At 36.3% G+C, this 72,089-nt stretch overlaps 3 protein-coding genes and 1 long non-coding RNA gene across 6 annotated transcripts; 1 reads left to right on the top strand and 3 right to left on the bottom strand.

Moving 5' to 3' along the window:
- Nucleotides 1-15,419: 15,419 nt before the first annotated feature.
- On the bottom strand, nt 15,420-18,307 carry LOC110910372 (putative pentatricopeptide repeat-containing protein At3g25970). Its single transcript, XM_022155042.2, has one exon. It carries the CDS (start codon nt 18,152-18,154, stop codon nt 16,100-16,102), a length of 2,055 nt encoding a protein of 684 aa, XP_022010734.1. The 5' UTR covers nt 18,155-18,307; the 3' UTR covers nt 15,420-16,099.
- Nucleotides 18,308-33,095: 14,788 nt separating this feature from the next.
- Nucleotides 33,096-52,500, top strand: LOC110910374. 2 transcript variants are annotated; one of them, XR_004881505.1, is made up of 5 exons: nt 33,096-33,280; nt 33,978-34,062; nt 42,500-42,572; nt 51,903-52,001; nt 52,297-52,500. It is a non-coding gene; the product is annotated as an uncharacterized LOC110910374 (long non-coding RNA). The 2 variants fall into 2 exon arrangements; XR_002576081.2 differs by lacking the exon at nt 52,297-52,500 and having other exon boundaries at nt 51,903-52,105.
- A 2,735-nt stretch (nt 52,501-55,235) lies between these two features.
- LOC110910375 (casein kinase 1-like protein 10) lies at nt 55,236-63,232 on the bottom strand. 2 transcript variants are annotated; one of them, XM_022155044.2, is made up of 13 exons: nt 62,267-63,232; nt 62,133-62,173; nt 61,350-61,419; nt 59,734-59,882; nt 59,552-59,647; nt 58,778-58,848; nt 58,359-58,420; nt 58,120-58,268; nt 57,332-57,458; nt 57,161-57,234; nt 56,127-56,190; nt 55,912-56,039; nt 55,236-55,817 (listed from the first exon to the last, which is right to left on the bottom strand). In XM_022155044.2, exons 1-13 carry the CDS (start codon nt 62,340-62,342, stop codon nt 55,548-55,550), a joined length of 1,377 nt encoding a protein of 458 aa, XP_022010736.1. In that variant the 5' UTR covers nt 62,343-63,232; the 3' UTR covers nt 55,236-55,547. The 2 variants fall into 2 exon arrangements, with proteins under 2 accessions (XP_022010736.1, XP_022010737.1); XM_022155045.2 differs by having other exon boundaries at nt 62,528-63,230.
- Nucleotides 63,233-66,106: 2,874 nt separating this feature from the next.
- Nucleotides 66,107-66,832, bottom strand: LOC110913210. Its single transcript, XM_022158055.1, has 2 exons — nt 66,818-66,832; nt 66,107-66,751 (listed from the first exon to the last, which is right to left on the bottom strand). The coding sequence occupies exons 1-2, from the start codon at nt 66,830-66,832 to the stop codon at nt 66,107-66,109; spliced, it is 660 nt and encodes a 219-aa protein (XP_022013747.1).
- Nucleotides 66,833-72,089: the final 5,257 nt, after the last annotated feature.

Below are 72,089 nucleotides of genomic sequence, written 5' to 3'. Positions count from 1 at the left end.
TATTTTGAGTTCCTTCTTTACAACGTGCTCGGTTGATGACAAAACTTTGAGCAGGTTGGGTGTGACATAAAGAGGGTATGCTTGATATAATTTTTTTTTTTTTTTGAACAGAAAATTTGGATCACTGACGGACCACTGGAGTATCATCGTGACACAAACAGAACCACCCGATCATATCCATCTCCACTAGGCAATAATGCCTATACACCAATTCAGGAGGAAACCCAATAAATCTGGGAAACCACCTTTGTGGGAATCGAACCCATGACCTAATGGTCATAAGCCTTATCCCACCCCCAAGATACCACTAGGCTATAATGTCATTAAATTAATTAACTCAGAACGTGTCAAACCTAGAACCTGAAATCTGGAAGGAGTTGCTTTATTTTATTATTGTTTCAGCCGTTTAGTTTAGTTTTTCTATAATTATTTAAAACCGTTCAGTTTTTACTTTCAGTTTATTTTAGTTAATCAATAGAAAACTTAACTGACCACATACTCTCCGTGGATACGATACCATGCTTACCCTAGTTATCTAGGTTAAATAGTGTCACGACCCCCGACCCCATCCTAGCCGGAATCGGAAGCCGCGAGCAGTCCAGTGGTACCGGTGATTATTTTGAAAAACATTACAGCGGAAATTTCATCAGGACCGTGAGTTAGGAAAAATATCAGAGTTTAGAAACACCGGATTTTATTTAAAAAGATGGAATAAATTCCATGTTTTACAAAGGTAGCTTTTAATAAAAACAATATTTCTTAATTTGAAAATAAGCCACTTCTTGAAGTCCTTCAATGTCGGATCCAATCCTTACTCCAATTTATTGTAATTACCTGAAACGCGTTTTAAAAAGATGTTGTCAGCGGGAAATACTGAGTGAATCATTCATTTTACAAAAACGACACATTAGTTATAATTCACAGTGTTAAGATCTTTTACAATGTTTCTGATATCAACCAACTACCCACAGTACTTTACCACTCGACCCATTGGCCCACCTGTCCAATGGTGTCTGTGGTTATGGTCATATCACCCAATGGTTGCCCCAATGGTGACGATTATCAAGTAATGTGCACAATACCCCACATACCGGCTGTAACTTGGTGATTACATAAACTTAATCACTGTAAGTTATAATTCTGAAAATAATTTGGAGTATTGTAAACAGTTAACAGCTCACAAACTGTGAGAAAAGAGTTTATAAAAGAAGAATAACTCACTAATCATCATGCAGGATTGAGTTAACAACTTCTTGATTCTACTTTTCCCGATAATTAAGCATGCACTTTATTATTCTGGATCTTCTGATGATTTAATAGTTTGTTTGATTGTAAGGGTGTAGTTGGGAGTATTCTTGGTAGTTAAATACATAGTTTAACAGAATGGAATACGTATTGGTGTAAAACCCAAATCAAACCTTAACGGTCGTCATGAGATTCGAACCTTAACGAATTTCACAAAAACCGGGTTAATGATCAATACAGCTTTTACGATAACTCACGAGATCAAATTCTCACAACGAACGACAAAGTGCGATACTTAAACTCATTCATCGAATTAACGACGAACGACAAAGTATAATACTTAAACTCATCCATCGAATTAACGACGAACGACAAAGTATAACCCTAATGTGGGCGGCACTTAAACATCCATTGGATATATATTGATCACTCGGAAAATGAATCGTAATAGCGATTGAGTGATTATTGGTTAGAACACCAACGTATAGAGAGAAGAAGAAAAGAAATGAGCAAAGAAAAATAAATCCTAAGCTTCTTATTTATAGCAAGCAGGCAAGCACCTCAATTCATAATTCTGGTCGATGTGGGATAAGTTGACATGCCTACCTACCTGCTTGACGTGCTAGCTAGCTTGCTTATATATATTAATTCAGCTGCTTCACTCGTTTTTCTTGCATAACTTTTAAAATATAACGTTTTATAAAACGACGAATATGTCTTTAGAACGAGCATATTTTTATCTACGTTTTAACCTAAGTTTCATTAAAAACGGAGTAAGGAAAAAAATAATATATTTTATTATTAATATTAAATGTTCTTATACGACCCCATATATATCTATTTTTAATAAACCTTACTTAGCTTAATTAATCTTGTTAGCTTAATTAATATTGATTAACTGATTAATTAATCATACTAAGTATTAATTTTAGCGAGAGTTGTTACATTCTCCCCACCTTAATAAAATCTCGTCCTCGAGATTTGGACTATGATATTTTCTTGGGTTATGTTTCTTCTTCTAATTAAGAGAAACAATGTATCGCGGAATGGAATCAAAAGATATTTTGAGGGGTATGAATTTTAAAAATAGAAATGATTTATAGAAACAATTAGATTCAATATTCGAAATGAACTTACTTTGATCAATTAGGGGAGATTCTGAATTGATAAATATCTATTTGTGAATGGAAGTATGGAAAATGATTTGTCAATGATTATCCGAAAGTCAATATCGTTTACTTAAATGGTACTGGACAATAGAATTTAGTGTATCATAATCTGAGTACATAATTGTACCAAGAATATGACAAATCAAACGAATGGCGTATGAATAGGGTTTAGCACAGGCTACAAATCTATTCGGACGCTACAAAGTGTTTGTAAAGAATTTAATGATGACCGAATAAATTTATTGTTTTCGAATTTGAGAGTTTCAAGGAGGCGAATCTGGATATTTCAAAAGATGAAATGTTCAAACGAATAAGATGAAATGGTATATATATATTTTTTTTCAAGGTGATTGGGTTCAAGCCAAAAGATATATGATCTATAGATTCTTAAAATGAATGTGAAGAACTTTTTGGAATTAGTAAAATTCTTTGTCAGAAGAAAACTTACATTGATTGGTACCTAAGGAAGACTTAAGATTGACCGGTTCAAAATGAAATGAAAACATGAAAATGATTCGTCAAATATTGAATTATGATATGAGAAAATCAATGTGCTGCGATGGGTGATTTGTAAGAATACATGAAAAGACAATAAAGTTAGAGTATTTTTGTTTTAATACACAATTGTATTCAGATGATTTTAATCAAAATGTTTGATTAAAGATAGGTGATACTTTGATTTATTAAATTCCTTTTCCTTTTATGTTATCATAAGATAGAATAATAAATAAATATAGATAGGTTTAAATATCAAAACCCGTGGTAACTTTGACAATATAATGATATATGTTTTATAAATTGGTTTACCCAATATTCTATAACTTACGATTATTATTTTTAAAATCAAGTATGTTTACTATAAGATTAGAGTATTTTAAATCATAAAAGTAGAATAATAAATGTTTATTTTAATATCGAGCATACTTAAATATTGGCTTGCGTAAATGACATTTGATACTTTAATATGTACATATTATAAAAGAATATTTCTATAAGTATTTAATAGTTGTGAAATATTAATCAAGATAAAAAAATTTATTTATAACATGTCTTGGTTATGAATATTTAGACGATTATTTAGATAATTTTATTCGTCCCTTTATTTGTTTTATGAAAATATGTTTTCTCTTTTACAGTACGAAGTATATATATATATATATATATATATTTCTATATATAGAAAATATTTTTACATATAATTGAAATTTATTAACTAAGTATGATGACTTAATTTATATATATATACTAAATAGTTATTATCATGGTTGGATATTGGTTAGTGCTGCCTTGTTTAAGCATAGGTGGCCAATCCATGCCTAACTAAGGCTAGGCTATTCAATACATGCCCCTGATAATAACTCTAGTATCTAAAAATAATATTAACACTATTACTATTAATATATTATTACTAATAATAAAACTAATATTAATTACCAATAATAAATGCATAAACTTAAATGAGAATATACTTTAAACAAAAATATAATTTCTTTACCTTAATGGTTTTAACAAAAATTTTAATTACAGAAATACTATATTGTAAGTTTCTATATATAATCAATTAAGTTTGTACAATGTTTTTCGATTAATGATGATAAGGTAAGAAATATCACGAAAGGCTTGATTGGTTGTAAGGACTACGGAATTTAGGACATGAAATGGTGGATCATTATTTTAGCATATAATTGTGTTAAGATTGCTTTTTATAAAACAAATCAATAAAGCGGATTCAATATAAATAAATAAATAAATAATTAAATCTTAGATTAGCGCAATCTTCAATTTTGTGAAAATGTCATTTACAAAGTGATCGTGATTAAAGAAATAATTCAGTGAAGTCGAAGGCCAAGAAAGCATGTTATGGTTCAAGAGAATTGAAGTGCTTGTCGGGACTATTTTGAATATGATGGCTTCAATCCATCATATGGGATTTTGAATTGAATACGTAATACGAGCAAGTTCAAACAATTGAACTTGGTGTAACGAGTTCATGTATTAATAAGAAATTTTGGATATGGTTACAACAAAACCCATGTATGCTAAAGGAAATTGAGTTTTTCAAGAAACTTATTGACTCGATATTAAAGAGTCAACGTTTTGCAATAACCGTGGTTTATAAATGCAAAGATCAAGTATAGTAATACGATATTTGAACTTTTGATAAAAATAATAATTTGGAATGAAGCCCTCCAGTGGTCTTTATAAATCAAACGAACCATATGCGCAACAAATAGTGCATGTGTAAAGTGTGGATTTACCAAGAAATGAAATAGATCAATATTTGCTACTATGAAAGAAATCCTCATGGTATGATGACTATTAGAGGAAGTAGAAACACGAAAGTCAACTCTTTATAGGCAGAAGTCAGAATTGCAACGAAAGAAATATAACAACTTTATCTGAAATCTCGTGTGATAACCGTTGTTACGTAACAGTACCAAGGAATGTCGAATGAAATGAAATGAAATAGGGAATTTGCAAAACTACATGACTTCTTTTGTAGTGCTAATAATTATGACTCAGGTTAGACTATGCACTGATGTTTGTGAAATATTGTACCTCAGCGAGTTTTTGATTGGTTGTAAGATCATGTGGCAAAATACCGCTTTTTGATTAGTAGTACTTTCACCGATGGAATTAATATTGGCGTCGTCGTGCCTAAGTTATATTTTTCAAAGGTCTTGCCTTGGAAGTTGTGTGTGATAAATTTTGACGTCTGTGGACGTATAATTTAAGTTTCATGTGTTTTCTTGTGCATTAGCACAACTTTACATGCTTCTTACTTGCGTTCATAATTTATGGCGTTAATAATTTATGGTAACGCATAGGTAATTCTTATATTTTGATGGTGTCCTAACTTAATGGGTTTCCATTTATTATTATTGCTCGAGTTACGAGGTAGCTGATCAAACAAAATAATGTTTGATATCGATATAGGTAAGAGATTTTTGATAAAGGAATCTAGATTTATTATTGACACATATACCTGTGCTTTATCCTTAATTATCAATTGTTATGGCTTTTGAAATTTCTTATAGATATACATATCTATATAATCATATATTTCACATGCTGTAATATACATACCCTTTATAAGGTTAATGTATTTAACAGATTCTTATTTTCAAAAACAAGTCTGATATCTGGCCATGATACTTATATAGGGAAATCTTGTCACTTGTTTGACATTTTATATACCCCATCTTACCCGGTTCGCGCCAGAGAGGTAACCTCAGTATATCCGGACAAGCTGGAGAGTCTGCTACTCTATACCCAGTTTTGCCGGAGAAAATTTTCTATTTCCCATAAATAGTATCTTTTCAAGATTTTAAAAGTGTCTCTTTTATTAGGACTTTTATCCAGAATCAAGGAAATTTGTATTCCCATAACATATCTTATTCTAGACCAAATAATATCAATAAGCAAGAATAAATAGCAATTAAGTGCTATTGCCTGCTAACCGTCATTCTTATGACATACCAGTATCCATTACATTATACTTATATAAGTAATTTACCTTAAAGTTTATTTTAAGGCAAAATTCTTAAGTTCAGGTCTAAATATCATTCAGAATGTTATCAGATAATATTAAGTTTCTAACTTTCCGTTTAAGCTTAGGTATTATTATTATAACACCTACTTGCTCTAAACAAGTGGCTTAGTTTATACTAAGGCATCTTTTCTTATGTTCAAGTCTAAATTCTATCAGATGTGCTACCAGTTAATAGCAATCTCCTAACTCTTTTATTTAAGTATTGTTATCACAACACTTATAGGCTTAAAGCAGTGGCTTAGCTCTGATACCACCTTCTGTCACGACCCCCGACCCCATCCTAGCCGGAATCGGAAGCCGCGAGCAGTCCAGTGGTACCGGTGATTATTTTGAAAAACATTGCAGCGGAAATTTCATCAGGACCGTGAGTTAGGAAAAATATCAGAGTTTAGAAACACCGGATTTTATTTAAAAAGATGGAATAAATTCCATGTTTTACAAAGGTAGCTTTTAATAAAAACAATATTTCTTAATTTGAAAATAAGCCACTTCTTGAAGTCCTTCAATGTCGGATCCAATCCTTACTCCAATTTATTGTAATTACGCGTTTTAAAAAGATTTTGTCAGCGGGAAATACTGAGTGAATCATTCATTTTACTAAAACGACACATTAGTTATAATTCACAGTGTTAAGATCTTTTACAATGTTTCTGATATCAACCAACTACCCACAGTACTTTACCACTCGACCCATTGGCCCACCTGTCCAATGGTGTCTGTGGTTATGGTCATATCACCCAATGGCTGCCCCAATGGTGACGATTATCAAGTAATGTGCACAATACCCCACATACCGGCTGTAACTTGGTGATTACATAAACTTAATCACTGTAAGTTATAATTCTGAAAATAATTTGGAGTATTGTAAACAGTTAATAGCTCACAAACTGTGAGAAAAGAGTTTATAAAATAAGAATAACTCACTAATCATCATGCAGGATTGAGTTAACAACTTCTTGATTCTACTTTTCCCGATAATTAAGCATGCACTTTATTATTCTGGATCTTCTGATGATTTAATAGTTTGTTTGATTGTAAGGGTGTAGTTGGGAGTATTCTTGGTAGTTAAATACATAGTTTAACAGAATGGAATACGTATTGGTGTAAAACCCAAATCAAACCTTAACGGTAGTCATGAGATTCGAACCTTAACGAATTTCACAAAAACCGGGTTAATGATCAATACAGCTTTTACGATAACTCACGAGATCAAATTCTCACAACGAACGACAAAGTGCGATACTTAAACTCATTCATCGAATTAACGACGAACGACAAAGTATAATACTTAAACTCATCCATCGAATTAACGACGAAAGACAAAGTATAACCCTAATGTGGGCGGCACTTAAACATCCATTGGATATATTGATCACTCGGAAAATGAATCGTAATAGCGATTGAGTGATTATTGGTTAGAACACCAACGTATAGAGAGAAGAAGAAAAGAAATGAGCAAAGAAAAATGAATCCTAAGCTTCTTATTTATAGCAAGCAGGCAAGCACCTCAATTCATAATTCTGGTCGATGTGGGATAAGTTGACGTGCCTACCTACCTGCTTGACGTGCTAGCTAGCTTGCTTATATATATTAATTCAGCTGCTTCACTCGTTTTTCTTGCATAACTTTTAAAATATAACGTTTTATAAAACGACGAATATGTCTTTAGAACGAGCATATTTTTATCTACGTTTTAACCTAAGTTTCATTAAAAACGGAGTAAGGAAAAAAATAATATATTTTATTATTAATATTAAACGTTCTTATACGACCCCATATATATCTATTTTTAATAAACCTTACTTAGCTTAATTAATCTTGTTAGCTTAATTAATATTGATTAACTGATTAATTAATCATACTAAGTATTAATTTTAGCGAGAGTTGTTACAAATAGGTTTTTGATTGACCCTTACAACAGTTATCAATATTTCATGGAATGTTATAGAAATCACCCTTGAAATTTTATAATTTTATGATAGAAGTTTATAGATTAACACTTCTCTAAAACCTTGTAACTAATATAAATAGAGGATGGTAGCCTCATTTGCAAACCACCCTAGCTTTGCAAAACATCAAACACACACTTTAAACTTGAAAGCATTTCCATGTAATACAAACATTTTTTTCTTGTAGGAATACAAACACCATTCTCTTGCAATCTTTGTTCATAATCAAGACTTTGGAAATGGCCATGTTAGTTCGTATTAAGCCCCAAAAAAGTAAAGTCACCTCTATGCACAGACGATGGTGATGTTCACAGTTGATCTATGTTTTTTTGAAGAAAAATGGTAGTTTAATTGCTTAGTGCTTGTGTGATAAGGGAAGAAAGATTGAAAAGTCAAAATCTGTTGATGCAATAAATACGGGCTTTGAGCACCATCAGTCCGACCCTGATACCATCTGTAACAGCCCAGCGTAACCGCGCCATGATATTGTCCGCTTTGACAGCCATTTCAAGTATGATTCATGTTCAATATTGAAAACCTAAATACATTAAAAAAAACTCGTGTTTTAAAAACCCACAAAACTGCATAGAATTAGTAAAACATTTAATAATGAGACTAAAGAAACAAAAACTCCAAGATCTATCAAAAAATTCAAACCAGTGCAAGCCCATTCATGTTTAAGAATCATAAAAATGTTCCAAGCATTTAGTAAAAACAGAAAAAGAAAAGGAAAAAAATCGTTCAAGAACTCTCAAAACCCAATGAAAACCCTCAGAAGTGTAATACCTCCAGATTTGTATTGACACGCCTTTGTTTCCTCCTCAAACGTCTGAGCAGAATGACGATGACCCCTTCCCAAGATAGGAGACGATATGTACATCTAAACTGGTTTTATGTCAATAGTAAATAGATATGTACCATGTAGGAGCCGATCATCAACAACTGGGGGTGGGTACCACATATCCCAGTGTCCCTTGCTGATGTCCACACCCGGGCATTTCTTATGAGGGCCGAATATTTGGGGGCCAAAAGGTAGCTTATAATTTGTTATTAAGTGGGTCAGAACAAAGGTATCTTTTTATAAATCAACTTTCTTGGGGTTTTCCTTGTGGGCGCATTAAAATGTTTACAAAATATGCTCTAGTAAGCTTTGTTTATGCCAAATATTGTTTAGCATTTTAATTTTTACTAGTGACTCCTGCGTTGCGGGTGCGAGGGTCGTAAAACCGTGGTAAGTATTAAGCAAACGACTAAAATCGGAAAAAAAATTGTAAAACAAAAACGCGAATTTATACTACCATGCGACATAGAACATAGATAAACTCGAACTTATACCAAGAAAGCTTTAACTTAAAGACAAAAAAACAAAAAGCAAAACCTGAAAGTCCAAGTGAAACGTAGAAACATAAGTGACCGAAGATGTAAACCACCTTTACTATAAGACGAAAAAGATAAAAGCTTTAAAAACCTCAATATAAGACAAAAGCAAAAAAAAAAAAAACAAAAAAAAAACAAACATTGTTCCTAAGAATGACGCAAATTGTTTATATAAACAAATGATATTAATCTGATTTTTAGGAAGGAAACTCATGCTTTACTAAGATGTAAGAATCCAACGTAGATCTAAGTTTTTAGTTAAAATACTCAAATCAAGGCTTGATTCTCACATGTTTCTTGAATCTTCGAGAAATTGTTATCAACCTTCATTCAAATCATATATTTCTCTAAGCTGATTCTTCAACTTTCTCTCTCTAAAACTCTCTCTTTCTCTTTCTATTTTCTCTCTCTAAATTTGGATGAAATAAGAAGAATATGATAATTTGGGTTTCTAAGCTCTTTATATAATCTTACATCATGGGCTTTTCACCAATAAATCTTATTTGGGCCTTGGCCCAATATAAATAGCCAACATAATTAATTAAATAAAACCTTGTTTAACTCAAATCTTTATTTTTATACTTTCAAATGCTATGATTTCGAGGTGTCACACACATCCTTCTATTTCCATAAAAAAAAATCAAACAAGATAAAAATTTGGTTTTAAATTTTTTTTAAGAAGTTTTTGACACTCCGAGGCAACTAGGCCCTGAAAACTGAGGCGTGAAATGCTAGACGCGAGCTTCACGTTAATAAGAGTATAAAACTCTTATAATCCAACAAAATAATGAGTTTATAAAAAAAACTTAGAGTTAAACGCCATTTTAGTCCCTGTGGTTTGGGCCATTTTACCAGTTTAGTCCAAAGGTTTTATTTTTAACATGTGGGTCCAAAAAGGTTTCACAGTTGCCATTTTAGTCCACTGGGTTAACTTTATCCATTTTTTCTGGTAACGAGAAGGCCAATTCGGTCATTTTATATGGCTGAATTGCCCTTTTAGTTAACAGAATTACATACAAAATGACCAAATTGGCCTTCTCGTTAACAGAAAAAATGAATGAAGTTAACCATGTGGACCAAAATGGCAACTGTGAAACATTTTTGGACCCCCAGGTTAAAAATGAAACCTTTGGACTAAACTGCCAAAATAACCCAAACCACAGGGACTAAAATGGCATTTAACTCAAAAACTTATAAGTAAATAATATTTTGATAAACTATTATACAGGAAACCAAAATTTTAAAACCTTCAATAATGATAATATAAATAAAAATAGTAGAAAACTAATCTTACTAGTATTTTGTCATTTTAAATCTCTATTATTTACAGTAACATTTAATGTTAATGCAGAATAATGAGTTTATAAAAAACTTATAAGTAAAATAATAATTTATAAACTATATGAAACCAAAATTTTAAAACCTTCAATAATTTATTACCTTATATCTTAAAACAAAAGGTCGGTGGCTGTTACATCACAGCCACCGCCTTTACTTTTGTATATATACATTATTAGAGCTAAGGTAAATCAAATTCAAGCTTAGTCTGGTGGTTGCTTTGTCTCAAGTTGAAGGAGTGGTCACGAGTTCGAATCTTCTTTCTCCTCTTCTTAAATGGATTTAACATTTTTTTTTCGAGTTTATTTCCCTTGGATTTTAAATTTTTTAACTGCAGTTTAAATTTCCTTTTTCCCAGTTACAGTTTTTTTCCCTTTTAAAAAGTAGTTTAAATTTCCTTTTCCTTAATTTGACACCTACACCTCCTATTCTTTAAGTAATTTAAACATTTAGTTTTGATTTTGGTAATTGATAACTTTGACCCGTCAATCTTTCTTCTTAATAACTTGACCTCTCATTTTATTTGAATTGTTTTTACGACTTTACATCGTAGCGTGTCACACGTTAATATGTTTTTTTATCTATGCCTAACCATATTAATATCTAAATAACTTTTACAATTTTACATGGTTGTCTAAGTTACCATCATAGCTTTACACTGCAACGATGGAGAAATTCTCTCTTTTTTTTTTATCTATATCAAATGACGTTAATATCACAAACATACCGTGTGTAACAATGTAAAAACGCGTAACTTCACGTGCGGGCATTACACGTTAATGTCATCATCATACATTGTAACCGCAATATTTATATGGGTTACACTGAGGTAGATCAGATACACCGAAACACGTGTTTTTCTATGATTAACACACCACATAACGTACCACCAACTATAAACAACTAAGGTGCCGCAGCCGTAACACGCGACGTATCGCAGTTTTAGCGTACATGTCGGTTTAAATTCGTCTTCCAATGGAAACGACTAACGTTTGACATAAACTTTTTCCTAAAATGAGTATACTCAAATATAATATGTTTTTATCCTTATTTTGTGACCGAAAGTGAGTCGAGTCAAATATAATAGTTTTCCATTCAACGATGACGTAATATTTTTCAAGTTGGATCAAACATACGATATAAATTCGAGTTACTTTAACTTTCGACGCCGCCGTAACGCGCGGCGGGTATCAGTCCTAGTATAACATTAAAGAGAAAGGTCGGTGGCAACATGCCACCTACCCTTCTCTCTTAATCTTAAATACCCTTCCTCTCTTAATGTTACACGTTCTCTTATACGTTTATCATTTTCTCCCAGACCTTTCTTCTTCCTCTGCTCTCACTATCTGGCCTTTCTTCCCAGCGATTCACTGGTCACTCGATCCATCATCTTCACCGTTGCGTCATCTTCTCTTGTAAGTTCATATTCTTAACCTAATTTTTCATTTCCTTCGTATTATGAGCTCTTGAACCCTAATTTTTCTTAACAAATGAGCTCTTGAACCCTAATTTTTCTTAACAAAAATTGTTATTCTTTTGCCAAAAATGCAAAGGCTTAGGCTGTTTGTGTGTTAAAAAAAGAGATATTTGTAAATATTGTTGGAAGATTTGGGAAAACGTTGATTGTTTCTTTGTGGAATCAAAGATTTTAGCGAAAATTGGTAAATGGGGATGTCTTTGGTTATTTGTTTGGGTAAAAAATGGATTTCTAAGGAGGGAGCTTGCTTATAGAAAGAAGATGGGCCATATTGCACTCTAAGTTTGTTGGTGGTGATCGTTGAACTTGAAGGCCAGCAAGAAGAATACGATTTTCAAAGATGAAATAATTCTTATTTTCTTTTACTAACCATGGATATATAAGACTGTATAGTGTATAGTTCAAGAATTAGTATCAAAGGTACAACTTCACATCACAACTATATTAACTTTTATTGTTGCGCGTAATATTTTTCGAATTGGATCTCCATTAGGAGACACTTATATAGATAGTAAGCATATGTCAGAGAATATATATATATATATATATATATATGTGTTACAGCTTCGTAAGGTTGCCCTTTTTATGCCTGTAAGCAAATTGATTCTAAAGTGTTTTGTTGGTTTCTAAGGAAATAACAATGGTATGTCAAGTTTCCAGAGGCAAAATGAAAGGTTTGTATTATTAAAGATATAAGTGAAAAAACAACAACGATGGTCTAATGACGTGACGAGATTTAGGGTATATGGTTAGGTAGATGTTAACTCGCTTCTTGATGTTGAGTTAGTCTGTACGTACGGACATATAAGTTGAAGATTACCTAACTTTTTTGTTTGGATCTATGTACGGACAAGGATAGAAATATGCTAAAGCTTCTTCTTTAGGTCTACCTATGTAGGATCAAATTCTTAAGGCTTATATTAGTCCATTATTTCTTGATGAAAAGTAGGAATATATACTTTATAGTTTAAGCACTATCTATCTCTAATGCCCTTAATGTTTAAGCACTCTTTAAATGTTTTAACGAATATATACTTTACAATTTGACCATCAAATTGCTCACTATTGGTAATTCTCTAATTTGGTTCAGTTTTAATAGTACGCGATAATATGTCTAAGTTGGAGGAAAATCTTCTTTATAGTATATTTGACTAGATGGTTGAACCGATTGGCTCAGGTAACATGTCAAAACTGTTCTAAACGAAAAAACGGCAGCTATCTAATGTGGGTTTTATAAACCAAAAAATTTGTAGCTTATAGTTTTCGAATGTACAAAATGCATTAAGACCGTAAACAACCATAATTCCGCCGACTATAAACAACCTAGAGATTGCCGCCGCAACATGCGGCATATGGCACCATCCTAGTGATATAATATAAATAAAAATAATAGAAAACTAATCTTTACTATTATTTTGTGATTTTAAATCTCTATTATTTAAAGTAACATTTAATGTTTGTAAAGATGTACAATACACATCGTACAATGTAGAAAAGACTGCACAAAAGTGCAATAGTACTTAGGGGCTGTTTGGTACCCTCTGAATGGTCATTAAGAGGCTACCTCTTAATGGAACCATTAAGAATTTTTACCAATGAGAAGGTAGAAGAATGTGACATGTGATGATTTACCATTCAGAGATTATCTCTTAACCATTCAGACTTGAGGTTACCTCTTATTCATTCAGTGGTTTTAAACCATTAAGAGGTAGCATCTGAATGGTCATTAAGAGGCTACCAAACAGCCCCTTACTCTTTTTACTTCCGTATAAGAACTTGAAAAACCCTCAAATCTTTGAGTTAAATGCAATTTGAGTCCCTGATCAATTTGGCCACAGCCAGTTCGAGTCCCCAAAATCCTTTTGTGTCTTCTTGAGTCCTCGTGTGTGTGTGTGCCAGCTGCTCTAGCGTCTTAGTCTAATCATTAAAAAGCAAAGTTCAACTCACGAATGACCAGGGCCGGCCCTGAGAATTCGTGTACCCTGTTCGAGCTCCAAAAAACGTGCCCTTAGACCTTAACGAAATTGAGTATTGAGCTCAATAAAGGTCTAAACCTAATGCCAATGGGCTAATAACATATCTAAAGCATAAGAATAGTTTTGTAAGTGGGCCTATGTTGGTGTTTGTATTGGTATACCCTATTAAAAAAGAAAATTTTTCGTATACATATCGGTTTTTTTTTTCTAAAAATAGCGTGCCCTCCGAAATATTGGGCCCTGGCCGATGGTACTCTCAGCCCACCCCCAGGGCCGGCCTTGCGAATGACCATAAATGAATTTCAACATAACTAGGATGTTGAACCCAAGACCCTTCCTCTCCCAAGGTGTGTAAAGATTTTGTCTTTGCCAATGGACCACCACCCCATTGGTATTTCGTACTACTCAATTTTACATTTATTTATTATATAACAATTACCATTTCGAGTGGACAATGTTTTCACCTAATTGGTCCATGTGTCATTATGTGATTGGTCAATGTATCATTACCTGATTGGTTCATGTTTTCAATTTGGGTGGCTGTTGACCAATGAATGAAGTAGCTGGAGGTGTTACTTGGTCGCCAGAAAGTCGAGACTATATGGCCTGTCGTGTTCCTCATGGTTGATTGAGATGGCATGCCGTGGACTGTGGAGACAGGTGGTCGAGGGCACTTTAAAGTAACTATCAACTCATTTCTTGTCTTCGTCGGGAACTTCATTTATCACCATGTGTTTCATTGTCTTTTGTCTACACACACTCGTGTATATTACTATATTTGATTTATGATTAGCATTTCCTTTTATTGAATTTTTTGTATAGTATTATTAATATTAACTTTTTTGTTTATTCTTTTTTTGTTTACTTGTTTATACTTTTTCACTATATCTACTATATCTGTACCTAATAGATAACTAACCGGTTGCTTTCCATTTCAGTACCATGCCTAGAACAGCTGCAGAATAAATAAGTTCAGTCACTCTTATCAACAAAAAATTAAGGTTTATTTCAGTATGAAATGCAGAAAATGATTTAAAAAGTTCAGAAAAATCAAAAGTTTGTAGGGAATAGGATTAGCACTTCAAAAAGCAAGTGCTCGACATACCTTGACCACGGTTCAATACCAAAGCCATTATGAAGACACTCGGTAAGGCCAAGGCGCTATTAATAAATAAATATAAAATTATGTATATTATAAAAATAATAATACTAATTAATTTCATCATCAGATTCGTCAAAATCAACAAAAAAACACATAAAAAAGACATAATATACTTGAAATTGACACAAAAAGTCATAAACAACTAACAAAATCCCCAGAGGCGCAGCCTTTCTTAGCGCCCCAGCCCCTCTGAGGCGCATATACAATAAAAACCGCATGAGGCGTGCCTCATACTCGTTGTTTGGTCGTTTCACCTCAAGGCACGCCTCAAGCGTTTTTTAAAACCATGGGTGCAGTTTTAGATCACCCGAATAATAAAACTAAGAAAAAAATCCTAATAAGTAAAACTCTTCATGTTTAGAACAAAAAACTAAACGATATGAAAATTACCTAATGCGGATGCTTACCGCCTATTTAGCTTCTGTAGAAGGCTGATAGGTGAATGAGTGAATGACCATGGGTTTCTGATCTGTTTTGGATCCTAAATAAATCCATATTTCCATTCTGATTATCCATGTTTACATTTGAATACACATATTAATGCATAATATTCACATGTGGGTCTGCATGCACGCGAGCATGCTTGTAATGGAAGTCTCGATAAACATTTGGACAATCCTAGTCTTACATGGATGAAACGCCTCAAGATATGCATCGATGCTGCAACTGGATTGAAATGAAAAGGCGTCCAGACACCAATCTATTATGTTATGTAACACCCCGTGTTTCGAAAGTCAAAGTACAAGTCAAAGTCAAAGTTAAAGGAAGAAAAGATTGCTAATTGCGATCAGACTTAAGATCTTGAAAGGTCTTGTAGTGATCAAGATTTGATATTTTTGATCCAATGTTACAGTTATTCATAAATATTATCTAAATACGCAATATCGTTTGTTAGTGTTCTCAGCATTTGACGTATATCCTCGTTTCGAGTATGTGAACGGCTAGCAGCATGAAATGCATGCATCTGGTTCCCAACCTCTATCCAGCTCCAACCGGGCATCTTTTTGACCCCCTTTTCTTTCATCGTTCTCTTTAAAACCGCAATTTCATCCCACCACTTAAGATGACCATATAACTCACACAAAAGAACGTAAGTACAATGGTCGTACGGCTGCGATTCCAATAACAACTTCCCCACGCGTGTAGCTAACACAACGTCACCACATAATCTACACGCCCCTAATAACGTTTTCCAAACCATTGCATCAGGTTGAAACGGCATTTCTTTAACAATGTTTTCTGCCTCTTTGAGACGACCCGCCCGTCCATATAAGTCGATCACACAAGCGTAATGTTCCATTCGCGGTGAAATTCCGTAACCAGATTCCATAGTTTTTAAAAAGGCGTATCCTTTTTCGACTAAACCGTTGTGACTGCATGCTGTTAGAACCGCAACAAAAGTTATATGATCCATTTTCACTTTACTTATTTTCATCTGAGAGAAAAGATCCAACGCAACATGCCCTTGACCGTGTTGAGCGTATGCAAACATCATCGAGTTCCAAGTAACCGCGTTCTGCTTATATGAAGTCTCGAATGATCTTCTAGCATCCTCAATAGTCCCACACTTAGAGTACATAACTATTAAATTACTCGTTACAAATTCATTAGACTCATAACCCGATCTTAGCGCCAAAGCGTGAATCTGTTGACCTAACTGTAAGGCTGCCACATCCGCGCAAGATCTAAGGACCGTAGAAAACGCGTAATAATCCATCCCCACATTCCCAGATTGCATTATTTGAAAAAGCTTCAACGCGTTCTCACTAAACCCATGTTGCGAGAGTCCTGTTAACATTGAGTTCCAAGAAACATGGTCTTTAACCTCCATTTCGTTAAATATTCTTATCGCGTTATCCATATAAACGCCATTTGATCCACTATACATAGCCATCAATGAATTAGAAACCGGTATCAAACGCTCAACGCCTCTTTTGATTACCAATGCGTGTAAAGGTTGTCCTTGGTTTGTAATTTCTTCTTCAAAGCAAGAACTTATCATGCTAGTGTACGTATAAATATCCGGTTCGAATCCCAATATTTGCATCATAGAGAAAAGGTTAAACGCAAGGACCCGTTTATCATGTTCCAGATAAGCCGCCAGCATGGCGTTCCAACTGACAATATCCCGCTCATCACTTGCGCTGTCGAAGACTTTCTTTGCATCTTCGACTGACCCACATCCCGAGTAAGCACTGATTGTGGCGTTAAGTACAGAGCAATCAGATAACATGCCATGTTTTATAATCGCGCAGTGGACTTGCACTGTTTGTTTATATAAATCAGGGCTATCGAATAACGTCAAAAGGGGAGAAAACGTGCCATCGTCAAGCCTCACGCCTTCCCGATGCATAGATTTGAATAACGAAAAACAACTGAAACGGTCACCGGTTTCAACATATCCCGAAATCAAAGCATTCCACGACACAGTATTACGCTCAGGCATGCAATCAAAACACTTGCGTGCATCGTTCACTCTACCACATTTCGCATACATGTCCAAAAGAGCACTCCCCGAGTACACATTCTGTTCATACCCTGTTTTAACGATACACGCGTGCAATTGCTGCCCGGCAAAGAGACACTCATTAGAACCAACACCCTTGAGTATGCTACCAAATGTGTACTCATCAAACCAAAACCCACAATGTTTCATACGCGTTAGAACTGCCCAGGTGCTCTCAAGAACCCCGTGGTTGACGTATCCCGAGATTAACGAGTTCCATGAAACAGCGTCTCTCTGAGGCATTTCATCGAACAACTTGTGGGCAAGTTGTAGTTGTGGGTTTTTGACATAACCTGTTAATAGAATGTTGGCAGTGTAAGTATCCCCGATGGTTCCTGACTTGATTATATTACAGTGGTTTGATTGAAGGGCATACAAAGCAGCCCTGCGTAATTGGATCATTCACTTCGCAAACAGGGTCAACTTCGTTGGTGCCAATTTCATAACTTAAAACAATAACTAAGAGGAGCAGCAGTAAGAAAGGAAGAATTTGTACCGATCAAAGTGATTGAATAGGAAATTGACAGTCGTGATGGTGGCGACAATGGGGGCGGGAACGGGAATGAAAATCGAACCGAACCATAAAAAATGATTTTTATAGTATTAGAAAGAGTTAACTGCCATTTTTGTCCCTGTGGTTTGGTCACTTTGGTCATTTCAGTCCATTTTTTTAAAAATGCGCCATTTTCCTCCCCCACGTTCTGGAAAGGTGCCATTTCAGTCCAAAAATCATAACTCAGTTAAGTCAGTTTGTAAATAAGGACTGATTGTGTAAATTTGTAACATAAAGGACCATTTAAGTAAAACCTTAACCCTTCTTCAACCCTTTAGAAAACACTGCAACAACAAACTAATACCATCTCCTAATAACACACACCAACAGGAAGTTGCAACAAACCTTCTTCTCCACTCTCTCTCTCTTCGATTCAATCAACACAAACTATAATTTGCTTTTAGTTATCTTTCAAGATGCGGATCTTTGTAAAAACTTTAAACCGAAAAGACTATAACTCTCGAGGTTGAGAGTTCTGATACAATGAACGGCCAGAGCCTCGACGGCCGGAGTATCACCGTCAACGAGTCGCAGTAGCGGGGACGGTTGTGGAGGTTGGGTGACGATGGTTGGGGTTGTCGATCGGAGGTGATGTGCTGGATTAACGGCGGAGGTTGATGGTGGAAATGGAAGTGATCGAAGTCGCTGTGTGACGGTGAATGTGGTGTGGAACGGTGAAGTGGTGGTGGATGGTGTTTATGAAGACGGACATTGACGAAGATAGTCGGAGATGATGATGGTGGTTATATCAAGTCCGGTATTCCGATGATGAAGAGAATGGTTTGTTGTGGAGAGTGGTGGTTAGATGAACAATAATGAGTTCAAAACCCAGATTTATGGTGATTTTTTAGGAGTTTTGTGTTTGATGATGTTGACTTTGTATTTCTATATGCAATATGAGGATTCAGTGTATAGTGTATAATGTGGTGGAATCCAACAGTTTTTGTTCAAATAATTGCATAGCAATTTGAAATTATCCAACAAAAAAGTTTTGATCAGTGGGGTTTCTGGTTCAAATAATTGCATAGCAATGTGAAAGAGATGAAGAAAGTTGCAGGTTCCGGAGATCGGAGATCGGAGGCCGTCGACGGAGATGATTGACGAAAACGAGAGAGTGATGGTCGAGAAGAATGGAGGTTGGAGTGAAGATAAACAGTGAAGATGATCGGAAAGGGTTGTAGGTTTTTGGTGTCCGTCGAAGTTGCAGCTAGTTGTTCGGTGTTTGAAGAAGATGATCGGTGTACGCTGGTCGATGGTGACGATGCAGTCGCCGGAGATGGTGACCGGTGAAAGAACGATGAAGTTAAAGATGTATTATGATATGATGATGATGTCTGATGATTGCGGATGCTCTCAAATGATTGAAATGATGATGATGAAGGTGGTGGTTCTGGCGGCGCGGCGGTGACCACCGGAGCTCCGGTTCCGGCGGCGGCGGTGGTGACTACCGGAGCTCCGGTTCCGTTCCTATGTATACATTATATATATATATATATATATATATTATATATTTTATAATTATATTAATATTTATACATTTTACTTAAATGGTCCTTTATGTTACAAATTTACACAATCAGTCCTTATTTACAAACTGACTTAACTGGGTTATGATTTTTGGACTGAAATGGCACCTTTCCAGAACGTGGGGGAGGAAAATGGCGCATTTTTAAAAAATGGACTGAAATGGCCAAAATGACCAAACCACAGGGACGAAAATGGCAGTTAACTCTATTAGAAATGAAAATGTCTTAATAAATAACTTTTGACAAACATAATAATAGATTACAATGTTACCTTTATGTGAACAATTTTAATTAAAATGATTAAATATAATAAGTGAAATGTAAACATTTAAAAAAGATTTTTTAAATGTTATATTATACATTTTATTTTTGTATCTTATGTAATTTTGTTTCAAAAACCGGAAAATCAAACCGTTGCTAAAATCAAAAGAGAACGGTTTTCAAAAACCAAACATTTATGTTATGGTTTTGTTTTTACAATAAAACCAAACCGCACCACATCAAACCAAACCAAACCAAACCGTGCACACCCTATGGTGTATCCGGATAGGCTGGAGCATCCACAACTAGTTAACGTCCAAATCCAAACTAGCTTAGTCAGAATGCCATATCATTTTAAACACCATAATTCCAATTTCCAAACCTTACTTTTTCCCACAACACTAAACAATTCTAAACCTCCACATCACATCCCACGTTTTACACTAAAAAAGGGTTCGTAAGTATATGGTCCCCACCATTCCAAGTCGTACTGGTACAAAACCGGACCAGCCCAGTCAACCAACTATGCTAGTCCCGAAGGTGTGGTTTGAATTTTGGACGGGGATTCCAAACCTTACGTTATGCATGCTCTTATTGAACATTATAAAAATGCTGTTTTTTTTTTAATATTTATTGTTATATTCAATCAAAAAAATTTATTAATAAAGATATTTTGATTTTTAGTCGATTGCAACAAGTTAACATCATATGAGTTTCCCACACATGCTATTTGTTACAACTCTTTCTCTTTATATTGTTAAGGGAAATTTGAAGAAAAAAAACTCTCTGTCACTCCTTATCCATATGAAATGTTTACAAAAGAATTTGAATATTTTAACGGAATTAGAATTAAAGAAATTCATCTATCTACTATAATAGAAGAAACTAACTTTAGGACACGTGTCAATCAATAAGGGCTTCTGAAGAAACACTGAACTAATTATGGGGACTAATCAGTTTGGTTTATGTTTCTACCATAATGGTTAATCTTCTTATAAATACTTGAGCTCCGACTTGAGGTTCAATCCTGCAAAACAAAACACCGTTACTCGTTAAGAGGGGAATGTGGGGGTTCCCCTCTTAACCAGGCTCCGGCGTGAGAATAAGCAACTGCTTTGGGAGGATAATCAAGTGTTAAGAGTGCGAGTCGAGGGAATAGAATGTTTAACCTGTGGAATTAGGTCTCTATTTATAGCCGGAGAGGTGTAAGAGGATATGGGCTGATGGGCCTTGGGCCGGAAATGGACAACACAACGGATGTGCTCTTTGTCTCACTAGTGTCGACCGTTTAGTGGCTTCTAGAAGTTCTTCGGTGCTGGCGCACCCTGATTGGAGCCACGTGTCGTTGTTGTCGGCCCTGCTGCTCTTCTGCCATCAGCAGACAAGTGGAGATCGTGGGACAGATGTCTCCGTCCCCTGATTGGTGCCACATAGGCGTCCTTACGTACTTCTCGTCAGACGATCGTGGCGCACGATTGACCAGAGCCTACTGGACGCTCATTGGCTCTTTTCACTGCCACTTGTACCTTGTGTACCGCTGGAGGTAGCCTTGTGCTGCCTTCCTATGCGGTTCCTGTTGAGCATCTAAGTAACCCCGCGCGGGTTAGTATGCCCATGTTCTCTTTTAGTATGCTAAGTGTTGATATCAGAACTTCTTGTGGGCGGGACCTCGCGCGACGTAGAGCAGAAAGTGGTGTATCTCGCACGAGACTCTTGATAGGAAGTTTATTAAGATAAGGAGTATGGTCCCACGCACAACCTTGATGGAGGTTTGCGTGGCTTTTTGGGACCATACCCCTTCAAGTCCCCCCAGTCCAGTGCTGCACCATGCGCGACGCAAGTGGTTGGAGCTCTGGACTTAGAAAAAATAAAAGTTGAAGGGAATGTGTCTTGCTTTTGGTTGGTGTGGCGCGACGCGAAGTGTTGCTAAGGTGATGTTAACTTACGCGCCCTTGATAGCTTTTGCATGAAGCTAATAGTAATTTTATGGCGGGAGAAACTTCGAAATTTAAACTCTGGCAAGTTGGTGAGATAAGTCGGTGATTGCGACGTCTGAGTTGACCCCTGGCACGGATGTCATCATGCCGCCTGCGACGGTTGCACTTCGTGTCAGGAGAGTGAGGCCCACGCGCGCGTGGTAACCGTCAACCCTGCTTTTCCGTGTGACGTGGCAGCCTCTCGTTGGTTAGCCTAGCGGCGAAAGCGGCACGTTTACCCATCGCATTAAATGCGATGGGTATATATATCCGAAGAGATGTGAGAGGTTCTCACTTCTCTTCTTTGCTTTCCAACTTTCTCTCGTTTCTCCTCTTTGAATCTTCAAATCTTGTAGCAGATCTTCAAGATTTTCTTCACATCTTCAAGTTTTTTCCAGAAACTTGCATCTTTTTTCACGATGACTGAAGAACACCAGGAGGTAGTTTCCACAGAAGAGGGTCCTGTTCCCGTTCTTCGGTGGGATCTTGGACTTTTCGAGCAGATTGTTAGGAGCTTCCGGTTTCCACCGGAGTGGGATGCTCGTTACCCGGCTCAGAACCAGACTGCCGCCGACGCACCGCCGGGTTACATTACATTATTTGAAGACTTTTTTCTTCAAGGTAACTTTAGGTTACCAGCAACGAACTTCATGGGGCATATATTGCACCACTACAACTTCCATCTTTCTCAGATGAGCCCTCCTAGAATGGTTAGGGTTCGTCACTTTGAGTTTCTATGCCGAGCCCATGGCATCGAGCCATCTGTTGAGAAGTTCCGGGCCTTCTACCAACTCCAACGGATGATGGGCTTCTTCTCGTTTACCAGCCGTGGTGCTGCAAAGAAGATCTTGCTAAACCCACCAAAGAGTTTCCACGACTGGAAACCCAAATTTTTCTTCATTCGAGAAGAGGTGCTGCCGATTGCCATGCCCTTCCGAGATTGGAGTGAGCCGGTGCTGAAAGAGGATCTTCCGATCCCGAAACACGAACAATGGTATCAGCAGTTGACCCCTACCCCTAACCGGGTATTTGGAGAAAATGTTCTGGTAGCGGCGCGCATGAGTGACCAGTGGTCACCAGACAGCAAGGAGGTGCCGATTCTGAAGATTAGTGATCAAGGTCAGTGATTTTCCTACTTTCCCTTGTTTCATGTTTTATGCTTTATTGTACTTATGCATTTTGACGTGTAGAGGCGCGATTGTATCAAGCTGCGTTCGCCACTTTCGATGGATCTATGGGCGTGCGCCCACTGCTCGAGGATGAGGAAAGCTGGTACGAGCAGATTAGAGGCAATTTCATGTATCCGGTTGCTGATGCCTTTGCCTCGCCGCCTACCACGACTGAAGGTGTGCAATTCCCTAAACCTCGTCCTTTGCGCTCTGTGACTTCTGCTGGGAAAGAGGTTGTCTATCTTTCCAGCGAGAAGTTTGTAGGGTCTTCAAACGGCGAGCTAAGTCCGTGGTCTAACATCTTTGCAGGTGTGTTGCGCGACCTGGGGGTGGACCTAGAAGAGAAGAAAAATAAACCCTTGAAGAAGAAGAAAAAAGCCAACTTGGATACCGAGGTGACCAGTAAGGGGGCTGGTAGTAGTCGCGCAACCGCTGCTGCTGGTAAAGGTACTCTTCGCCTTCGACAGAGTGACTTAAACGATTATGTGATAATTAGTGATTCACTTAAAGGCTTAACGCGCACAGCGGAGACGAAGGCTGGAGCGGGTGGCTCAAGGAGTTCAGGAAGCGCGGGTTCTCGTAACCCTGATGCTGGCGCGACTCCTTCAACTGCCGCGCATGAAGAAGAGGAAGCTGAAGAAGAAGAGGAGGCTGTTGCCCAGTTGGTCAGCAAAAAAAGAGTTAGGAGTGAGACCACAGCTGGTGTGGCTTCCGCATCGGTGGTTGGTGCGATTCCCTTGGTTGGGAAAACGAGCAACCTGCGCTCTCTCTATAGATTTTCTCCTGGTAAACTCTTGACTTCTCTTCCTTTTGCTATTTCCCATGTTTAATTACTTGGTTTCTGCAGAAATCAAGAAGAAGACCCCGGAGAAGGGGGTTACATTCACTGAGCCAGAGCCGAAGAGGCCGAAGATTACCATTAAATCTTCCCAGACTGCTAAGGATAAAAATGTTAGTGAGGGGGATGCGGCGAAGGCTGCCGAGGCGCAGAGAAAAACTGAGGAGCGTCGGAAGAAAGCTGAGGAAGAGAAGCAGAGGAAGGCTGAAGAAGCGGAGAAGAAGAAGGCTGAGGAGAAGAGAGCTGAGGAGGCGAAGAGGAAGAGAGCCTCTGATTTGGAGAAGGAGAAGGAGCTGAAGAAGGCTATGGAAAGGCCTGTAAACGATCCGGATTTTGAAATCACTAAGGGTCCTGAGAGGAGGACGGATCCTGAGGTTACGAAACTTACCCACCCCACGCATACTGAGGCTCATGATCGCACAAAGATAGTTACTACCAAGGGTCGGGTCGGTATGTTTCCAGCGGCGCGAGCTCTGGTGGGGCTGGGGGCTACAACCCAAATGTCATTGGGGCAAAGGATACCGTCGGTGATATCTACTATAAGAGTTATACCGAGGAAGAACGTGGTAGCGCTCCTCACCAAGCTCCCTGGGGTTTGAAGCAAAGGGACACTTTTCAGGAATTCGGGCCCTACCGCGATTGGTTTTTAAACTCTATTACTCCCGGCGAGGTTAACCGGCAGAGGGCGAAGACCCATGAAATGTTGTACCGAACTTATGTGATCGGGGAGGCCAATGCACGCGCCGCTAATCATCAGATAGTTCGTGAGTGGCGAACGATGGTTAGGGAGCGGGCAGATTGGGAGGGTTATCGCAAGCGGATGCTGAAGCGTATCACCGATTTTGAGAAGTCCAAAGCTGCCTTTGATGAGGAGAAGGCTAAGTTTGATGCGGACAAGAAGGCAGAGGAATGGGGGCGTGAGGGCCTGAAAAATAAACTCCAAGCTGCTGAACAGCAACTGGCCAAGGAGAAGGCCGAGTTTAAGCGCATATGCGAGAAAGATAATGAGCGCGCGTTCGCAGCTCGGAACAAAATTGTTGACCTTGAAGCTAAGATTGTGGAGCTTACTGCGAGGGTTGAGGATGCACAGGCTGAAAAGGCTGCCAAGCAGCAGATTGAGGTTAGCTTACCACTTTCTTTCTTTCTTGCTATGCTGTTTACGAAATAGCCTAAGTGTTTTCTCTTTTCAGGTTGAATTGGCTGTCGTGAAGGCGCAATTGTCTAGCAAAGATAAGGATCTGCATGCCAAGGATGTCGAGATTGCTGAGCTTAAACGTCGCCTGAATGATCAGATTGATAAATGCGAGTCCTTGGAGATCGACCTCGGAGCGGAGAAAGTTAAGGCTGCCACTGCAGAAGAGGCACGCACTGTCAGTGCCGCCGCCCTTAATGTAGCGCAGACTAACTACTCTGAGGCGCAAGGTATCGTTGATACACTTGTCTCTGAGGCCGAGTGGATGCTCAATCGTGGAGTAGTGCTGGTAAGTTTGCACTTATAAGCTTAATTTGCTAAGGGTTGCCTTTAATACGCAGCTTTCGTTATAGGTTGCCAACTCTATCCTCAATGCTGGCGAGCTAAACCGCGCTGTTGCTGCTCTGACCGACGCTGCGCGCGCAGTCGGTCATCGAGGAGGGTATCTGGAATGTGCCCAACACGTTGAGGAGATGTTTGGACAAGAGTTTGATGTGAGTCATTGCTCGGTGACTGACCAAGCTCCTATTGAGTTGACGCGTGCTGAGAGTGCTTATGATAACCTTTCCTTGCCTGTAATAGACTTGGTAGTGGAGGCTTTAAAGAAGGATGACTGGTGCCAGCGCCTCAAGGCCATTCTTGATCCACCGGTGACTGTTGAGTTATCGGATGAAGAGGAACCAGCTGGTGATGATGGTGGAAATGATGACGATGATGATGATGGTGGTGGGAACGATGATGATGGCGATGATGATGGTGATCAACATGCACTCGAATAGGCTTTGACGATTAGGCTTTGTGCCTTGTAATTTTTTGCTTTCTTTGAATGTACAACGTTGCGCTGCTGCGCTTGTTTTATATTGAATGAATTTTGCTTGTTCTTTCCCGTTACAATTATTGCACTGCTGTTAAAAACTTAGGTTAAATTAGCTCGAATAAATGGAAGTCTCTTCGAGTAAGTGGAACTGCCCGGTCTCGCGCTTTGTTCGCGGAGGACCTTGGAGGTGTTCTTGCTTGAGAGCTTGTAAGTTGCTGGAGTGTTTTCGTGCTAATCAGAAGTTTAACATGCATTTGTAACGAAAGAAGTAATAAAACATGTCGTATGCTTTCATTGACTTGGAAACGGGCGCTTAGGCTAACATACATTAATTGTAAAGGGCGTATAGCCAACATAGGAAAGTAAAAAGGCGCGTGGCCGATAGTAGCGGTTAACGGATCAAGGCCGAGGTGAGTTACATATAGAATTTGCGCAGTTGTTGCGCATTCCATGTTCGCGGTAAGATGTGGCCATCTAGGGTGCGTAGCTTGTAAGCCCCTTTGCCTAGCACTTCGTGTACCAAGTATGGGCCTTCCCATTTGGGTGCTAGCTTCCCTGGGCGCTCGGCATTTGACGCTTCATTGTCTCGGAAGACGTATTCTCCTGGAGTGAAGGTACAGATGTGTACTCTTGTGTTGTAGTACCTCTCCAGTTGTGTTTTGTACTTGGCTTCTCTGATTCGCGCGATTTCGTGCCTTTCTTCCAACAAATCCAAGTCAAGACGTCTCTCTGCCTCATTGTCGACTGCGTTGACTGTTGTCAAGCGCGGGGAGGGTAGGCCAACTCCAGCCGGGATAACCGCTTCTGAGCCATAGACTAGGCTAAAAGGGGTCTCGCCGGTACTAGTTTTTGGCATGGTTCGGTGAGCCCACAAGATGCTCGGGAGCTCATCTACCCAGCCTCTTCGCCTTGTGCCCAGTCGGGCCTTTATCCCCTCGACAATACATTTGTTCACGCTTTCTACCTGTCCGTTGCCTTGCGGATGCGCAACGAATGTGAAAGTGTGCTCGATTTTCATCTCTTTCATCCAATTCTGGAGGTCTTCAGACGCAAAGTTGGTACCGTTATCGGTTACAATCTTGAGTGGTAGGCCGAACCTGCAGCTGATGTGTTCCCAAATGAACTTGCGCACCATCATAGCTGTAGTTGAAGCCAGAGCTTTGGCCTCCACCCACTTTGTGAAGTAATCCACGGCTACTATTATAAATTTTACGGTGCCAGGAGCCTCTGGGAAGGGTCCCATCATGTCGATTCCCCACTGCTAGAAAGGCCATGCAGTGGATACAGGGATAAGGTCGTTCTTGGGGCGCAGGGTTTTTGGAGAATGTCGCTGATAGGAGTCGCACTTGCGGATCTCCTTCAGGGCATCGACATGCATCCCTGGCCAGTAATATCCCGCGCTCATGATCTTCGCGACAACCATGCGTGGTCCTGAATGAATGCCGCAGATCCCTTCGTGGATTTCCCTGATCAAGTAGTTCGCATCTTGGGGGTCCACACAGCGCAGTAGTGGCCCCAAGAAGGACTTTCGGTACAGAATACCGCCATTCATTTCGTAGTGCAGGGCCTTGTTTTGAATCTGCCTAGCCTCTGCTTTGTTTTCAGGGAGTATCCCTTCCTGCAAATATTGGATTATAGGGGTCATCCAGGATGGTTGCCCCATCTTGATCGCGTTTACTTGTCGCAGCAATACTGATGGGTTCTTGAGTACTTCTATTCTTACATCCTTGGCAAGGTGTTGAAAAGAAGTCGAAGCAAGTTCGCTCAAGGCATCAGCCGGTTTGTTTTCGGAGCGGTTGATGTGAATTACTTTGTGAGACTTGAATTGTTGAAGCAATTCTTTTGCCTGTTCCAGATACAGGGCCATGACTTCGCCCTTTGCATCGTATATACCATTGACTTGGCTGGCTATCAGGAGTGAGTCAACATGTGCTCGTAAACTTTTGGCTCCCATTTTGATGGCGAGGCGTAAGCCTACCAGAAATGCTTCATACTCCGCCTCGTTGTTGGTGTTCTTAAAGTCCAACTTGATGGCGTAAGTAAATTCATGATTCTCAGGGCTCACTAGGCGCAATCCTGCTCCCGCGCCATCTTCGTTTGAGGCTCCATCAGTATAAAGCATCCAAGTCTCATCTGTCACGTCTTTTTCAGGAGTCTACACTAGCTCACATTCTTTGATTTTATCGGCCGGCACTTCTGTGATGAAGTCGGCTAGGACCTGGCCCTTAATGGTTGGGCGCGACCTGTACAAGATATTATGGCCCCCCAGCTCGATGGCCCATTTTGCTAACCGCCCTGATGTCTCTGGTTTTTGCAATATCGTGCCTATGTGGAAATTGGTAAGCACGGTTATCACATGCCCTGTAAAGTATCTGCGCAGCCTTCGGGAGGCGTGTAGCAGCGCAATAACCAATTTTTCCATCGTGGAATATCTTGTTTCTGGGTCAGTGAGTACCCTGCTGACGTAATAAATTGGAGTTTGAACTCCGTTTCTCTCCACCAATAATACCGACCCTACTGCCTTATCCGAGGAAGACAAGTACAGTATGAGTGGTTCTTTGTCGAACGGCGCAGTCAGGGTAGGGAGTTCAATCAGGCACTCTTTCATTTGCTGAAAAGCTGTCTCTGCCTCGGGGGTCCATTTGAATTCTTGTTTCTTCACGCAGTTGCGCAACGTGCTAATAAAGGGGTACGACTTCGCGGCGTGATTGGAGAGAAAACGATTAAGCGCGGCTAGGCGGCCGGCCAACCGTTGCATCTCTTTGATGGTTCGCGGCGATGGCATTCTCTCTATGGCCTGGACTTTTTCTGGATTCACTTTAAAACCGCCGTTTGTGACAATGAAGCCTAAAAACTTCCCTTCTTCCATGCCAAAAGAGCATTTGGCTGGATTCAGCTTCATATTTACACTGCGCAATGAATTGAACGTTTTTTCGATGTCTTTCAACATTTAGTCCTCTTCGGGACTTTTAACCACAAGATCATCGATGTAAACTTCAATATGCTTTCCGATGTCCCCTGCGAAGGTCTTGTCCATCAAGCGTTGGTATATTGCGCCAGCATTTTTCAGGCCGAAAGGCATCTTTGTGTAGCAAAAGATTCCAAGATCAGTTCTAAAGGCTGTCTTGTCTTCATCTTCGAGTTTCATCTGAACTTGATGATAACCCTTGTAGCAATCCCAAAAGCACTTCTATCTATATGGCGCGAGAGAGTCTATCTTTTTGTCGATCTCAGGCAAGGAATAGCAATCTTTTGGGCATGCCTTGTTGAGATCGGTATAGTCTACGCACATTCGCCATCCGCCGTTTGACTTTTCAACCATCACCAGGTTCGCAACCCAACTTTGATATCGTACCTCTCGCAAGATCACAGCTTTGAGTAGCTCGCATACTTGTTCATTCATTGCTTTCGTTTTGTCTGCTCCTAAGCTGCGCCTTCGTTGGACCTTTGGCTCGATAGAGGGGTAAGTGTTTAAACAATGTTCGGTTATGTTGCGCGGGACACCGGTCATGTCTGCCGGGGTCCAGGCAAATATATCCATATTTCGGAACAACAATTGCTTTAAACGCGTTCGGATGTCTGACGAAATGGCGTGGCCAATTGTCACTGTTTGCTCTGGGTATTTGCGGTTTAAAACCCATTTTTCGGGCTCGGTTGTGGAAACCTTCGCCGCTTTCGTTGGGCGCATTTCTTCGGTTGACATCACTTCCTTCTTGGCATAGATGATTGCTACTCCTGTTTTGGTTGGGAACCCTATCGCAGAGTGGGGAGTTGAAGTTACCATATTTAGCTCGCCCTGGGTCTCCCTCCCAATTAACACATCATGCCTTGATTTAACGGGCATCACCATGAAATTAACGCTTGTTGTTCTTGAATGTTTCCCGTCAGAAAGTGTGACGGGGAAACTGATCTGACCGAGAGGGAAAACCATCTCATTGCAAAATCCAGACAAGGGATAGTCGACTGGCTCGAGTCTCGCCTTGTCTTCTTCATCCAATTGGTTAAAACACTGTTCATAAATGATGTCAGCTGTACTTCCTGGATCAATGAATATGTACTCCGTTTCATAATGGCCGATGATACCGGTAATGACGACAGGACGTGTGGCGCGAGGACCGCCTCGCACTACCGGGAAAATGACATGTTGCTCTTGCCAAGAAGGCTCATAGGGGTGCTTGCCTTTTTCTTTCGCGCTATATCTAGGTCCGTTGACCATGTGGGTCTCTAGGCGTCGGACCTTCTTATGATTCCCTTCATCGTGGCGCTGTAGCTGACGAGTTTCTTTGCGCACGTTCTTCACCAAGTGGCTTAGTTTACCACTTTTAAGCGCTCTCTCGATCTCTTGGCGCAAACTGTAACAGTCATCGGTCAAGTGCCCTGAGTCTTTGTGAAAATCACAGTACAAGTTGGGGTCTTGCCCCTTCTTGTTTGTCATAGGCCTGGGAGCCTTGAAATCGTAATTCTTCGTCATCAATACCTCTTTTGGCGTTTTTGTGAGCGGAGTCCAGTGCTTGTCACGATTATCATCTTTGACTGCTTTCTTGTAGCCGATTCGGTCAATTGTTTCACGCGCGTCCTCCCTATAGCGCGGCCTTTCATCGTGGCCTCTTGATCTCCCAGACTTCCAATCGTTACTCTTGTATTTGTTGCGCTTGTTGTTGTCGCGTGTGTTTCCTCTGGAGAATCGATCTTCAGAGTAATAACTCTTGTTTCCAGCGAGTGATTCTTCAGTTTGCGCGACAATTTTTGCAGCTTCCATGAGCTTATCCCACTCTTTTGGCATTCCATCTTTGCCTGTGATAGTTCTGATGAGACTATCACAGCGAATGACTTTCTTGAAGTGACAACGCATGAGTTGTTCACTGACGCCGCCTATCTCCAAACATTCCTTGTTAAAACGGGTGATGAAGTCCTCCAGACCTTCACCATCTCTTCGCCAGATATCTTCTACTCCAGCTGTGTCACGCTGGTAGCGTCGTTGTTGGCTGAAGTAGCTCAAAAACTACGTCTTGAAATCTACCCAAGATTTAATCTTTCCTGGCGGGAGGCTGTCGAACCAGGCGCGAGCAGCCCCAGTAAGAGTTTGAATAAACAAGTGACACCACATAGGCATGTTCCAACCTCCCATGCAGCCTACACTTGTGAATGTTCTGACGTGATCATCGGGATCAGTTAATCCGTTGAACTTTCCGACAGTCGGAGGTAACTTTTCTCGTGAAAGCGGCGCGAGTGCGATTTTCGGGATGAACTTGGAATGTTCCGCAGCTTCCGCTGGTCTGTATGCCAGGCGGAAATCTCTCTCAGCTTCTTCTGTGTACCCGATGTGCTGTCTCGGCTTGAAGTACTCGTGGTTTTTCGGCAAGCGGTTAAAGACTGACGAACCCTCGTCATCTACCCAAGTTGGATCGTTCGGGTCTGTCTCTTCCCATTCGTTGTTCATGTTGCGCGGCGTGAGCCGGCTGTGAACAGGGCCTCGTTGAAGGGTTGACGGATAGTCGTAATAACTATCCGTTTCCCCTCTTGTGTCGCGCGTGTCGTGTACGCTCAAACGTCTGGTAGGGGGAGGCCTGTTTATTCTGCCTTGGAGATTGGGCGGTGGGGGCATCTGGCGCGCCCCTTGACTTGGGGGAGTCACCAAGGACGGTTCTGCCGTCAAAACTGCTTGCTGCGCAATCAGCGACTGATACGCTGCATTGATAGTGGCGATGTTCTTGGTATACCATGAGGCCGGAGTCTCGCCTTCTGGTAGCCCTAATAATGCCGAAGCATTCTGCGGCGGTGTTGGGTTCGAAGGCCCTTCTCCATTGTTTCCTGGGGTGACCGTCTGGGTGATGCGGGTGATACTCCCGCGCGGGCCCCCAGTATTGGTTACTTCGACTACACCAATTTCTTCGATTTGGGCTTGGAAGTTTTGGATTCCCTCACCCAACGCCGCGTTAGAGTTGGCTCCGAAGCCGAACTCTGGAATGATTCCTTGACCAGCCATGATCGAAGGAAGAAAGAAGTGTCAAAAGGCTCAAATAAAAGAAGATGAAGGTGGTTATAGAAAAAACCGGTGGGCGCCAATGAAGAAACACTGAACTAATTATGGGCACTAATCAGTTTGGTTTATGTTTCTACCATAATGGTTAATCTTCTTATAAATACTTGAGCTCCGACTTGAGGTTCAATCCTACAAAACAAAACACCGTTACTCGTTAAGAGGGGAATGTGGGGGTTTCCCTCTTAACCAGGCTCCGGCGTGAGAATAAGCAACTGCTTTGGGAGGATAATCAAGTGTTAAGAGTGCGAGTCGAGGGAATAGAATGTTTAACCTGTGGAATGAGGTCTCTATTTATAGCCGGAGAGGTGTAAGAGGATATGGGCTGATGGGCCTTGGGCCGGAAATGGACAACACAACGGATGTGCTCTTTGTCTCACTAGTGTCGACCGTTTAGTGGCTTCTAGAAGTTCTTCGGTGCTGGCGCAGCCTGATTGGAGCCACGTGTCGTTGTTGTCGGCCCTGCTGCTCTTCTGCCATCAGCAGACAAGTGGAGATCGTGGGACAGATGTCTCCGTCCCCTGATTGGTGCCACGTAGACGTCCTTACGTACTTCTCGTCAGACGATCGTGGCGCACGATTGACCAGAGCCTGCTAGACGCTCATTGGCTCTTTTCACTGCCACTTGTACCTTGTGTACCGCTGGAGGTAGCCTTGCGCTGCCTTCCTATGCGGTTCCTGTTGAGCATCTAACTAACCCCGCGCGGGTTATTATGCCCATGTTCTCTTTTAGTATGCTAAGTGTTGATATCAGAACTTCTTGTGGGCGGGACCTCGCGCGACGTAGAGCAGAAAGTGGTGTATCTCGCGCGAGACTCTTGATAGGAAGTTTATTAAGATAAGGAGTATGGTCCCACGCGCAACCTTGATGGAGGTTTGCGTGGCTTTTTGGGACCATACCCCTTCAGCTTCTTTGATTAAATGGACACTGAGTTATGAAACCGGATCATACGGTATGGATCCATGACCCATATCTCATTCAAAACAAAACTATTATCCAAAACCCGAATTTCTCCACCTCCTCCACCAATATTCTATACGTCGTATTCATCTTCCCCTTTCCATCTTTCCTTCACAAAACCCTATCGCTATATATCGTTAACCTCTTCCTCTCTACTACTCCTTCATCACCAGCTATTACTCCGGAATTGAACAGGTAACAATCCCCAACTGAAACTCGATCATGTGTGTAACGAGTATGATCGAATCGAATTTGTTTAATCATCACTACATTTAATCAATCAACTCATCTTCAAACGATGGTGAGGCATTTACTGTTGATTTTCGGCACAGAAAATGATCGACTGAATTGTTCCTTCTATTTCAAGATCGGTTCGTGATTTCTATTTTGTCAAATCGTGTTTCTAAAATTTCAAGCTTGTATATTATTGTTTCAAAGCTTCTTTGTTTATGTGAAATCAGAGAATGGAATCATGGATATATAAATGTGTGACTCTTTTGAATCTTTATCTGTTTTCTTTAAATCATGATTAGTGTTTCATTGTGTTTATGTTGTTCAGTTATATTCTTTATTAAATTAAATATAGGATGATTTATTGATTAGGAAACCTAGGGTTTGGTGTTTATGCTCTGTTTATGATACACTTTGGGGTTAAGCTGTAATAAGAAAATATATAACATATATAAGAATCTTAAAGTTGCAGTTAAAAAAAAAAAGCATAATCATGTAGGAAAAATTGCTGGTATGAGAATATGGAGAGTGTATATGATGATTTTGAAGTCGGCACATCAGCACAGGGACCCGATTATGCAGCTTTGATGGATGCTAACTATTTATTTAAGTTAAATAAAATAAAATTTGTTTCATGATAAATTAATAAACAAATTTGCAGTTTCTTCCATGAAGCTTGCTACTTTAAATCCCATCTATATGATTTTGGAGTGGATTTGGATACATTCCTGCTTACACCAGATAAGGTAATTAACTAATAATTATATTAAGGTTTTGTGGGATTATTTAATTTAAAAAATCATTACATTTTTCGTTGGCTTTGAATTAGGGGTGTTCATCGGTTCGGTTTATGGTTTATTCGGTTCGGTTTATTCGGTTTTCAAAATTTTGTACCCCAAACCAAAAACCAAACCAAACCAAATAAGAAATATGCAAACCGATCCAAACCAAACCAAATTCAATTCGGTTTGGTTTCGTTTAGAAACCAAATAAACCAAATCTAACCAAATTGTATCTAAGTACTTTTTTTTTCCTAATTTATATTTAGGGTAAATTACTTTTTGAGTCCCTATGTTTTATGTGTTTTAACCACTTGAATCCAAAAGCAAAAAGTTTAACGACCTGAGTCTCTATAAGCATTTTCTTTAACCATTTGAATCCAAATTTCTAACACTGTTACCCTATAAAATCTCAGAACCCTAAAAACCCATTTCTCCTTTTCCTAAAATTTTGAAAATTAAGGCATTATTTAATGTTTCTGTTATGAATAACAAATCGCTTTTTTCAAGAAAAATGCTTGACTGAACCAAATGAACTACTTTAGCAGAAGTTCATTGTTGTGCACAGGATGCTGGAATTAGGTTTGAAATTATTCGTAGAATTCTGACTCTAGAGGGCGTTAGGTGATGGTGTGGTGGTGGTGCGACGGTGACGGTGGTAGCGATGTGGTTGAGAGAGAGGGATAAGGAAGAGAGAGAGAGATGAGGAAAGAGAGAAAGAAATCAGTGTTTGAGGTTCTCTATATATTAATATTAATAATAATATAATACAGGGGTATTTTAGTCTTTTAATGAAAAACTAACAGAAAATTCTAACAGTGTTAGAAATTTGGACTTAAATGGTTAAAGAAAATGCTTATGGGGACTCAGGTCGTTAAACTTTTTGCTTTTGGACTCAACTGGTTAAACCCCCTAAAACACAGGGACTCAAAAAGTAATTTACCCTTATATTTATGTTTGTGTTCCAACTTCCGAACATCGCAACTAATTTACACCTAACAATATATGAATACAAGAAAGTTTCATTGTTAAATAAAACAAACACAATCATAAAGTAGTCGTAGACACAACTACAAAGTTAAAGTTTCAAAACATAGATCATAGATACTATAAATAGTTAACAAGTCTAATGGCACAAAATATAAATAATCTTCAAACATGAGTCTTTCTCCAACTCGAGTGAGCCTACATACATAACCCTTTCCCCCAATCACACATAACCCTTCATGTCTACAAGAAACAAGAAAACCAATTGAAGTTTGAGTCAGGCTTTTAGATTTATATTTGATATTTTGGGCTAATAAATTGTATATGATTTATAAAATATTATTATTTTTATTTAATAATTAATTAAGTTAAATGGTTTATTCGGTTATCCAAATAAACCGAATAAACCAAATAAAATAAAATGTGGATCCATAAACCGAGCCAAAAACCATATTCACAATTCGTTTCGGTTAGAAACCAAACCAAAAACCGAATTCGTTATTCGGTTCGGTTTATTTGGTTACGGTTACGGTTCAGTTTACGGTTTTTAATTTGTTACGGTTTTTTCTGAACACCCCTACTTTGAATGATTTTCTTTCCAGGACAAAAATATCGAACCATCTATTATAAATAAACAATTAGTTGAGTATGCAAAGCTATGATAATGATTTGCTTCCCCTTGTGTGGTTCATTGAATATTTTGATTTGGGAAAAGGGGTACTTAGTTTGCAATCCCAAAATCAGTTCAATCTCTCATCTCTCGTGCGATCTTTCTAATTTGATTTCTTTTCGTCTTTGCTGGGTCAAAAAATTACTGCCCGGTCTCAAAAAAGTAACGCCCTTCGATTTCTCCTTTCTAATTTGTCATTAAATTTTTTCTAGAGGATTTTATGTGTTGGATTTTGGTTTTGGTGTGTTCATTTGTGATCGTATATACATGTGCTTTGAGGTACATGACTGGACTTTCAGGTAGTGCTATATCTTTTGAGTTCTTTGGAAGTTGCTTCACTTTCAGGGAAGGACAAGAAGCTAAGGCCATAGTGAAGCATTACATCATAAAATCACCATTAAGTTAGCAATTGCAGTCAAAGTTCAAATCTTTTTGAGTATTTTTCAATTCCAATTGTTTAGTCAACAGTTCGATATATTAGGGGGTTTTTGATAATATTAGCTGAGGTTTTAGAAATGGATACCAATAATTTGGAGAAAACATTGCAAGAAGGTAAGCTTTATCGATACGTAAACTGTAGGAAATAGGTTCACCTTTTGTAAAATATAATTACAAAATATATCATAACGAGACTCTCGTTATTCGTAGGAAATATCATTGTACAATACCGGTTGCAATAACTAAATAAATGAATATAAATATAATTATATATACCAATCTTGATTCAAGCCGCATCTCTGGTGGGTCCTTCACGCGCACTTGATAGCATCCTAGACTCGAGTATTTATCATCTTGAGTCTTGAAAAATACTCCTTGACTGCAACAAAGAGCACACTAAAACGTTGACGATTTTGGTTGAGGCACGTGTTCAACACGCTTCCCTTAAAACAGATTTCGCGCCTCTACTAAAGATGACGCGTCTGTCTCCCAGGGTACAACAGCCGAAGTAGTCTGTACTGCCGGAGATGGCTCACCGGCCCAAGGTTACATCCGGTAATTGTAGTGTTTGAACTCATGTGGTGGAAACAATTAGAGAGTACTCATCTCTCTAGTTGGTGTTCAAACGTTCATACTACTTCTAGTATTCTTCATGTTTCAAGCAATATCCTATTCTTGTTGTAACAAAAAGAAAGGCACATAGCCTACTATTTGAACAAGACTAGTGAAAGGATTCACTTAATTATTCACTTAATTAGTCACTTAATTAGAGACTTAAAAACTCTAATAAAACTAATTAAATACTCAAGAGTTACTCTTTTATTTACCACATGAATATTCTAATTAATATTTATAATTTCATTAAATTATAAATATATTTAATATCCATTCACCAAATTTCCAACAATCCCCCACATGAATGGAGATCATTCAAAACACTTAAAATTTCCAATGTAACCTCGACAGTTTAGTTTTGCATACGATAGGTAGGTGTTACCCTTTGAACCTTCGCTCATGAAATGCACTTAGCCCACTAGCTCTGAGTAGATCTCGATGTCTTTGAACTCGTCTGCCGTTTGTGTAGACGACAATACACTTCACACAAGACTCTCCCTAGCCGGGTCATCTCCTCATAGTCGTGTCCAATAATGGTCGTGGAACACTTTCCTGGTTCTGCGAGAGCTCTAGGAATTGTGCCCTCAATTCCATTCGAAGCGACCCCACTTCTCTCTAACATAGGTGATTCTCCTTAGATCATTAAAAGCATTGTGGTTATCATGATCTATCCAAATCATTTACCACATATTATGCTTAGCCTCACACTTGTCACTTTTAGGAATGGACTAGGAAGTTTATTAATCTTTATAATAAACTACCTTATTAAATGCGTAGGGTTATTCCCCCACAGTGACCTCGCATATTCATACAATTAGGTTTTCCTATTGAACTCAATTCTTGGGATCTCCAATCTACTGAGTTAGGTTTCCATCATATGAACTTCATTTTTTCAAGGGCTTCAGTCCCATTCCACAACTTGATCTCTAATAAACCCTCAGGTTGTTGGATCCATAACATTAGCAAATAACTTTGCGTATTTGAGATCAGTTGTCATGATGTGTTCTTAACTCGTAAGTTAATTTTGCCTATTGTCAACTTCTAAGACTATAACCTCAGTGGCCATCTGAATCTGGTTATAACATATGTCTTTGTAAGATACGTGTATCATTTAAGGCAAACACATCTCCATTATACACTACGACCTTTGTGTCCTCCACTTAGTCGTCTATTTGCAATGTTAGATTGGATTACAAAATCCTTATTGCTAAAAACAAATGCAAGACACCCCCCACATTTAAGTGTTATTGGATAACATTTAGATGTGTTAATGAGAACCATTTCTACATACCCTTATAGGGTTGTTTCTTAAATGGTTCCTCCCCCACATTTCTTGCCATTTGATCAACATTTCCGTAACACCACTTATGGCGACATTTATACACATATGATTGAACAAGACCAACCTTATTGTATCAGTGAATTCAACTCATATTGCATTAGCTTACACAAGCTTCCGAGCTGACCAAAGCAACACATGCCATTGTCATAAGTTTGTCACCAACTTAGAATAATTCTAATTTAGCATCTAGAATAAGCTTAGACAATGAGTTCTCCTCATTAGCTTTTCGAATAAACTCTTAAAAGTTACATGTCATTTCCTTATAATGAATGAAAATTCTCTCTCAACTTTTTCCATACACAAATTCTTTTTGTGTTCATACACATTTGAATGTTTAGAGTTAATTAGTCTCCGTCAAGACCCATAATTAACCAAGTACTAGTCTAGCATGCTTTAGACTACAATACTTTAGCATGTGAACAGAAGATGCATCATTCTGATTCTTCACAGCCCTAAGGATATCATAATATCACTTTGCAACATTCATCCCTTGTTAAGACAAAATAATGAGACTTATTCATAATCCTAAAACATCAATATTTAGGAAGGTCTCACAAATTATTATATATAGCACATAGCTAAATTCCATCATTCATTTAAGGAACATAACTTGATTACCTTTGATCTCCAACAATCTACCATTGACTCATAAGTACTTAAACATAAGTCTTAATCCAAGTCACTTGGTGAACACATTCATCACCAACAAGATGAATGTTTCTTGTCTACACTCACTATTATGTGTGAGATAGAATTAACCAGATCGACACTCAACAACATGGTATTCATAATTTTGCCATAAGTGATTTGCACACATCTATTGTTATTCATTAGGAGATACGTATATTTAGGATGCTCTCCCAAATGAAGGTAAAATCTCCATATAGATCTAACAATAATCAAGTGGTAGACGCATCTACTTATAAATCTCGCAAGATTTATTAAAGATATACAATAACATATAGTACTTTTACTTTCATATGTTAGAATTCACACTTGTGAATTTTTCAATAACTTCTAATGAAGTATGCGACATGAATGTCGTTAGTGTATTTCATCTCAATACACTCACTACGTTCTTTCATTACTCATTCATGATGTGGTTATACATTTGATGTTTCGTCTTTGACTTTTAGTCAATGTAACAACTCTCAAGTTGTTTATGTCCAAGTATTTTCATGTGCTATCCGTTTAAAATCATATTCTTTTAAACAATGTATAACCGACGTTATAATTATTTTCCACAAAAATAATTTATACGTCACAACCATTAGTGATTTATTTCTTTGTAAAAAATTGCATGTGTTATCCGAAGATATTGAACATAAAACAATAAAATACATCGGAAACTAAATAATAAGTGGCAATCACTTTTGGAAATTTAAACGGAAGCATAGACAATATGTAGACATCAAATAGCAAAGTGCTTTTATCTTCAACACTTTATAATCTGACCGAAATCTTCTCAACAATATCGTCCCATGGCATGTCTTGAGGTACTCCCTCAATAAGACTCCATGCACTTGTAAGTACAAGTTCCCCATTTCATGTTTAAACTTTAAACTTGGATAATTATGCTCAAAACAACACCAAGTTGTTACAAATACTACATTTAAGTAGTAAACTTGAACAATTAAATTTGTTCACAATAACACCAAGTTGTTTTTCACCAAATAACATTTTCTAACACGCATGTTAGAAAAAAAAAACGTTATAACAAGCACATTATAGAATCGAACGTTTACATAAAACGTTTTCCAAAGATATAGTCTATAAAATAAACCATTTCTCATCATCTTTAATGCTCACATAGGCAATTAAATGTTTACATAAAACATTTCTGTTCATTATGAACAATCTCTAACCTCGTATTCGTGATACACATTTTCTAACACACATGTTAGAAAATTATGACCAAATTAGAGCATTAAATGTCATCAATAAAACTCATCAAATGTCATCATTAAAACTCTACTAAAGAGTTTCACCATATTAAGAGTTAAGAGTCTCAATAATTATAGACTTAAAGTCTAATAAAAGTTATCAAATGTCATCATTAAAACTCTACTCAAGAGTTTCACATATGAAGAGTTAAGAGTCTCAATAATTATATATTTAAACTCTAATAAAACTCATCAAATGTCACCATTAAAACTCTACTCAAGAGTTTCACATATGAAAGGTTAAGAGTCTCCATAATTATATTTAAACTCTAATCAAATGTCACCATTAAAACTCTACTCAAGAGTTTCACATATGAAGAGTTAAGAGTCTCCATAATTATATATTTAAACTTTAATAAAACTCATCAAATGTCACCATTAAAACTCTACTCAAGAGTTTCACATATGAAGAGTTAAGAGTCTCCATAATTATATATTTAAACTCTAATAAAACTCATCAAATGTCACCATTAAAACTCTACTCAAGAGTTTCACTATATGAAGAGTTTAATTAGTAATTAAAATTTCACTCACATTGATTTAGAAATCACAAATTAAAGTTGGTGATGAATCCCACACAACTACACTATCACTTTATAGTGATTTAATTCTTGAAGTCAATCAAACATCAACTTCAATGTATGACCTTTTATTTCTAAATCATACAAAGCATTAAAATCAATGCTACAACAAATTACTTATATAAAATGTTTACATAAAACATTTCAAAACATTTGTATTTTAACCATTTTTTAACAATCATGTTAAAATGACAGAAATTCTAACGCGCACATTAGAAATATTAACATTTCCACAAAATGTTAATTCGACTTGCTAAAAACACATATATGGTTCAAATAAATAAGTCATTTCTAATACACCGTTAGAAACTAAACAATTAAAAAATTGCTTCAAACTGACGCGTTTCATGAACGTTTCTAACACACATGTTAGAAGACAAATGATTACAAAAATCATTATAAGACTTATTTGTTCATATCAATCCATGGGTGAATGAATAGTCTACTTTAAATAGAGACTTAATTAGAGACATAAAACTCTAATCAAGTAACATAAAACTCTTATTTAAAGTAATAAAAAACTCTACTTAGGAGAGTTTAACATTTACAAAAAACATATGGTTCACACCAATAATTCCGGTCTAACACACATGTTAGAGAATTTAACGTTTACAAAAACGTATGGTTGACACCAATAATTCCGGTCTAACACACATGTTAGAGAATTTAACGTTTACAAAAAACGTATGGTTTACACTAATAAACCCGATCTAACACAAAAGTTAGAAAAATTAACGATTCCCAAAATCGTTTCAAACCAAACGTTGGAACCAAAACTATTCGTTTTGTACCACGGTATAGGATTTAAGATTTTATCTCAATCTCAAAAAAAATCCAAATACAACAAGTTGTACTACATACATATTTCCCAAAAAAAAATATTTATAAGATCATAACTTCTAAAAATATTTTTTTTATTCTATTATAAATCCTTTCGTAAACCCAAAATCCTTATATATACGGTTTTTAAGATTGTACCAACAATCTCATGAAATCTGTTTTAAGTTTGTAGGAAATAGGTTCACCTTTTGTAAAATATAATTACAAAATATATCATAACGAGACTCTCGTTATTCGTAGGAAATATCATTGTACAATACCGGTTGCAATAACTAAATAAAAGAATATAAATATAATTATATATACCAATCTTGATTCAAGCCGCATCTCTGGTGGGTCCTTCACGCGCACTTGATAGCATCCTAGACTCAGTATTTATCATCTTGAGTCTTGAAAAATACTCCTTGACTGCAACAAAGAGCACACTAAAACGTTGACGATTTTGGTTGAGGCACGTGTTCAACACGCTTCCCTTAAAACAGATTTCGCGCCTCTACTAAAGATGACGCGTCTGTCTCCCAGGGTACAACAGCCGAAGTAGTCTGTACTGCCGGAGATGGCTCACCGGCCCAAGGTTACATCTGGTAATTGTAGTGTTTGAACTCATGTGGTGGAAACAATTAGAGAGTACTCATCTCTCTAGTTGGTGTTCAAACGTTCATACTACTTCTAGTATTCTTCATGTTTCAAGCAATATCCTATTCTTGTTGTAACAAAAAGAAAGGCACATAGCCTACTATTTGAACAAGACTAGTGAAAGGATTCACTTAATTATTCACTTAATTAGTCACTTAATTAGAGACTTAAAAACTCTAATAAAACTAATTAAATACTCAAGAGTTACTCTTTTATTTACCACATGAATATTCTAATTAATATTTATAATTTCATTAAATTATAAATATATTTAATATCCATTCACCAAATTTCCAACATAAACAATCTAATTGTTGTTCATCTCAGAAACCAAGTGTCTCATTTTTGACAGTGCTGCACATGATACAAAAGGCTCCTCAAAAAGTTTCCCAAAGCATGAAACCAAACATGTTTCAGAACACAAGGTATGCATGCATTTGAACTTTAAAATCTTTGACATTGGCATATGTTTTTCCCGATTGATATTAAGAGCTTTCTTTTATTCTTTTTTTTATTAATTCCAAGCAAAATTAAACTACTCTCATTTGTTCAACTGCGTGTACACGCGGGTTTTAATCTAGTATATTCATATATGATAATAGGCAAACAGAATGAACAGTAATTGTATATATTATTAAGGTGGAGATACAATAGGAAGTTTATTTGGTTAGGAAGGCTAGGAAGTGATCTTGACCATCCATTTAGTTAATCAATGGCTAAGATTAAATGAATGAAATTGAAGCAAAAAAAAAAAGAGGCGCATGGGCTTGTTAGAGGCATTCTAGTCAATCAAGCACAATAGTTTCTCTCTCCTCCAATTCCCCTCATTTTTAAACGTTAATAACTTTTTCATACGACATTATTTTTTTTATAAAAATTGCACAAAAAAACGAGCGTTTTTTTATCTTTAAAACGAGTATACTATTGCTATATTTTCGAAAAAAAATTGAAAACCCAGTTGCGTAAAACGCAATGAAAAAAAAAAACGTAAAAAATGACTTTTTCTAAAACGCAATGGCCAGAAAACACTTAAAAATGTCTTATTTCTAAAACGCAATGGCCAGAAAACACTTAAAAATGTTTTATTTCTAAAACGCAATGGCCAGAAAACACTTAAAAATGTCTTATTTCTAAAACGCAATGCCTAGAAAACACATAAAAATGTCTTATTTCTAAAACGCAATGGCCTAAAAACACAAAAGAAACTGTTCTCTCTAAAACGCAATGAACTGAATACACATAAAAATGTGTTTACCTAAAACGCAATGAGTAAAAACACTTCAAAAATGTTTTATTTCTAAAACGCAATGACCAGAAACTGTTGTTCACAGAACCAGAAACTGTCTAAAACGCAATGACCAGAAACTGTTGTTCACAGAACCAGAAACTGTTGTTCACAGAACCAGAATCTAACTAAAACGCAATGACCAGAACCTGTTATTTACAGAACCAGAAACACTGCCCCTTAGACCCTGCTTGAATGATAGAAACACTTATCAGCGTGTCGAATCGAACGAATCAAGTGATTATCTTCAAAATCATCGGAAAAAACGAGATTTTTTATGAAATGAAACTGGGTTTTCTTCAAAAAAAAAGGTGAAGAACACGTTGATCGGGTGTTTGAATCATTGATTTGTGATGAAAATCGCACTATAATGTAGTGATTATTGAGATAGAAAGTGAAGAAATGGTTGAAGATGCTGGGTTTTGAAAATGGTGGGTTTTGAAGTTACTGGGTTTTGAAAAGGAAGAAGAAAGGGTTTGATTGACTAAAATACCCGTTTTCTTTATTTTAAATGTTGTCACATGTCCTAATCATATTGCTTCCTACACTTCCTAGCCAAAATAAACTTCCTATTTGATCTTTTCCCTATATTATTATACTATTAATAAAAAAACTAAATGAATTATTATACTATTAATAAAGAAACTAAATAAACAGTAATTATTTGTTTTAAAGACTTTTTTTATATGTTTTGTTTAGTGGTTTTTTATATGTATTACTAGATTATTACCCCGTGTATTACACGGGTTGAAAAAAATGTTATTTTACATACTAAATAATAAAACAATATATCTTTAAAAACCTCATTTATTACACGGATTGAATAAATGTAATTTTATATATTAAATAATAAAAAATATTATATTTTTAAGAACCTCGTTTATTGTAATTTATTTATATACCAGATAATAAAAAAGTTAAATCTTTAAAAACTCTATGTATTACATAAGTTGAATAAATGTAATTTTAGATTAATAGTATATTAAATAAATATAATTTTGGAATAATGGTGTATTAAATAAATATAATTTTGGAAAAAGTCTTATATATAAATTTTAAGTAATCAATATATTTGATAAATAATAAAAATACTAATAATCGTAAAAAATCTAATTTATATACTAAATAATAAATACAAAAGAAAGGCGAAATACCACCAAAATAGGTGCCTCCAATGAATGACACGTGTATTGGTTTCTTTAATTATATAGTATAGATATAAATATAGATGTTCACATCATCGGTTGTTTCAATCGATAACATAATTTGTTTTCATATCATAGATACATAACTAACGCTACAAATGTGACAAACAACACTACAAAAAGGGAGGTGGATATGAAATACCGAGTATAAAGTTAACCGAATAGACTATAAAGAAATAGTAGAGTATATGGTCTAAATATGGAGTAAAGTGAAATAACAAAGTAAGTGTGCATGGTCTAAATATGGAAGAGTGAAATAAGTCGTTTTATATTTAAGATTTATGAATATATAAGACGTAGGATAGGGATAGCATGCCTTCAAGAGACTAGGTAGAAGGGGCACAAAGGGGATGTGAGAAATGGGTACAAGTTATTGTACTCAGGGATGGATGGGGCAAAGAATGGGGTAGGTTTTCTAGTGGCTTTGGAACTGTACAAAAATGTGGTTGAGGTGATACGACACAACGATAGGATTATGGTGTTGAGGTTAGTACTAGGAGGAGAGGTAGTGGCAGTGGTTTGTGCTTACGCACCACAAGTTGGACTAGGGGTCCAGGAGAAGATGGACTTTTGGGATTGTTTAGATGCAGTTGTGAGGGCCATACCAAGGGGTGAAAGATTATGTATATGAGGCGATTTTAATGGTCACATTGGTAAAGGTAGTGATGGCTTCCAGTCAGTGCATGGGGGTTTTGGTTTTGGTGATAGGAACGACCCTGGTAGGGATCTTCTAGACTTTGCAGTAGCTCACGACCTAGGTATTATAAACTCTTTTTTTAAGAAGAGAGATTCGCATTTGATTACTTATAGTAGTGGAGGACGAAACACACAGATTGACTATCTTTTAATGAGGCGATGCGATCTACGATGGTGCAGGGATTGCAAGGTTATACCAGGGGAGACAGTGGTGGCTCAACACCGTTTACTTGTCGCTGATATAGTCATGAGAGAAATTTTGACTAAGGGGAAGGGGAATACGCGACCTAGGATACGATGGGGTAATTTGAAAGGCGACAAGATTGCACTGTTTAGAGATAAGGTCATCTCAACAGCATCGGCCTGCCTGGATGGGGACTCAAACCGGGTGTGGGAGGCTATGGCGACCACCATTACTTATGTGGCAAAGGAGACTCTAGGGGTAACAATAGGAAAGACAGATGGGCGTAAGGAGTCTTGGTGGTGGACTGATGAAGTACAAACCAAAATAAAGGATAAGCAAGAGAGCTTTAGGGATCTTTTGAGATGTACGGATGACGTTGAGCGTGTGAGATTGAGGGAGAGATACACAAAGGCTAAAAGGGATGCGAAAAAAGCAGTGACTGAAGCAAAGAACACAGCCTATAAGAAGATGTATGAACGCCTAGAAATAAAGGAGGGGGAAAATGACATGTTCAAGATTGCCAAAGCTAGGGAGCGCAGGAGGCAAGATCTAGGGGTAGTTAAGTTTATAAAGGGAGAGGATGGGCGTGTGTTAATCAAGGAACACGACATAAAGTCGAGATGGAAAACTTACTTCCACAAGCTTTTCAACGGAGATGGGGCTTACCAACAACAAAGCGACAACTCGATTACACAGAGACAACAACGAAATAACTGCTATTGTAGGCGTATCACACAGGGAGAGGTGATGGCAGCACTTAAGAAGATGGGAAGGGCTAAGGCAGTGGGCCCGGACAACATACTAATTGAGGTGTGGAAGTGCTTGGGACATGCTGGAGTTCAATGGCTAACTAATTTGTTCAATCTCATTTTCAGATCTGGAAGAATGCCAGACCAGTGGAGGAGTAGTATTGTAGTGCCTTTATATAAGAATAAAGGAGACGCCCAATGTTGTGGTAGTTATAGAGGGATTAAGTTGTTAAGCCATACTATGAAGTTATGGGAGAGGGTGATTGAGACTAGACTTAGAAGAGAAACCCAGGTTGCGGTAAACCAATTTGGTTTCATGCCAGGGCGGTCAACTACAGAAGCGATACACATTTTAAGGAGATTGATGGAAAAATATAGAGAGAAAAATCGTGATCTACATATGGTGTTCATTGATTTAGAAAAGGCGTATGACAGTGTGCCACGTGGATTGATATGGGACAGTTTAGAGGATAGAGGGGTACCTAGTAAGTATATAGACTTAATTAAGGATATGTATGTTAAGACTAACACTAGTGTTCGTGCACCGGTAGGGGATACTGATTTCTTTCCTGTGGAAGTAGGACTCCACCAAGGGTCAGCGTTGAGTCCTTTTCTATTTGCGATTGTCCTAGATGAGTTGTCAAAGTCGATTCAGGAATCAGTTCCGTGGTGCTTGCTTTTTGCAGACGATATTGTGTTGATTGAAGAAAGTAAACAGAGCTTGAATGTGAGGTTAGAAGATTGGCGGGTAGCCTTATAATGCAAAGGTTTGAGGATAAGTTGCTCTAAGACTGAATACCTTTACTGTGATTTTAGTGGAGCAGGCGATGAGCACGACACCCAGATCACCATTGAGGGCCAGGTGGTTCCACAGGCAACTAAGTTCAAGTATCTAGGATCGTTTGTTCAGAGCAATGGAGAGATAGACAGTGACGTAGCTCACCGTATCCAGGCTGGATGGTGTAGGTGGAGAGCAGCCACAGGGGTGTTGTGCGACAAGAGGTTCCCTGTTAAATTAAAAGGGAAATTTTATAGGGTTGCAATTAGACCTTCTATGTTATACGGAACAGATTGTTGGGCCATCAAGAAAATTCATGCTCGAAAGCTAGAGGTAGCAGAGATGAGGATGCTAAGATGGATGTGTGGGCACACTAGGTTGGACAAGATAAGAAATGAGGTTTTTAGAGAGAGATTAGGAGTTGCTAGTATTTCAGACAAGATAAGGGAGGGGAGACTGAGATGGTTTGGGCATGTCAGGAGGAGGCAGACGACAGACCCGGTTAGAATAGTTGAAACACTCGCGGTAGATGGAAGGAGGAGTAGAGGCAGACCGAAAATGACGTGGGATGAGCGGATTAGACAAGATTTGCTAGATTTGCACCTCTTTGAGGACATGGTCGAGGACAGATCTTCGTGGAGACGTAGGATTAAGGTTAAAGATTTTTAGGAGTTTGGCATGGTTTTTAGCTTAGGCTCCTATCTTATGAGTTTTTTTTCAGTTTCTATGAGGTGTGATATAGTTTTATATATATATATATATATATATATATATGTGTGTGTGTATGTATGTATGTATGTATGTATGTTTTCACCTATTCTCGGTGTCGTAGTTTTACTAACAAGCATTTACTTATTTATCCGTTTATTATTTTTTTTATTTCTATCTTTTGTAGTAGTGGCGTGCTTATATATGTTTTTTTAGAAGCTTATGTCTTGGTTATGGTTTTTTGGAGCCGGGGGTCTCACTGGAAGCAGCCTCTCTATCCCCTGGGATAGAGGTAAGGCGTGCCTACATCCTACCCTCCCCAGACCCTATCAATAGCTTCGCTATATGTGGGATTATACTGGGTATAGTTGTTGTTGTTGTTGTTGAATATATAAAACTCACTGAAATTAAACTAATAACATTTATCCATAAGATATTAAACTAATAATATTTAGTAGGAGGGTTATCTATAATATAATATATTAAACTAAATAATATTTAGTAGGATGATTATCTATAATTAATTAGAAAAGATTAAACTAAAATAATAATTATCTGTAAGAGATGCCCTAATATAATGACAAGTGTCCCTAAAGTGGTTTCTTTTATTATATAGTATAGACTAGGTTATAACCCCGTGTATTACACGGGGTTGAATAAATAAATTATATGTACTAAATAATAAACCAATATATCTTTAAAACCTCATTTATTGTACGTGTTGAATAAATATAATTTTATATATTAAATAATAAAAAATTATATCTATAAGAACCATATTACAGGTTGAATAAATGTAATTTTATATACAAAATAAAAAAGTTATATCTTTAAAACCACGTGTATTACACGGGTTAAATAAATGTAATATTGTTTATCAAATAATAAAATAATACATCTTTAAAAAACCTCATTTATTACACGGGTTGATTAAATGTAATTTTATATACCAAAAAATAAAAAAAATTACATCTTTAAAAATATGCGCATTACACGGTTTGAATAAATGTAATTTTCTATAATAAATAATAAAAAATATTTATCCTTAAAAACCCCTGTGTATTGTACCAATTGAGTAAATCTAATTTTATATATCAAATAATAAAAAAGTTATATCTTAAAAAACCTCATGTGTTACAGGGGTCGAGTAAATGTAATTTTATACAGTGAAAATAAAAATATTTAATATATTAATACAAAGTTTGGTTTTCGTGATAAAAATAGATTATTCTGTTGTTGCAAAATTTGTTAACGAAATCTCAATAAATTTAACCCTTTATTTAAAACTCCGTAAATGTATAAATGATAAATAATATTAGTTAATTTTATTTTAAGTTTCGTAACATTTATTTTATACCAAACTAAACAAAACGTTCAAATATAATTAATTCAAATAAATAATATTATAAATGAGAAGTAGATTAAACTAAATAATAATTATTCATAAGATATTAAACTAATAATATTTAGTAGGAGAGTTATCTATAATATAAGATATTAAATTAAATAATATTTTGTAGGAGGATTATCTATAATTAATTAGAAGAGATTAAATTAAAATAATAATTATCTATAAGAGATGACCTAATATGATGACAAGTGTCCCTAAAGTGGTTTATTTTATTATAGTAGTTGGATTCAAGAGTAAATTACAAAAAATGTCCTTTATGTATGTCACTTATTGCAAACTGTGTCCTTTATCTTCAATAATTACAGAAAACGCACTCGATGTTTGCAAACCCTTGCAAGTTATGTACTTTAGCCCTAACTCAGTTAATTTTTTTTTGGTTAAATCTGACCAAATGGACCCCACATGAGGGTATTTTGGTCATTTTACTCTCATGTGGGGTCCACTTGATCAGATTTAACCACAAAAATACCCTCATGTGGGATCCATTTGGTCAGATTTAACCACAAAAATTAACTGAGTTAGGGCTAAATTACATAACTTGCAAGAGATTGCAAACATCGAGTACGTTTTCTGTAATTATTGAAGATAAAGGACACATTTTGTAATAAGTGACATACATAAAGGATGATTTTGTAATTACTCTTAATGCAAATAAATAATATTATAAATGAGAAAGAGATTAAACTAAATAATAATTATCCATAAGATATTAAACTAATAATATTTAGTAGGAGGGTTATCTATAATATAATATAAGATATTAAATTAAATAATATTTAGTAGTAGGGTTATCCATAATTAATTAGAAGATATTAAATTAAAATAATAATTATCTATAAGAGATGACCTAATATGATAACAAGTGTCGCTAAAGTGGTTTCTTAAATCTGATCAAGTGGACCCCACATGAGAGTAAAATGACCAAAATACCCTCATGTGGAGTCTATTTGGTCAGATTTAACCACAAAAAATTAACGGAGTTAGGGCTAAATTACATAACTTGCAAGGGTTTGCAAACATCGAGTGCGTTTTCTGTAATTATTGAATATAAAGGACACATTTTGTAATAAGTGACAAACATAAAGGACGATTTTGTAATTACTCTGAATGCAAATAAATAATATTATAAACGAGAAAGAGATTAAACTAAATAATAATTATCCATAAGATATTAAACTAATAATATTTAGTAGGAGGGTTATCTATAATATAAGATATTAAATTAAATAATATTTAGTAGTAGGGTTATCCATAATTAATTAGAAGATATTAAATTAAAATAATAATTATCTATAAGAGATGACCTAATATGATAACAAGTGTCGCTAAAGTGGTTTCTTAAATCTGATCAAGTGGACCCCACATGAGAGTAAAATGACCAAAATACCCTCATGTGGAGTCTATTTGGTCAGATTTAACCACAAAAAATTAACGGAGTTAGGGCTAAATTACATAACTTGCAAGGGTTTGCAAACATCGAGTGCGTTTTCTGTAATTATTGAAGATAAAGGACACATTTTGTAATAAGTGACATACATAAAGGACGATTTTGTAATTACTCTTAATGCAAATAAATAATATTATAAATGAGAAAGAGATTAAACTAAATAATAATTATCCATAGGATATTAAACTAATAATATTTAGTAGGAGGGTTATCTATAATATAAGATATTAAATTAAATAATATTTAGTAGTAGGGTTATCTATAATTAATTAAAAGAGATTAAATTAAAATAATAATTATCTATAAGAGATGGTCTAATATGATGACAAGTGTCGCTAAAGTGGTTTCTTTTATTATATAGTATAGATTTGGTTTTTTATATATCTTATATAACTTGCGCTTTTTTTTATCCATGTAAATCACATGTCGGTATTCTTTGGTCATATCAAGATTTTTTCTTTATGGGTTGTTGTAACGAGTGTAGGTAGCGTAAAAAAACAAACCAATAGCGATCAAATTCCTGCTGTGTTGGTATATTTTTGGTCATATCATGATTTTTTTTAGTTTTTTCTCTATTGGTTGCTATAACAAGTGTCAGTACCGAAGTTAAACGAACTAATACCCAACCACGACGCAACGCAAGGATTTCCGGCGCAACGCGCGCATTTAATAGCGCTAGTTGAGAATAATTCAAACAAAACTAATTAACGTGTATGGGTGGAAGATTTGGTATAAAAAAAAACTAAAAGATAAAATTGCAGCGTATGCTCTTTACATTTACATTAAAAGAATAATGAATTTTAACAATCTCAACTATTAGTCGCTGGTCGGCAATAGTTTTAACTTAAAAAATAACCAGTGGTGGTCCCACCTTTTCACATATTGTAAACCAATGGATCTTTACTAACAGAAAAAGAAAAGATGACAAAAAGAAATTTAGATCCTGTTAGTAAAGTTCAGTTGGTTTACAATATGTGAAAAAATGAGACCTCCACCGGTTATTTTTGAAGTTAGGACCGTTGATAGCCAACAACTAATAGTTGGATTATTAAAATCCATTGTTCCTACATTAAATTGCATTGCATGTCCTTTATCTTTAAAAGTTTCAGTGCCCGCCCTTTACGTTTTTTTGTTGCGGTGCACAACCTTTACCACAAACCCAGTTAGTTTTCTTAGTTAACTTAATCATTTGCCTAGCATATGGTGGGCAAAATAGTCATTTTAATCCCCTAACGTGTATAAGTTTTGTATACCGCTTTTTCTCTTCCCTCATGTGATTGTTTTCTGACCAGATTACGTCTCAAGCTCCATAGACCTTCAACCAAATTCAACGATGACAACTAAAAATTAATTTCACGAAGATGATGATTATGATATCGAATTAGTATATGGTACGATTCAAACTCTAGAACTTCTACTCTTATTTTTTAATGTAGCGACGTACCCAAGTTACTTTCAATGATAATGATGATTATGATATCGAATTAGTATCTAGTATGGAATTAGATTTCAAGATGCAAATTTACGTTGATTCTAGTTTTTTAATGCAACGATTTTAAGTATATGGTATTGAATTAGGTATATGGTATTTATTATACAGAAAATGATATCGAATTACGTATATGGTATCGATTATTAGTATATACAACAATTTTTTAATGCAACGATTTTGGTACATGGTATTAGTAAATGCAACATACGGGTTTTGAAAGAGTCATTGAAAGCACTAATACCGGATGAAATGGTGGAGGGACTAAGTCCTCCACTAACCGAAGATGAAGAAGCAAACGACGACACTAATGTTGAAGATGAAGAAGCAAACAACGACGCTAATGTTGACCTATGTTCGGACGAAGAATAAACGCTTAGCAGTTAATAAAATAAAATGCCTTATTAGTCTTAAAATGTGCCATTAATATTATTGTGAAAAAAATATTTTTTTCTGTATTGGTTTTCTCTTTATTTGTTTTGATATATATATATATATATATGATAAGGATCCGTTAAGAACCACCCTTTATTGCGAGAACCAGTGTGAACACATGACATTTTTGTAATTAAAGTGAAATTCCATCTGACAGATATATATCCAACCTGAAATAGATGGCCAAATCGGTTAGGAACCGGAAAAAAGTAGCCATCTCTACCCTTGGAAAAGCTAGAATTTCCTAAGAAATGTCTAGATTTGTTTAGCAAAGAAGGCTGCAAAAAGATGTTTCTAGGTTAACTCTTGAACACCCTTGAAAAGTCTTACAATGTTGGATATTTCATGGAATGTTATAGAAGTTTCTAGATTAACACTTGTCTAAAATCTTGTAACTAATATAAATAGAGGATGGTAGCCTCATTTACAAACCACCCTAGCTTTGCAAAACATCAAACACACACTTTAAACTTGAAAGCATTTCCATGTAATACAAACATTTTTTTTCTTGTAGCGTATAAAATAAATTGTAACAGCCCAGCGTAACCGCATCATGATATTCTCCGCTTTGGCAGCCAGCACTCCCTCAGCGCCCGCCCCTCACTGGTTTTAAAATGTGTCATGATGGTGAAGGTATCCAGCCCCTTATAAGGAAGTATTTGTTCCCCTTCACAACCGATGTGGGATATCACAATCCACCCCCCTTAAAGGGGTCCAGCGTCCTCGAGGGACCTGGCACCATCGGTCCGGCCCTGACTCTGATACCATTTGTAACAGCCCAGCGTAACCGCACTATAATATTGTCCGCTTTAGCAGTCATTTCAAGTATGATTCATGTTCAATATTGAAACCCTGAATACATTAAAAAAAAAACTCGTGTTTAAAAACCCACAAAACTGCATAGAATTAGTAAAACCCATGATAATGAGACTAAAGAAACAAAAACTTCAAGATCTCTTAGAAAATTCAAACCAGTGAAATCCCATTCATGTTTAAGAATCATAAAAATGTTCCAAGTATTTAGTAAAAATAGAAAAAGAAAAGGAAAAAATCGTTCAAGAACTCTCAAAACCCAATGAAAACCCTCGGAAGTGTAATACCTGCAGATTTGTATTGACACGCCTTTGTCTCCTCCTCAAACGTCTGAGTAGAATGAAGATGACCCCTTCTCCTAAGATAGGAGACGATATTTACATCTAAAACTGGTTTTATGTCGATAGTAAATAGATATGTACCATGTAGGAGCCGATCATCAACAACTGGGGTGGGTACCACATATCCAAGTGTCCCTTGCTGATGTCCACACTCGGGCATTTCGCTGGCAGACAGAAGCAAGAAATCTACCGGTAGGGTCCCAAGCAATCGATTTTACGGCGTCAACATGTCCCTATATAAAGAAAATGTTAAAAACATCAAGAAATAAGGAAAGTATGTTATTAACTATATGATGAGGTGCATACCTCTAAAATGCCTTCGCTGTTTACATCATTCTTGTCAGGTTGAACAAACATAACCACAATGTTTTTTCCAAGGGCAACAGCTAACAGATTGCTGTTCGGGTGGAATCTAAGTTGCTTTATTATGCTTTCATGTTTACATTAAATTGTATTGCATATCCTTTATGTTTAAAAGTTTCAGTGCAAGTCCTTTACATTTATTTTTTGTTGCAGTGCACGACCTTTCCCACAAACCCAATTAGTTTTATTAGTCAACTTAATCATTTGCCTAGCACATGGTGGGCAATATAGTCATTTTAATTCCCTAACTTGTATAGGTTTTTTATACCGACTTTTTATCTTCCCTCATGTGATTGTTTCCTAACCAACTTACGTCTTAAGCTCCATAAACCTTCAACCAAAATCAACGATGACAACTGAAAATTGATTTCACATACGAACAAAAGATGATGATTATTATATCGAATTAGTATATGGTATGGTTCAAACTCCAAAATTTCTACTCGTACTTTTAATTCAGCAATGTACCCAGGTTACGTTCAAGACAACGTGCGTGGCAATTTAATAGTTATGTACAAAAAGAGAAGGGTCAATGTGAGCCAAATAGAAAGTTAGTTATGGGAATGTATCACTAAAAACACAAAAGTAAGCATAGAAGGTTAATGACTCCACCATGCTATACTTTCTAATTTATTATTTATTAGTATGGTTGATCAATCTTGATTTAACGATATAAAGATCAAACAGGTTATTGTTATAGATAATTGTTGGTGAATTATTTATTGAGTCAAGTTTTATAGTAAACAGAATGAATCAATATTGATTGATAAGAATCAATATTAGTTGGTTGAGATCAAATTTGGTGTTGGTGTTCAATGTTGGTTGAGATTAAATTCGGTGTTCGTGTTGTTAGGCCTTATTGCCAACATAGGATCTTAGTGGGTCCCATAACATGTTTCACATGTCCCATTTAAGAAAGAAACTCTAAATCTTAGACCGTTCGTATTTCATATTTTCTACTTTTTATAAATAGCAGATGTTTTTAAGATCATGTGTCCATATTTTATTTTCTACTTTTTATCAATGTTGTAGTAATCGCTAGTCGGGCGATGAGATGAGAACCAACGATTAATTGGGGGATTAATCGACACCTAATCGGGATTTTTACAACCATGCTTTTTATAAATAGCAGAATTTTTTGAGATCACGTATGAAAGCCAACTCATGTTTAGAGAAACCATAAATAGATCAAAACCCGACAATATTACAAAAATTTCTTTCATATGATTCTTGTTAATACAAAACACAACATAAAGGACACAAACCATCTTTTCAGATTTGATCTTAAACCTTTTGCTACAAAGCGCAAAACCGGAAATGCAATTTACAATGGGTTTCACAGCTTATTCGTCATGTCCCAACGGGTCATGACTGACGTAACACGAAACTTATAATTCGGGTTCGGGCAGCCAGAAACGACAACCAAATACAATAAGAAAACATGTTTCTCCATTTTAGCAAGAGCTAAAATTACTTGGATAAAATGGTCATTTTTTTCACTTCCTAATCGACAGGAACTCGAAGCTGCGAAGCTGGTCTTCGTGGCCACCTTTCGTAGTACGTGAAAATCCCAACGGTTTGGTGTCGTAGCTCGGTTGTGGTTGGACTCTATGAGTAGTTGATATGCGGGCCCCACTGGACGACACATGACGAGCTAATCGGGCTTCTGTTGGTTCCACTGAGGAGCCGGGTCTGCTGCCAGCGGTGGCACCCCGTTTCGAAGAATCCCCGTCTCGAGAGGACCGGATTCTCTCAGAATTAGGCAGCTGTTGTCGATTTGAGTATTATAAGTCAAAGTCAACTTTTGACTTTTAAGAGTCAAAACTATACTAAAAACAAAAATGGGATATACAAGCTTACCACATCTTTTGATGATGGTACATCATCGGAGATCTTGTTTCGTGAACTTTGTCGGGCGCCACCTGTCAAATTTCTTCTAGAAAACGCTTCTACTGCGCCTGAGATTCTATCGCGGATATCTTGTCCCGCTGCACAAAATAAGCAAACCTTGAAAAATACCGTAATACAATGATGAATCTTATTAGCGCCTGAAAGGCTTGTTTTACAAGTGATACCTGAGGTTCTTGTTGGCTTTTCGGCTGATGTTCCAGCATTTATACCCGTGTTTCCACCTTGAAGCTGCACAAAAAGAATGACCGTTTAACCATGCAATCTTTAAGCCAAAAAAAGGTGATGTATATATAGGAGTGTGTTCAATACGAAACAAGAACCGCATAAGTACTTATAGGCAGAGCATGAAAGATAATCACATGTAGGGGTGCAAACGAGTTGAGCGGCTCGAGAAAAAGCTCGAAACGGGAATTATCGAGCCTGAGCCGAGCTTGAGCCTAAAATAAAGCTTGTGTATTTATCGAGCCCGAGCTCGAGCTCGAGCCTGGCATGTGAAGCTCGTCGAGCCTTAGTGTAATATAAGTTTTGAGTAAATTACTTTTTGAGTCCTTGTGTTTTAGTGATTTTAACAATTTGAACCTAAAATCAACAAGTTTAACGCTTTGACTCCCTAACCGCTCAGTTTATAACGTTTTAAGTCCAATTTTTAACACTTGTACTTTTGATTTTGGACTCAAGTGGTTAAAACCACTAAAACACGGGGCTCAACACGTTATAAAATGAGCGGTTAGGTACTCAGAGCGTTAAAGTTTTTGATTTTGGACTCAAATGGTTAAAACCACTAAAACACAAGGACTTAAAAAGTAATTTACTCACAAGTTTTTTATTAATATTTTATAACATTTACCCCTTATTTAAAGTTGTCTAGTAAATGAGTCGAGCCGAGCTTATCTAAACTTGTTTACGAGCAGAGCCCGAACCTAAAAATAAGCTTGTTTAGTAAACGAGCCGAGCCCGAGCTTGAGAAACTACTAACGAGCCGAGCTTGAGCTCGAGCTCTCATAAGTTAATCGAGCTCGAGCCTGAGCCTGGTCGTTTGCACCCTAAATTCACATGTAGCAAAAGAACGCATGTGGTTCTAGCAGTTCTCAACTTAAAATTTGGTTTCTATTGAACATCCCACTATATGTGTATGCATGTGCGTGTGTATATATGTATATGTATGCTTGTAAAAGATGATCAGCATTTTTGCACTCACTCGTCCTCTAGAGGTGGCGCCAATTTGAGGGTACTTTAACATGGTCCAATCGAATACATAGTCAAATTGATAGCCTGTAATTATAAAATCATGTAATTAGATCGAGAATCAAAACTCAAAAGGTAATCTATACATTTGAGTTTAATTTGGATTATGAGATTTGACTTTGACCTTCACGAATAAATAAGTCTCGGAAAAGCCTCTTTAAATATGAATAGTCGGGTTTATCCTCGAATCTCAGTGATCGACAGTAGTGAAAGTATGATATGAACTCCGATGGGTATGATTTACATAACACCTGTTAAAGAAAATTTCGTTTATTGTAAATTTCAATTCGCTAAATTATCATAAAACTTAGCTTTTCATAGAGCAAACTGCATGAAGAGTAAAAAGCCATTTTCGTCCCTGAGGTTTGGCTACTTTTGCGACTTTCGTTCAAAGGTTTGTTTTTCCGCATCTGGATCCAAAAGGTTTGAAATCTTGCCATTTTCATCCAACTCGTTAACTCCGTCCATCTTTTAACGTTAAGTCAGGGGTATTTTCGTCTTTTTAGACATTTTTTGTGATGATTTAAGGGTTTGGGCGGGGAGAAAGTCCACAGAGATTTGGTTTTTATTTCTTTTAGTGTTTTTTACTTCAATTAAAAATGTCTAAAGAGACAGAAATGCCCCTCTTTTAACGGAGAAAAATGGATGGAGTTAACGAACCGGATGAAAATGGCAAGATTTCAAACCTTTTGGATCCAGATGCGGAAAAACAAACCTTTGGACGAAAGTCGCGAAAGTGGACAAACCTCAGGTACGAAAATGACATTTTACTCCTGCATGAAATAGAAACCGAACTTTACACTTTTTCCCAATCGAGGAAACTGTGAGGTTTGTTCTAGTTCGTGACACACACACACATACGTGCATACATATGTCCGTATGTATGTATATACAACTACTGTTATTAGTTACCTCTATTGGAGTCAGCATCTTTTTTTCGCTTATTTTATCGTACTTTTGTTTCTTGTTTCCCGCTCTTAGTCCCTGCCACGGAAGGCTTCCTCTAAGGAAATACATAAGAACATAACCGAGAGACTCGAGATCATCGCGTCTACTTTGTTCTGCATCGTAACAACTAGACTTTACATCAAAATGTTCAACATTCAACAAATCTTTATAAATCATATTAATAATGTGATGAAACAACTCACCAACACCAAGGTGCGTGTTGACACTCGCGTAACGAGCCGTGCCGGTGAGATTCTTGTTTTCCCTGAGAAAATAGTTGAAACGAGTTCACATATTAATATATACGCGAAAAGGTTCTACAATACTATATTTAAGTATCCAAAAATTACAAAAATAAATAAGGTGATTAATATATGTACAATAAATTAGATAAGATATGTAAGTTACGAGCAGGGGCGGACCTATGTACATACAAGGGGCAACGCCCGCTACCGCTTGGCGCTCCGGCGGTACTGTAAAAATTAGTGTAAATTTTGGAAAAATTTGACGTTTTTTCGATTTCGTTACCACTTGTTTGTAAAACGTTACCGTTACGAACGAATCCTAGATCCGCCACTGGTTACGAGATAAAGATTAAAAATTTCAGAGATTCTTGAGTTACCTGTATGGTATGTGTTTATGAGTTTGAAGATCTCTATATTTTTTCGCGAGACCAAAATCAATGGCGTACACCTGTCATGAATATTGTTGGTCCAAATAAATAATCATTTTAACATATATAGTAAAGTCAATATAATTTTCACACATCAAACCGTTTTAAGTCGATTTAACATCTACTAATTAGTTTAAAATAAATTATTCTGAACCCAAAAAGATTAAGATAAAAGAAGCTGTAAGCTACCAACACAAATATTGGTCAACGGTAACTCAGTTTGTACTAGGGGTGCAAACGAGCCGAGCTACTCGAGCTCGACTCGAAAAAAAGCTCGAACGAGCCGAGCTTAAACAAGCTCGAGCTCGAGCCCGAGCTTAAAAACAAGCTCGTTTAGTAAACGAGCCCGAGCTCGAGCCGGCTCGCGAGCCTAAACGAGCTTTCTGTTTATATATTTGTTATTAATATATTAAACATATATTTATATAATAAAATTACCATTTATATAAATATAAAAAATAAATAAATTATATGTATAATAATAATTATAATTAATGAAAATTAATTAATAAATACTAAACGAGTCGAGCCCGAGCCGAGCTTGAGCTTGAAAATTACATTCGAGCCGAGCTCGAGCTTTAGAAATAAAGCTCGAATCGAGCGGAGCTTGAGCTCGAGCTCAAGTCTGGTCGAGCTCGGGCTCGGCTCCTTTGCACCCCTAGTTTGTACAATAAAGCATGCACCTTAGATGATCCACATAGGCTAAATAAACCAAACGTGTACCTGATTAGCTTTGCGGCCCAGGCCCATTAAAAAATTATCGGGCTTTATGTCACGATGAAGAAACCCCCTGGCATGCATGTATTCGACTCTGTTAATCTGTAAAAATTGGTATGAATGACTGCTGCACTCAAAAAGTTAAAAAAAAAATTAAAGATGTTGAATGCTTATAAATAACCACTTACTAGTTGATCTGCAAGCATTAACACCGTCTTCAAGCTAAACTTTCTATTACAATAATTGAAAAGGTCTTCAAGGCTCGGTCCAAGAAGGTCGATAACCATGATATTATACTCTCCCTCGGCTCCATACCACTTAAGGTTTGGTATTCCGGCTTCATTAAGAAGAAAATTATAAGATCACATGTATATAAAATTTATAAATACGTGTGTGCGCATTTCTGAAGCTGGTATCAACAGCAATCACCATTTACTTATGAACAGGCAGATTCGGGTTATGTTATCTAAACTTGATTAAATGGGTAAAATTAGGGGAATTGGTCTGTAATAATCCCACCTAGACCTTATTGGCCATTAATAATCCCATCTCAGAATATTCCCCCCACCAGTCCCACCTTTTACCTATTTTTCCTACAATGGTCCCCCGTTTAAAAAAAACTTAACGGAGTTAATCTTTTTTCCAAATTACAAACAGATTTTTTAGGGCTTTTGATTAAAACGACGATACGAGTTCATTGATGTAAAACTTGCCTCGAAACGGTGCTCCAAACGATGAAAACGGCGCTTCAATTCGGGTGTTTAAATTTCCAATTAACCAAAATCAAGTCACTTGGAGCACCATTTCTAAGTAAGTTTTACATCAATGGACTTGTATCATCGTTCTGATTAAAAGCCCTAAAAAATATGTTTGTAATTTGGAAAAAAAGCTTAACTCCGTTAAGTTTTTTAATAGGGGACCATTGTAGGAAAAATAGGTGAAAGGTGGGACTGGTGGGGGGAATATTCTGAGGTGGGATTATTAGTGGCCAATAAGGTCTAGGTGGGATTATTACAAGCCAATTTCCCGTAAAATTATAAATAGATTAGGAAAACAAAAAAAGGCAACGGGTCAAATAGGCCCAAAGTGTAGCTTCAAAGCATAACTATTTATCAAAAAAATGTTGGACAGAGTGACAAACAAGTGTTTCATGTAAATCGAATCCGATTTTGACAAACAAAAATATCCCTTTTGATCCACCAGTTTATTGTAATAATTTAAATTGCTGTCTTGCAAGAGGGATGATTTGTTTCAAACAAAAACCCTTAAAAAAGAATTTAAAATCATTATACAAAACACACACGCATATGTAGATGTAGGGGTGTAAACAAGCCCAGAAGCTCGAGAGCTACTCGTTATCGGTTCGGTTAAAAGCTCGAACGGGCCGAGCTTTAACGAGCTCAAGCCCAAGCTCGAGCCTGATATAGAGCTCGTTTAGTTATCGAGCCCAAGCTCGAGCCTGAATTACAAAACTCGTTTAGGCTCGCGAGCCTAAACGAGCCCAAACAAAAATTTATTTATTTTTTATATAATATTATAATAATAATAATAATGATGATAGCATTGGCGAGTCGAACTCGAGCCTAGCTTTGGCTCGTATAAGCGATATTGAAGCGAGCTCGAGCCGAGCTTTTAGCTCGTTTGAGGTTGTTCTCAAAATAGCTCGAGCCGAGCTCGAGCTTTGGTTTACACTCGTGAGCCGAGCCGAGCTCGAGCCCGAGCCCAGTCGAGCTCGGGCTCGGCCCGGCTCGCTTACACCCCTATGTAGATGTATATGTGTGTATAAGTGGAGAGAGCGACTCACTTCCTCCTTGGAGAAGCATATATACTTTTGATTCATAATGAAGTTGCGGATGCTTTGTTTTGATAGATTCCTGGAGAATTTAGCAACCGAAAAATAAGTTATACAAAAATATCAAGAAAGTGCTTCTCATACAACACGTTTGTCACACATATCACTAAAAAGTACTTCTTAGTTCATTTCTATATTTTTGTTGAAAGAATAAAAAAGCTTGGCTTTATCTCTCTTTGAAATATGCTAACAACTTATAATCCGAAATTTCTTCAGACACTCGTACAGTGGCGAAGCTTGAAAATTTTCATTGGGGGGTCGGAAGTCACCGGACCTAAAAGTATATACCTAAAAAAAAATTTTTTTTATAAAACTGGGGGGTCGAAAACGTATATACCTAAAAAAAATCTATATGAAACGTACATACATAACACTACTGAGCGAAAAGTTCGGGGGGTCGGGCGCCCCCTCCGGCCCCTTCATAGCTACGCCACTGCACTCGTACAAAGTTACAAAAAGAACCATAAAACTATGAATACAACAAACTTCACGTCTTCACATACAATTCGATATGAAGAAGTTGCAAGCAAGTTACAATAATCTTCAAAACATAACAGAAAAACAGAGTTGGGTTCTATATTTAGATTTCCACATAAAGTGTCAAGCTTTTTTGGATTTTTCACAATAATAATGGTTTATTTGCAAAAAAAAAAAAAAAAAGTGTGATCAGTCTAACAATAACTAAATTAAACAATCAGAAGCTTCAAAATCATCGAAAAGAAAAGAAGGCCATACCAGCTTAATAGCAACTTCTTCACCACTCTGAATATTAACACCTGCACATCATCAAACAAAATCCAATCAACTAACTATTAAAAAAAATAATAAATAAATAAAAAGATATGACAAAACAGTAATTCAAGAAATACCCAAATAAAGTTCACCAAAAGATCCACTCCCAATCTTCCTTCCAAGTTTAAACTTTCCACCAACAACATGATCCATGATTCTTTCTTAAATTAGCTCTGAACCCCAGTTCAGATTCACATAAACTTGATAACTTAATTTAAACCTCAAATTAAGGTGTGCAAAAAACCTAAACCCTAGTTATTAATAAATTTCAAAAACCAACCTGAAAACTTGCATCAAAATCAGCAACTGAATACACACTTTACAGAATCAAGAAACACCCAAATAAAGATTCTTTTTCTTTTTTTATTTTTATTTTATAAAATACAAAAAACCCAGGTCAGATTCACATACACATTATTTAAACATCAAATTTGATATATTTTAAATCCACCCTAAAACTTGCCTCAAGACCAGCAACTAAATAAACACTAAACAGAATCAAAAAAACATCCTAATCAAGATTCTTTTTTTTTTTTTTTTTTGTATATTTAAAATACAAAAAACCTAATTAATCCTCAAATTAAGGTTTAAAAAAAAAAAAAAAACCTAGATGATGATTTTCAAAACAAACCCAAAACCCTGCATCAAAATCAGCAAGTGAATACACTATACAAAATCAAGAAACACCCAAATTAAGAATCTTTTTTATAAAATACAAAAAACCCAGGTTTTAAATTTGGGTAAAACACTTTTTTGACAACTATTTAGCTACTAAAAATACGAATTTAAGAGCACCCACGAAGCTAATTAAGAAAAAGATAGGATTTTTAATGTGGGTTTGAGTTTGATTGATTGTGGGGGACAAACAAGCGAAGATTGAGGGAGTAGTTGGGGAAAAAGAAAGATAAAGATGAGATTTTTATGTATGAATTTGTGCTTTGGAGAGTGAAACACGATGAGAGTGATAAAAGATGAATAATGATTGAATATTATAGAGAAAATGTAGATCGTGAGGACGAGGATGAAGAAAGTGGAAAGGAGGTGATGAATGATGATATTATTTTGTTGGTGATTAATAAAATAATGAGTAATTAATTAAAAAAATGGTGATTAATGATTAATTTTAATAGTTTAATAATATGATTTGTGGTAAGAAAGACATAGTTTCTTTATCGACCGCCTAACACGTTTGACCCCTATCAAGATTCAACAAGTATCACATTTCTCTTCTACTCCACTAAAAAGGTGGGGAATGCTTAATCTTTGGTTAATTGTTTTGGATGATAAGATTAGGGTGTATATTGTTTTGGATGATAAGATTAGGGTGTATGTTAGGTTTGGTTTTCCCTTTCAGTTTATTCGGTTTGAAGGATCCTTTTGATCGAAAACCGACCAGGACCGACATTGGGTGGTTAAAAACGATCGGAAGACCAAATTGGAATTTGGTTTGGTTTTCGGTTTCAACTGGAAAAAAAAAACAACAAGCATTTTTTGTTATTGCGTTTGATCGAGCTAAATAAGATTTGGGTAAAATTGTAGTAGGACTGTTATAAATGACAACTTAAATAACCATTATTTGATATTTGATTTAAACCGAAAACCCAATTCAGTTTGGATTTAAATCCGAATATGTAATGTTATTTGGTTTGGTTTGCTTTTTAGTTTAATCGGTTTGAAATTGAAGATTGAGCACCTCTATATAAAATTGGATAATCGATTGTTTTGGATTGAAGTCTGAGATAAATATAAGTTTGATTTGTTTAGACCGGTTTTATTTTTTATGTTTGATTCATGATTTAAGATTTTATTGAGAAATGGTTTAAACTAGTGGTATTCCCAGCGCTTCGCTGCGAGCTTTCGGTCGGTATCGGTTTGGTTTAGTTTAGTTCGTCAAAGTATTGGTATGATTCCGGCACTCAATATAGCAAGCAAAGATATATGCACGTCTGGAAAACCAAAAAAATACGATAGCTTATTGGATACGTCAGAAAAACCATATTAACAAATACTCTACCAATAACGATGTTCTTCAGATGGCAGCGGTTTAGTTCGTCATACAGACACGTTCGAATTACACTTTTATCAAATAATAGACAAAATATAAGCATGTCGTAAAGGTATATACGAAATTAAGAAAAAAAAAATGCTTAAAAGCAATATAAATAATAGTAACAATAATAATAAAATAGTTGAATACTAAAAATAAAGAAATAAATGTAACGATCATTGTTCATGTAGTTGAATCTTGTTATAGTATATAAAGTCGAATTTATATCGACAAGTATTAGAAAGTTGAGGGGGTAAAAAAAATCTAAGGAATCAAATGTAACTACCATACACTGTACTAACTGATAAACAAACGCTGGCCAAATAAGGAAAAAAACGTAAAACAAAAACTAATAAAAAAGAATCCAAAAGTTTATTGTAAAAAAAATAAAAATAAAAACACCCACACAAAGAACAATCATTGTTCATGTAGTTGAATCTTGTTATAGTATATAAAGTCGAATTTATATCGACAAGTATTAGAAAGTTGAGGGGGTAAAAAAAATCTAAGGAATCAAATGTAACTACCATACATTGTACTAACTGATAAACAAACGCTGGCCAAATAAGGAAAAAAACATAAAACAAAAACTAATAAAAAAGAATCCAAAAGTTTATTGTAAAAAAAATAAAAATAAAAACACCCACACAAAGAACAAAAGAAAGGTACTATTCATCACCTTGTTATGAATTAATATATATATATATATATAAAGAATATAGTATATAAAGTCGAATTTATATCGACAAGTATTAGAAAGTTGAGGGGGTAAAAAAAATCTAAGGAATCAAATGTAACTATCATACACTGTACTAACTGATAAACAAACGCTGACCAAATAAGGAAAAAAACGTAAAACAAAAACTAATAAAAAAAATCCAAAAGTTTATTGTAAAAAAATAAATTAATAAAAACACCCACAAAAAGGACAAAAGAAAGGTATTATTCTTCACCTTGTTATGAATTAATATATATAAAGAATTTAATAAGATTTCTTTAGATATTCTTTTTATTTATTTGAAACAAATTTATTGTTAGCCACTCAAGATTTCAAATCGAACAAAAATGGTTTGAACACGTTTAGAAACGAGGATTGGATCCTCATTTTACAAAAGACACATTTTCAACTATTATAATCCTTATTAAAATCAAGAGATACAAGTTTTTATTTGCGGGAATTAACAAAAAAAAATTGAAATAACAAACTAAATAAAAGAACACATCCGATTGCTAAGGGGATGAGGGGTGGTTCACTAGTGATAGATTCTATCACTTCCATTGTCCAATAAAATCATGTCATGTCATCAACCAAATTTCTATCACAAGTGATAGAAATGTAGGGGGGTGGTATCACTAGTGATGGGATTCCAATGTACAAGTATTAATGCACAATGTACAAGTCATACCCTATCACTCCTCAATGTTCAACGTGTTATGCCCATAACTCGTTACACTCCATCACTAGTGATGGAATTGGGCGGGGCGGTGTTCCACATGCCATCACTCGTTATGGTGACTCCATAACGGACCACCCCGTGTGGCCTAACTCAAGTAAACTATAGTTATATGTTCTTTCCCATCGTTAGGTTTTTTGTCACACCAAGCTTAACCTACTAAGGTTTTATCAAGATATCATTTTTAGATATTGAATATCTAACGCATAGTGTTGTGGATATTATATAAGGAATGTCCACAACTCAAAAGATATTTAAGTTATATTGAGACAATATAACATTTTGTGGTGTACATAATTGTTTACCATAAAATAACGTATAATCTATTCTATTCATATTTTTTTTTTGAAAGGCGAACTTCATAAAACATCAAAAACGACGGGAAATCTCCAAGACGGAGACACCCAAAACCAAAGTTACATTACATCAAAAGAGAAATTCTTCCAATCCATCCAACCCACCAATCCCTTATTATATCTACTAGAAAACCATAAGAAACCCAAAGCTTTAATGTCCGCCACAATATCAACAACGGTCCGCCTTTCGTTCTTGAATATCCTCTCATTCCTAGCCCTCCATATCCTCCAACAAGAGATCACCAGCACCCCATGAAGCGCCATCTTCTTCTCCTTAGACCAAGAAAAAGTATACTCCATATGGAGGATATCCGCCACCGAAAAGAAGTAGAACTGAGGGAGACCAATCCATCTAGCTATCGCGTTCCATACTCCCGTAGTAACCAAACAGGCCGTAAAAATATGGTCAACGGTCTCCTCAAACTCCTCACAAAAACTGCATAAACCGTCTCCGCAGTTGACATTCCGCCTAGAAAGCGCCTTTTTCGTAGGAATCCTATCCATAAGCATTCTCCACATAAACACGTTGCACTTGATCGGAATCCATTTGCACCACCTATAAATCGCTTGGACTATGTTTGGCCGACCACTATCAATCCATCTCTTGACATCCGAAACCGAGAACCCATCTGTATCAACTGTATCCCAACACCACTTATCGGCCGAATCTAGCACTTGAATCCCATCTATCAAAAGAAGACAATCCTGCAACTGATTTAACTCCACTTATGTCGATGGTTCATGTCTCCAATTCCACTGTAAGCCACCAACCGAAGCAGCCCCCATGATTCTATCCCCCTCCGAACAAGATTTCTCCTGCTCTAACCCAAACAAATCCGGAAAAATGTTTTTTAAAGGATCCCGAGTAACCCAAGGGTCTATCCATAACCTTATTACAGCTACGTTCCCAAGCCTACCCCGGATCATACTCACACTACTAACGTCACCCACTTTTAACCGAACACCGCATTTCACTAGTTTAGTCCACGTCCCAGCAAACCTAGAATTCTATTCATATTTTTGAACGGCAATTGTTACTTTTGTTTTATCTAAAACTACTTTTTTGTTTAGGTTTGAACTTGAAACCTTCCAACAAAGTGGTGTCACGACATTGACATAATATGTTAGTCCAATATGCACCTTGCCTTTTTTAAGGTAGCTTTGTTACCTATTCAGCTAGGCATTTGATTTTTTTTTTTTCATGTAGAAGCAGAATCTTTTGTAAAATGAGATGCTTTTAAAAATTCCAACTGTCAAATATTTAATAGTTAAAAAACTCTCTTAATCTTGATTTCAAACTTATCACCTATACACAAATAATATACGCATGAAAAATGTGACTGAATAATGAATATAAGATACAGTTGGAGTATAGTTGCACTCCAAGTTTATTTGACTTGGTCCATGTTTTGATTTAAGTTTTAACCCAATCAATCAATCAATCTATTAATTTATTTATATTTCAATAATGGTATCCAACGTTTTAGATGACTTTTGAGATACGATCTAGGTTTATTGTATTTAATTATAAATCATATTGGATTTTAATACTGCAGTTTTGCATTTCATACAAAACTAACAAAAAAAAAATGAAAGTTACTAAGTTAGTCTTAGATCACAAGGGAAAAGATCAAATAGGAAGTTAATTTTCGCTAGGAAGGATAGGAAGCCATAGGATTATGACATGTGGCAAATTTTAAAATAAAGAGAAAGAGTATTTTAGTCAATCCAACTCCTTCTTCTTCCTTTTTCAAAACCCAGTAAATTCAAAAACCCACTATTTTCAAAACCCACCATCTTCAACTATTTCTTCACTTTCTATCTCAATAATCACTACATTATAGTGCGATTTTCATCACCAATCAATGATTCAGAACCCGATCAACGTGTTCTTCAGCTTTTTTTTTGAAGAAAACCCAGTTTAATTTCATAAAAAAAATCTCGTTTTTTCCGGTGATTTTGGAGATAATCACTCGATTCGTTCAATTCGAGCGTTGATAAGTGTTTCTATCATTCAATTTTCGTCAATTGATGAAGAAATCGGCTTCGATCCATGTAAGAAATTATTTAATTTCATTTTCACGATCTGGGTTTTTGATTTAGTCATTGCGTTTTACGATCTTTGCGGGGGTCCGGGGGCGGCAGCCCCTGGCGGGGTCCAAGGGGCAGAGCCCCTGGCTGGGGTTGAGCTCCTGTACTAAAAACGCATCAGAAAAATTAATTTTCCAGAAATTGGCTCATTTCGACGACAGTAATTCGTAGACAATTCAGACACTTCACAGTGACAGACAGTTTTATGTGTCCATTGCGTTTTAGAAATAAGAGAGTTTTATGTGGTTTCTGGCTATTGCGTTTTAGAAAAAAAAAAAAACACATTTTTAAGTGTTTTTAGACATTGCGTTTTAGGTAAAACACATTTTTAGGTGTTTTCAGTCCATTGCGTTTTAGAATGAGTCATTTTTAAGTGTTTTCTGGCCATTGCGTTTTACATATAAGACATTTCTTTGTGTTTTTGGTGCATTGCGTTTTAGGTAAAACAGTTTTTTATGTGTTTTCTGGCCATTGCGTTTTACAAATAAGACATTTTTGTGTGTTTTCTGGCCATTGCGTTTTACATATAAGACATTTCTTTGTGTTTTTTGTGCATTGCGTTTTAGGTTAAACACTTTTTTATGTATTTTCTGGCCATTGCGTTTTACAAATAAGACATTTCTGTGTGTTTTCTGGCCATTGCGTTTTACAAATAAGACATTTCTGTGTGTTTTTGGTGCATTGCGTTTTAGAAAAATGTCATTTTTTAGGTTTTTTTTTCATTGCGTTTTGTAAAATCTGGATTATTTATGAGCTAGTGTTTAACCCATTAATTGCAGGCGCGAGGGTCGTAAAACCGTGCTAAGGATTAAGCAAACGTCGACCAAAACCAAAAAGAATTGTAAAACAAAAAACACAAATTTATACCATCACGTGACGTAAAACGTTGACAAACTCAAATCTATACAAAGAAAACTTGAACTTAAAGACACACACACGAAAAAAAAAAAACGAGGCTAAAAGTAAATCGTACAACCCTGATAGACTGAAAATGAGATTTTGTAACAAAAAAGAATTAAAGCAAAATAAAACAAATAGAAATCTAATCCAACAACAATACCCGATAGTTGGTTCAACCGATCCGACTAGTCAAATGAATTGGTTAAAATGGACCCAATCAAACTAGTTATATAGCTTGTTCTTGGTCTGATCTATTGGTCGCAATCCAATTCTAAGAAAGAATAGTATATGAGGAAACATGATCGGTGTCGCAAACAATAAAAGAGAAATATATGCATGTATATATAAAAAACGAAGAAGAATAAAGAATGAGAAAGGACATGTAGTTTTCTTTCTCAGGAAAAAATGGTTTTCAATTTGAGTTTAAAGATAAACATTGAATTTACTATAAAAAAACAAAGAAAACGAAAATTGGCTGAATATGGCTAATTGGCAAAAATATATTTACTATAAAATGAAAATGAAAATGAAATAGAAGGATATTAATGTTTGATTGGAAATTGATATTTTGATCTGTTTACGTGTTCATAAATATAAAATATAAAATTTTAAAATTACAATAACTAAAATAAAATAAAGAAAATAAAATTGATTGAATAAGGCTAGAAGCCTAGAACGCTAGATGTTGAAATAGAAGGATAAAAAGACAAAAACACATTTCATAACATCTACACGTGACAAGAGTTGATATATATTTAGTACATTTTTTAAGCTCAAGAATAAAAAACTCTAGGATATATATTTTTTTTAAGTTTTGAATAATATTTTATTCATCAAAAAAGTTAACAAGTTACATCAAAACAAAATGTAGTTGGGCAACAAGTTACGCCGTCACCCTTTTCTGAATTACAAACTCTAGCCTTTAAAAAACAAACCTCTGCCCCCTGGGGTTGAACAATTGTTGTGAATGACCCGTTGGACACTGGTCAAGAAGTGGATAGCTTCTTGCGCTAGAAAGCCAAACGTATCAAAGGCAAAAGGGACAAAGACATGTTGGTTCTCTTCGCAAGCTTTAGCGTGCTTCTTATTATTATATATATAAAAGATAAACTGGTTAGCGCCAGTCATCTTTGTTGCGTTTTGTTTTGCCATCAAAATTTAAAGATTTATATATTATTATTCAATATAACAATTGGCGTCGATCTTAGCTACAGTGCCAAAGAGCACATTAGGTATTTCACGTCTTCAGCGCGAGATCGCAATCAAAATCCAATACCTATCTTCTTCATCGAAGATGTGTTTGACGAAGAGAGGGAGTGGTGGAGTACACCAGCCTTAAAGCAAGTCTAATTGACGTCTTCTGAAACATTTATTGTGAAAACATAAACATATATCATTTTAATAGCTTAAAAGCTCACATATGGGTGTTTCATGAATATTATTTAAAATGCTAAAACTAATTGTAATATTAGATTACTAAATGATGTATTCATATTTTATTTTTTTTACTACAACACGTTCTAAACATATCATTGTCCTTCCTTATTTCTATATACTTTTTGATTAGTTGTTCATATATACTTTTCGATTCACACTTCTACTTTTGGCTATATGAAACCGTGACATGTTTTTTTTTTAATGTTTTAGGTATATTTCTTTTGTTTTTTTTCTTTCGTTAGTCAACTTAAATAATAATTAAATACATTTAAGGCATACGCCTTTTTTTTTTTTTTTGTGTGTTTTCTCTTTTATTTGCTTAAGGGGTGCAACGAAACAGACCGAGTTCCGTTCGGCGCAAGGCGCGAAAAATTGCTCTAGTTAATATTAATAAGAACTAGTATTAATCCCTCGCGTTGCGGTGGTGGCGTAAAACTGTGACAAATAGCATCAAGGCCACAACACCGGCAACGACCACCAATACTGAAGTTGCGATGTGTTAATGCGGAGAAATTAGACCGAAATATAAAACATAGAAATAATAACTAAGTTGATTTAGGACCCGCGATGAACCTATCAAACGGGAAAATTTAGACGACCATAAAAACGTTGAACCACACATGCACGTTGCGTAATGTTAACTCGCAAAATTTAGAACGAATCGTAAAACAAAACGTAAAAACGTTGAACCACACATGAACGTTGCGTTGTGTTAAATCGCAAAATTTAGAACAAAACATAAAACGGAATTTTTGCGAAATATGAAGAGTATAGGATACCAAAGTTGAAAGTAAAACATGTTATGAGGTTAAATTGACAAAGATAGAAAACTTTGGGGTTAAAAGTAAAAACCAAAATAGTTTTAAATTAAAATTGTAATTATATCAAACTTTTTTGAAAATCTCCCTAAGCAAAGAGTACAAGTACTCTATGCATCACAATGTTGTTAATTTATAATGGGTAAATTGCTCTAGTTATATAAAATTTCATTTCATTAGCGCAAGTAGCGTTTCTAATTGTTTACTTTGGCCACCAAACTTTGTATGGTAGTCAAGTTTAACCCCTGCAATTTTCTTTTGTTTTTTGTCTTTTGGGAAAAAAAATTTCCCACCTCACTTTCTAAAAGGTTTATATAATATCTCTTTTGACCGCTTTGATTTTCTATTACGTGTAGGTATAAGTTCAAGTTCAGACACCAAACTTTTCCTGGTGGTTACATTTAGTCCTTCAAGTGGTTTTTTAGTCTTTAGTGAAAGGGTTTTTCTCTTTCAAAGTTGTCACTTTTGTCATCCGCTTAAAAAAAGGTTTATAAATTATCTCTTTAACTCCATCGAATTTCTAATACGTGTTGGCATAAGTTCAACGTCGTATACGTTCGCGTACGTCACTTAGTGTTATGCTTTACGTTTTTTCCTGCTTTTGGTCCAGTCGTTGCAAAGCAGGGGGATCAACTCTAGTTTAATTAAAATTCAAGAATAAAAACTCTAGGATAAATTATAAAGAATGCATTTAATTAAAACAGCACGTTTAAGATAACGTAGGGACAAAATTTGTAGCTAGTCTCCATAAATTATTTTGAGTGTCTACACTCAATTATTTTTCATATTCAACTTCA

Source organism: Helianthus annuus, chromosome 15 (assembly GCF_002127325.2).
Source record: "Helianthus annuus cultivar XRQ/B chromosome 15, HanXRQr2.0-SUNRISE, whole genome shotgun sequence".
Lineage (NCBI taxonomy): Eukaryota > Viridiplantae > Streptophyta > Magnoliopsida > Asterales > Asteraceae > Helianthus > Helianthus annuus.
Note: the sequence above shows the minus strand (reverse complement) of the source record. Positions and strands in the feature narration are given on the sequence as shown.

What these genes read in the sequence shown, in the direction of transcription:
- LOC110910372 (XM_022155042.2), bottom strand. Translation starts at nt 18,154, where the DNA reads ATGATCCAATTACGCAGGGCTGCTTTGTATGCCCTTCAATCAAACCAC.
- LOC110910375 (XM_022155044.2), bottom strand. Translation starts at nt 62,342, where the DNA reads ATGGATCATGTTGTTGGTGGAAAGTTTAAACTTGGAAGGAAGATTGGG. An exon ending in TAATGCTTGCAGATCAACTA is followed by an intron (nt 59,648 to 59,733) that starts GTAAGTGGTTAT and finishes CAATTTTTACAG; the next exon opens with ATTAACAGAGTCGAATACAT. An exon ending in GCGCCACCTCTAGAGGACGA is followed by an intron (nt 56,191 to 57,160) that starts GTGAGTGCAAAA and finishes CTTTTTGTGCAG; the next exon opens with CTTCAAGGTGGAAACACGGG.